Source organism: Mus musculus, chromosome 13, assembly GCF_000001635.26.
Source record: "Mus musculus strain C57BL/6J chromosome 13, GRCm38.p6 C57BL/6J".
Lineage (NCBI taxonomy): Eukaryota > Metazoa > Chordata > Mammalia > Rodentia > Muridae > Mus > Mus musculus.
In genome coordinates, this window is record NC_000079.6 from 14,974,843 (window position 1) to 15,046,931 (window position 72,089).

Sequence of the window (72,089 nt, forward strand, 5' to 3'; positions counted from 1 at the left end):
CAGATAAACCATCTAAACAGTCCCCTAACACCTAAAGAAATAGAAGCAGTCAGTAAAAGTCTTCCAACAACAACAACAACAACAAAATCTATCAGACCTTCAAAGAAGACCTAATACAACTATTCTTCAAATTATTCCACACAAAAGAAAAAGAAGGAACACTACCAACTTCATTCTATGAATCCACAATTATGCTTATATCTAAACCACATAAAGACGTAAAAAGAATGAGAAGTTCAGACCAATTTTGCTTATGACTATCGTTGCAAAATACTCAATAAAATTCTTGCAAACAAACACAGAAGTGGATGCTCACAGTCAGCTAATGGATGGATCATAGGGCTCCCAATGGAGGAGCTAGAGAAAGTAGCCAAGGAGCTAAAGGGATCTGCAACCCTATAGGTGGAACAACATTATGAGCTAACCAGTACCCCGGAGCTCTTGACTCTAGCTGCATATATATCAAAAGATGGCCTAGTCGGCCATCACTGGAAAGAGAGGCCCATTGGACTTGCAAACTTTATATGCCCCAGTACAGGGGAATTCCAGGGCCAAAAAGGGGGAGTGGGTGGGCAGGGGAGTGGGGGTGGGTGGATATGGGGGACTTTTGGTATAGCATTGGAAATGTAAATGAGTTAAATACCTAATAAAAAATGGAAAAAAAAAAAAAAGAAATTACATTAAAAAAAAAAATTCTTGCAAACAGAATCCAAGAACACATCAAAACAATCATCCTTTATTATCAAATAGTCTTCTTCCCATGAATGCAGGGGTAGTTCAATATATGGAATTCCATCAACATAATCCACTATATAAACAAACTCAAAGAAAAACACCACATGACCATCTCATTAGATGCTGAGAAAGCATTTAACAAAATCGAACACCCCTTCATGGTAAAAATCTTGGAAAGATCAGGAATTCAAGGCCCATACCTAAACATAGTAAAAGCAATATACACCAAACCAGTAGCTAACATCAAACTAAATGGAGATAAACTTGAAGCAATCCCACACGAATCAAGGACTAGACAAGGCTGCCCACTCTCTCCCTACCTATTCAAAGTCTTAGTCAAAGCAATTAGACAACAAAAGATGGTCAAGGGACACAAATTTGAAAGAAAGAAATCAAAATATCACTACCTGCAGATGATATGATAGTATACTTAAGTGACCCCCAAATTTCACCAAAGAACTACTAAAGCTGATAAACCACTTCAGCACAGTGACTGGATATAAAATTAACTCTAAAAAAGCAGTAATGTTCCTCTACTCAAAGAATAAACAGGCTGAGAAAGAAATTAGAAAAATGACACCCTTCACAATAGTCACGGATAACATAAAACAACTTGGTGTGACTCTAACCAAGCAAGTGAAAGATCAGTTTGACAAGAACTTCAAGTCACTGAAGACAGAAATGGAAGATCTCAGAAGATGGGAAGGTCTCCCATGCTCATGGATTGGCAGGATTAATATAGTAAAAATGGCCATCTAGCTGAAAGGATTCTACAGATTCAATGTAATACCTATTAAAATTCCAACTCAATTCTTTATAGAGTTAGAAAGAACAATTTGCAAATTCATTTGGTAAAACAATAAAACCCAGGATAGTAAAACTATTCTCAACAATAAAGGAACTTCTGGGGATTTCAGCATCCCAGACTTCAAGCTGTATTACAGAGCAATCATGATAAAAACTGCATGGTATTGGTACAGAGGCAGGCAGGAAGATCAATGGTATAGAACTGAAGACCCAGAAATGAACCACACATCTATGGTCACTTGAGCTTTGACAAAGGAGCTAAAACCATTCAGTGGAATAAGGACAGCATTTTCAGCAAATGGTGCTGATTCAATTGGGGATCAGCATGTAGAAGAATGCAAATTGATCCATTTTTGTCACCTTGTACAAAGTTCAAGTCCAAGTGGACCAAGAACCTCCACATCAAATCAGATACACTGAAACTAGTAGAAGAGAAACTGGGGAAGAGCCTCAAAGACATCTTAAACACCAATGACTTATGCTCTACAATCAAGAATTGACAAATGGGACCTCATAAAAATGCAAATCTTCTGTAAGGCACAGGACACTGTCAATACAACAAAATGGCAATCAACATATTGGGGAAAGATCTGTATCCATTCTACCTCTGGTAGAGGGTTAATATGCAATATCTACGATGAACTCATGAAGTTAGACTCCAGAAAATCAAATAACCCTATTAAAAATGGGGTACAAAGCTAAACAAAGAATTCTCAAGTGAGAAATTCAAATGGCTGAGAAGCACCTAAACAAATATTCCAGGGAAATGCAAATCAAAACAACTCTGAGATTCCACCTCACACCAGTCAGAATGGCTAAGATAAAAAACTCAGGTGACAGCAAATGCTGGCAAGGATGTGGAGAAAGCAGAACACTCCTCCATTGCTGGTGGGATTGCTAGCTAATACAAACACTTTGGAAATCAGTCTGTCAATTCCTCAAAAAATTAGACATAGTACTACCTGAGGACCCAACCATACCACTCCTGGGTATATACTCAAAAAATGCTCCAACATATAATAAGGACGCATGCTCCACTATGTTTTTAGCAGTCTTATTGATAGTAGCCAGAGGCTGGAAAGATTCCAGATGTCCTTCAACTGAGGAATGGATACAGAAAATATGGTACATTTACATAACGGAGTACTACTCAGCTATTAAAAATAATGACTCCATGAAATTCTTATGCAAATGATAGAACAAGAAAATATCATCCTGAGTGACATAACCCAATAACAAAAGAACACACATGACGTACACTCACTGATAAGTGGATATTAGTCCTATCTCTTGCAAGACCCTAGATACCATTCACAGACCACATGAAGCTCAAGAAGAAGGAAGAACAAAGTGTGGGTGCTTTGGTCCTTCTTAGAAAGCGGAACCAAATACTCATGGAAGCCAATACAGAGACAAAGTATGGAGCAGAGACTGAAGGAAAGGCCATTTAGAGACTACCCTACCTGGGGACTTATCCCATATATAGTCACCAAAGGCAGACACATGTGGATCCCTGAAGTACATGCTGCAGAAACTTGATATACCTGTTTCCTGAGAGGCTCTGCCAAAGCCTGACAAATACAGAGGCAGATACTCACAGCCAATCATTGAACTGATCACAGGGTTCCCAGTGTAGGAGTTACTGAAAGGACTGAAGGAGCTGAAGGTGTTTGCAACCCCATAGGAAGAATAACAATATCAACCAACCAAACCCCTCAGAGCTCCCAGGGACTAAACCATCAACCAAGGATAACACATGGAAGGACCCTTGGCTCCAGCTGCATATGTAACAGAGGATGGCATTGTTGGGCATCAATGGGAGAAGAGACTCTTACTCCTGTGTGGGTTCAATTTTCCAGTGTTAGCAAATGCCAGGGTGGGGAGTTGGGAATGAGTGGATGGGTGTGGGAAAACCCTCATAGAAACAGGGATAGGAGGTATGAGATAGGGAATTGCTGGGAGGGGGAATTGGTTAAGGGGATAACATTTGAAATATAAGTATAGAAAATATCCAATAAAAAATTGAAAGGAAACTGGGAAAGGGAGAAAGACATTACACAATAGGAGAAGGTGGAGGGAGGATACAGAGAAGATATATGAGGTGAAGCTGTTCAAAATATTTAGTTGATTTTTAAAGATACTTTCCTTTTAAAAACTATATATATGCATATTATATGTATAATATAATGAAGATATTCCAATAAGAAATAAAATCTCTAAACTTTAAAAATAGAGAGGCTGTGAATTAAGTATGGGGAGATTCAGTGGCAGTTCTCTGTCTACATGAACATGTTCATTCAACACTACCTTTCAATGACATATCTTGTGCCTGCATTGGTTTTCCCTTAGAGTTGAAGTTACCCTTTATTAGAAACTTCTATAGAACATTGGTGTAATAAAATAATGGTTAATATTATAATGAGGTTTTAAATAAATATATAGAAGAAATGTAATTTTCTAACTAATGGCCACAATGATTCCATTAGGACTTATTCCATGTTACCTTCAGATGGCAAAGTAAATACATGAAAGGGGAAAATGAAGTGTCTTATCAAAGTGACCGCCCAGTTCAGCTTGCATTTTGTATTTTTTAGGTTACAGTATAAGGATCTGGCAAATTAAGACATTTTCTCTGGTACAAGATTGTGAGTCAAGTGATCAAAAGCAGCCCAAGAAAATCCCGTGTCCTAAAGCTGCTGAAAATAGTCCCATCCCTCTTCCTTATGTGGGCCCTTAAGGTGTTTAGCCAGCCCTAATGTTTATCTGTCTCCAGTCCTCTTTTCTGAGAAAAAGAAAACACTTGGGAGCTCAGCCTATGCTAGAGCATCTCTTGGGAGCTTAGCCTGTATTAGAGAATCTCTTGGAAGCACGGCCTCTGCTAGAGTGTCTCTTAGGAGCTCAGCCTTTGCTAGAGACGCTCTTGGGAGCTCAGTCTCTGCTGCAGCATCTCTTAGGAGCTCAGTCTGTGCTAGAGCACCTCTCCAGTTTAGTCTTGACACTGTTTTACTTGGCATAACCTCATAAAATTGCCAACAAAACCAAAATTTACAATGGCTTCCACATGTGTATATGTGCGATTCTGGGTCCAGAAGAGTAGGAGTTAGAACAAGAAGAAAGAAATGCCATATAAAACATCTGAGTCATTCTGACCTGTGTTCATATGAGTGGCACATTTGTCTTTTCTCCGACCATTTACAGGAAGAACTGCCACATTTCTTGGCCAGCTTGGATTTATAGCAACTTTTCCTTTTGCCTGTATTCATGAACGCCAGTGTTTTGCTTAGTATTTTAGACCATGATCCACTTCCAAACACCTACCCAATGTTAGTTCTATAGAAATAACTTATAATCCCAGAACATTACTTTCTATTACATATTTGGTTTTTAAATATCAAATTAAAAGCATTTGTGAAAACAAGACCATCAAATATTGGTGGTTTTAATATTTAGGAATAAATTTCTCATTTGCTTAAGACATTGGATAGTGCGTACTGACTAAGGTATTGAGATAAACATTTGCTTACTGAAGTTTACCTATGACTTCTTAAACTTCACCACCTATTAAATAAACACATGGCAACTCACTCATCAATTCATCTAACCATGCACTGATAACTATCTGCTTGGAATAGACTTTTTCTTTGCTTTGGTTATGAATATATGTATTGATCACCAGTTATAGCTGCTGTAATTCAGGAAAATATCTTGCTTCTCCAGGGCTGAGAAAGTTATGACTGCTGTCCAAACGTCTTGTAGTCAGCTACAGCTATATCAAGGAGAGCAAAGCTCATTGCCCCCATCACTTCTATTGTCCTTTTAAATCAATATTTGGATGAGTGTATCCACTAAAGGTAGTCTAAAATTTCTGAGTTGGTGCTGTAAATGTAGAAGATTGATCCAGGCAAAATAAAGAGGTTTATAATAAAAATATGAGAGTAGCTTATTCTTTAAAATTACTTGTGTGAAATAACCCTATTCAAATGCGAGTGCTGAGTACAAGAAAGGGTTCAGAAGGAATCTTATCCTTTGATTTTGGACTAGTCACAAAAAATAATAAGGGAGATTCGCACTGGGGAGGTAACTTGGCTGTATATAGAAAATTAATAAATACCTCTTAACTCTGAACCAGAAGAGCCAAGCTTGGGAATCAAATCCTCCTGAAGGTCAACCTTTTGCTTCTCATGGATAATAGGTGGGGCATGGGTGTGTATAGATACTCTCTTAGTTCTGCTGCTATACATTTCCATAACTATTTTGAATTTAATCTTGAATTACTGTGAGCCGCACCATTTTTCATCATATACTTTAGTAACTGGTTTATTATATCCCCTAAATCAGGAAGAAAACCTCTCAAACTTGTTTATTCTATCTGTATCTTAGCTATAATCAAGTGACATGAGCCAGGAGGATGGCTGTGGATGGATATTCCTCACCTCTCACCTCTTACATCTCCCCCTTCTCTCTTCTATCCTTTTCTTATTTCCCCTTCCCTCTTCATTCACCAGAGGCTTTTCTATTTGTAGATTCAAGAGAAGACATTTAGGAAACACTTAATAAACATATTAGGTTCTCTGAACACTCCCAAGAAGTGTTATGATGTCTCTTGACATAACTTCTCTGAATAAGGGATACCAGAGTGATCATGATGATGTACAAAACCTACACTCCTAGTACCCACCAAGGATGTGCCTTTCTTAGGTCTTGCTGAGACGCATCTGCACTCCAATCAATTGGCATGGGCTTAATGCTTTCCCTTACTAGACTAACCTTAATTCTCCTTGAGAACTTCTTTCTGCTTTAAAATCCCTATTGGTTGTTTGCAGTTGCCAGGAAAGTTCCATTCCTTCTCTTCACTCAGGAAATTCTTACTCACTTAAAAGTCACACTTCTTTAGGAAAACTTTCTGTAACTTTCCTTCAGGGCTGTAGCCCTAGCTTAGAGATTCTATAACATGGTTCTTCTTTCCTTCTGGTGCTCATTGTCTCTATAATGATATACTTTTAGATATGTCATCCCTTATTTAAAGTGTGTTGACTAGAATCTCCTATGATAAAAGATACTATGACTATTTTGCACATCACACTATCTTAGCATTGAACAGAATGTCTATTCAAAGTCAATACTAAATGTTACTTGTATAAAATATTTTTGTAACAAATATTATAAATGGCAACAAACTTATAAAATTACATTTCCCAATAGAAATACATAGATCCTATAAATATGTAAAAATAAAATAGTTTTTGAGCTGGAAAATGCTTATTGGTAGCGTATGCACCCCTGGCCCAATTCTTAGCCACACAACAATAAAAGCAAGGAAAAAATAAAGTAAAAACTATTGCTAGTATTCAAATTAACTATGGTAAAAAGAAACAGGTAAGAGGTCTCAATTCTTGGTACATTAAACTCATCCTATTCAACCTTTCTTTCACTTTCTCTTCCTTCCTTCCTTCTTTCCTTCCTTCCCTCCTTCCTTCCTTCCTTCCTTCCTTCCTTCCTTCCTTCCTTCCTTCCTTCCTTATTTCTTTCCTTTCTTTCTTTCAATCTGAACATAATTAACATAATTTACATAGATTATAAAATCTAGCCATGATTCTGAGACTTGTTAAAGCATCTACAAAAGAAAAAATAGCAGAAATAATGGGGAAGTATACTGGTGTCATTGAACTTTATATTCTCTTTCCATCAGTGTTTCATAGTCTTTCCTTCATACTTCCTCCAAACATAGAATAAAACATCAGGACAGAGAGAGATAAGAGAAGGGAGAGAGAGAGAGAGAGAGAGAGAGAGAGAGAGAGAGAGAGAGAGAGAGAGAGAGGGAGAGAGAGAGAGAGGGAGAGAGAGAGAGAGAGAGAGGAAGATCGACAATGAGGATGATAATGAAGAATGAATGAACAAAAGAAAATTGAATGTTCTAAGAGGGGGACCAAGCTATGGCCTAAGGAGCTTGGAAAGTAAACTTCTAAATAACATGTGTATAAATTATGATCCCCTCTCTTGTAACAGTCCCCCCAAATTCCAAAGCAGCAGAAATGTTAACTTATAGCAAGAACATAAAGGAACTGACTCTGTAGAAGTCAGAGTTCTGAGTGTTGGTATGAGTTTTTCTTTTGTATTTTTGTTGTGTGTGCACATGCATTAGGCAAGTAAGTATCTTTGTTTATTTCCTCTTTAATTAACTTATATAATATAATGTGCATGACTTTACATTGCAGTAGATAAGTGGTTTTAACCTCATTACGTAGTAGGCAGGATATTTTTATATTGCTTTGGGAAAAGAATCAGTACATTTTGTTTGGTATATCATGTTAGATTGAAGTATAACCTTATTTTTGCCTTTATTTAGACTTTAATTGTGACTTAAGAAGATATATATAAGTGCCTGGTAAACAAGTAATGGTTTGTGATGTTTAATTTTACATATATGCTTAGCTTAGCCACAATAACCAGGCATGTCACCATTTACTGTGAAAGTGATTTCTTGGGAGAGATTAACTTCTAATCCAGTAGAGTTCAAGGTAGCAGATCATATGTGAAAGTGTATGAGTCATCTTTAATACAGTTAGCTGAAGGCTTTAAAAAATACATACATGGACTCCTTGAAAGCGTGTTGTCATGCCTTCCCCCACAAAATACTGCTTTATATTTGAAATAGAAATTAGTTCCTTCATGGATTTCCAGCTTGTCAACCTGCCCTGGGATTTAGACAAGCCAATCACACAGTCACTGAACCAATGTCTTAAAATAAAACAGAATACATTCGTATACTGATTTCTCTGTAGAACCCTGGATAGTGTAAAAAGTGGACAGACAGATATCTCTATCCAGTAAAACTGCAGTTGCAAGAAAGATGTAAATCTCCACTGCCCTTTTTCTTCCTTTCCTCCCATTGGCTGGCCTCTACCTGGTTGAATACAAAGCTGAGAAGTGTCTAGTGTTAGAAGAAAATATACATGCACCAGAATTGGAAAGTGCTGAGGAAACCACAACGATAAAACTCTCAAATCCACTTGTCCCCCAAAATTGCTTATAATTTGGGGGAGGCTAGGCACAAATGAGCATGATCTTAATTGGCATCCAAATCCTTTGAGAACTATGAAGAGACCACTATCCAAAACATAGAATCTAGTCTGAAATGTGCATACCAAAACCTAATATGAAGAACTCTATAAAATCTTTAGCTATTACCCTGACATGGGAACCAATGTCCACAGAAAGTGGGTTGAAACTCTCAAACTTATCCATACAAGTTCAACTCTCTTATGTCTCCAAAATAGACTTATATTTTTATGGTTCTGGGAGCTGTTTAAAACTTCTAAAATAAAAATTATATATGGCCATTGAAAACTGTAGCATGTGGTAAAATGCAATCAACTCAGCAAAGACTAACCTGACAGAGACATTGGAATTACATGAAAAGCTGGAAAAAAATGTAATTGTAACAATACACAAATTATCAATTGAAAACACTGTTGAAAAAATTTTCTGTGTTGAACATTTGAACAAATTTATAAAAATAACTTAATTTTAGTTTTAGAACTGAAAAATTATTAATGAAATGGCCTGACAGATGGACTCAACTATAGTAGATTTAACTCAAAGAGAAGCCAACAGATAACATTCAATCTGGACAAAAGAGAACAAGAAAAATGGAGATAAATGAGGACCATCTCAGGACATATCAAAAATAACAGAAATGATGTAATGTTCTCATCAAGGTTAAGGGTGAACTGATAGCAAATATATATGAAAAAGAATAACAGAGAACTTCCCAAATTTTGTAGGAAATTCAATCCTATGGATTATAGAAGCGAAGAAAAGAAAAACATGAATAAGATAGAAGATATTTTATTCCCAAACATATGAAAAAACTATTGAAAAACAAAAACTAAAATATTTTGAAACCCATCCAGTAAAAGAACAATGATAAGTTGCCTATATAGAAACAAGTACTCTGTAGATTTCTCATGAGAAGAGCCAATAGCACCTGTAAATGCACAGATTTAGTAACTTCAGCAAAAAGTCTGATTAATCAAAGCCTTTGAGTAATTAAAGCTTGCACAGGAAAACAGAATAGGTAGTCAGCATGGTCTTACAACTCTGAGAAGAACTAATTCATGTCAGATACTCTAAATCTAATTTCCTAAGCCAACATACTTTCATAGGTAAAGTTTGTGAAACGTTTAAATGAAATATGCATTTCAGAATTTTGTCAGCTTTCTCACTGCAAACAGAATAAAAGAAAGTATGTTCCAGGCAATTTTGTTAAGCCAGTAAGCCCTGTTTACAAAACAGAACAAACTGAGTTACTAAACATACATACAAGATCAGTTTTTTTTTCAGGAACATACACATGAAGTTCTCAATAAAAAATATTAGTCTTCATTGTGTCCTATAGATTTGGGTATGTTGTTTTGGTTTGGTTTGGTTTGGTTTTCATTCAATTTTTGAAAGTTTAAATTTTCTTTCAGTCCTCTTTCATGAACCAATTTTCATTGAACAGTAGGTCACTCAGTTTTTATACCATCTGCTTTTCTTTTATTGTTTATATATAGCTTTAATCCATGGTGTTCATATATGATACAGGGTATTATTTCAATTATCTTATATCTGTTGAGACTAGTTTTATGTTCTAATATGTTATCAGTTTGTGAAAATTCCAGATCTGCTGAGAAGGAAGTATACTTTAGTGTTTGGGTAGAATATGCTGTTGATGTCTCTTAAGGTCATTTTATTTGACTACAGTGTTTCTCTTTTTAGTATTTTCTTGATGACCTGTATAATGGATCATTGAAGTCCCACGCTATCACTGTTTTAGGGTCACTATGTGACGTTTAGGTTTAGAAACTTCTTTTATGAACTTGGATGTCCCTCTGCCTGGTGCTTAATTGAAATATCCTCTTGATGGATTTTTTCCCATCTATTCTCATTAGTTTAGGTTTGAAATATGTTTTGTCAGCTATAAAAAGAGCTACATGTGCTTGCTTCTTGATTCCATTTGCTTGGAATACCTTTTTCCATCTTTTTACCCTAAGGTAATCTGTATTCTTCATAGTGAAGTATGTTTCTTAGATATAACAGAAAGATTAATCCTGTTTTCTACTCCAAATCTGCTAGTAGACCATTAATATGGAGAGATATTAATGAGCAGTATTTATTAATGGCTATTGTTTTGTTGTGGTGGTGGTGGTCCCTATTTTGATAAATATCCTGAGATTACATCTTCTGTGGTATAGATTAAAGTACTCCAGACTGAAGTTTTCTGTCCAGTGCCTTCTGTAGGGCTGTATTGGTGGATAGAAATTGGTTCAATTTACTTTTTATCATAGAATTTTTTATTGATTGATTGACTGCTATTGGTAACTTTGCTGGGTATAATAGTCTTGGCTGGCATCTGTGAACTCTTAGATCTAGAAGAACATCCATTCAGGTCCTTTGTGCTTTCTGAATCAATATTGAAACCTGGTGTTATTCTAATGGATCTGCACTTACAAATAACTTAGTCTTTTTCCCTTGCAACTCTTCCTATCTTTCATTGTTCTGTAGTTTACTGTTTTGATTATTGTGTGTCTTGAGGAGTTTAGTTTATGATCCTCAATTTTGATATTCTATATGATTTCTGTACCTTTATGTCTTTAGTGTTGGAAATTTTTTCTATGATTTTGTTAAACTATTTCCTGAACTTTTGCCCTGGATTTCTCTTCCTTACTGTATTTTTGCTATTCATAGATTTGTTATTTTCTTTATAGTGTTTGAGATTTCATGAATATCTTGTGCATGTCTTTTAATCTATTGATGAGGATTATCTCTGAGCTTTTGTTTGGCATTCTGAGTCTTTCATTTACAATTTTATTTCAGTTTGGATGATCTTTAATGATTCTGTTTCTTGTTAAAGTCTAGTTTCATGTCTTGAATAGTTTTCTTTAAACAGTTAGTGTTTTCCTGGTCCTCATTAAGGCATTTATTCACATCCTCTTCAAGGTCTGTGTATATACTCATAAATGATATTTTATGGTCCTTGTCTTGTAATTCAGCTAAATTGCGTTTTTAAAGCCTATTGTAATAAGGCTGCTGGCTTCTGGAGGAGACACATTGTCTTGGTTGCTCATGTTTCTGATTTTGCACTAGAGTGTGGGCATCTGGTGTTATAATATTTGAAGGGTTTCTCTATGTTCCATTATTGAATGCTATTTCCCATTCTTGAACTTAACCAAATGTGGTGGCTATGTGGTTCCTGAGTACCAGCCTAGTGTTGTCACTGGGTTTTCCTAGAAGAGTGGGTTAGTGGGTGTAAACAAAGGAAAGGAAATGACCTCAAAAGCTGAATGGGGTAGCCAGAAAGAACAAGGGGACCCTTGATCCACCCCAAGAAAGAGAAAGTCCTCAGTGAATTAAGGTGATGGTGAGAGGAGGGTTTCTGCTGGCAGGTTGCAACAGGACTAAGAATAAGTCTTGGGAAGTTGAACTGGAGGACAGGAAGAATAAGAAAAATGACCTACATCTACTAATATTATTTAAATATCAGTTATACACAGGGGTGATCATTTTTAAGTCTCCAGACTTAAATAGAAAGAAATTATGATAATTGACAAAAATGTAAAAACAAGTTTATTTTGGTTGTATAGAATTTTCTAGAAAGTCCCAGAGATCTTAGACAAAGTGACCAGCAGTGGAGAGATAGAACCTGAAGAAACCACCTCCAGTAGATAGACAGAGGCCCCCAGTGGAAAGATGGGACCACCCACCCATCTTCAACATTTTTGACCCAGAATTATTCATGTCTAAAAGAAATAAAGGGACAAAAATGGAGCACAGATTGAAGGAATGCAGCACAACGGATTCAGTGACCAGCTGAACTTGGGATCCATCCCATGAGTTGACACCAAACTCTGTCACTATTACTGATGCCATGTTGTGCTTGTAGACAGGAGCCTGGCATGACTGTTCTCTGAGAGACTCTACCAGCAGCGGACTAAAACAGATACAAATACTTACTGCCAACCATTGGACTGAGGTCGGGGATTGTATGGAAGAGTTAGGGGAATTATTGAAGGAGCTGAACGGAATAGCTACCCTATAGAGGAAAGAACAACAGTAACATCTAACCCAGACCCCTCAGAGCTCCCAGATACTAAGACAGCAACCAAAGTGTATACATGGGCTGTTCCTACATGGGCTGTTCCATGGCCCTTGACATATGTGTAGCAGAGGACTGCCTTGTCTTGCCTCAGTAAGAGAGAATGAGCCAATCAATCCTTTAGAGACTTGATTCTACATGAAAGGGGGATGCTGGGTGTGGTGGCGAGTGGGGGTGAGTAGGTGAGTGAGGGGGTGGGTGGGTAGAAGGCAAAGAGCAGGGTGATGGGATGAAGAATTCTGGAAGGAGGGGGGCCAGGAAAGGGTCTAACATTTGGAATGTAAATAAATAAAATAATTTAATAAATTAAAACAAGAATTTTCTTTCTGTATTGACCCCCCTCTCTTTGTCACAGTGGGAGTTCCTTCCTGTTATTCTGTTTCTCTCTTCAAAACATCTGTATCCTGCTATCTGTTCCCAAGCTTCTTCTCAGCGATGATCCCTTTATAGTATCCTGATTTCTGGATCCATCCAGCTACTCATATCTGAGGGTCTGGAGCTGGGGCATTTCAGATGAGAAAGAACATGTGATATTTGTCTTTCTGAGTCTTGGTTACCTCACTCAATATAATCATTTATAGATCTACCCATTAAGTGGAATATTTCAAAATTTTTCTTTATAGCTGAACAGTATTCCACTGGGAAAAATTGCTACATTTTTATTATCCACTCATCTTTTGAAGGAAATTGTGATATTTCCATTGTTAAGCAAGTATCTGTGGAAAGCTTTTAAGTTCTTTGAGTATATATGCCAAGGAATGGTATACGTAAGTCGTATGGTAAATTTATTTCTTAAGTTTTTTTTTCTTGAGGCATCTTCATACATATTTTCATGATGACTGCACAAATTTCTATTTTTTCCAACTGTGAATACGGGCTCCCCTTTCCCTACAACCAGCATTCCTTACCAGTTGCTTTGTTGATCTTATGACTAGAGTGAACTGAAATCTCAAAGTTTTTTCATTTCCCTAATTACTAAGGATGATGAACATTTCTCAGTTATGGTGGCAACCACTGACTTCTAATTAGACTTAGGGGCCACTCAACATGAGGGAAATCATGTCTAGTACTGGAAATCTAGTGAGCTTCCCAGGGCTAATGGGCTCATGGACCTTAGAAAAGAGCCTACTATATCTATTTTGCTAGACTAAATCCTAAGTGCATTCTAAATCTTATCTTTATATCCTGAGATAAGTGTAGCTACCGCTTTTTATCAAAGCCTCTCTTCCCAGAAAACAGTACCTGGACATAATGCAAAAATATTTATTTTGTGGGAAACTTAGCCCCAAAGGATGTACTGATGACAGAGCTCCTCCATCTGTGACCCAGGCAATACCTCATGGAAGGACTATAAGAGCCAGAATGGGAAACACTCTCCTAGAAATGTTTCAAAAACAAGACTGGAACATTGTCAGTATCAATGGACACATTAATGTGGAAGGGGAAACCTTTTTCTGGATCCCACCCATAGAAAATGAACTACAGACAAATAATGATTGCTGGAAGATGGAGAATTAGCCCCAAGTATGATACTCCTTATTGGTTTTCCAATGCAGAGTGGTCAGCCTTGATAAATGTTTTACAAACATACAACAAAAATAGACTTAGTCGTTTTCATGTATGTATGTACATACATACACATGCATACATACATACATTAAACAAAAAAGAAAAGGAACTATTAGCATGAGAAGGGATGGATAGGAGGGGTTTAGTGGGGGATAGCTGGAAGACTGGAAGGGAAAGGGAAGGAAAGGGAAGGAAAAAGATACTATTTAACTTGAGTAAAAATTTAAAAAAAATTATCTTACAGGAAAAATATGCATGTATTTAAGATCACTCTCACTAATTGTTTTTATTGGATATTTTATCTAATGACATTTCATATGTTATTCTCTTACTCGATGTTCCCCCTGTCTGAGAAATTCCCTATCTAATCACCCCTCCCCAAGCACCCACCCACTCCTGCCTCCATGCTCTGCCATTCCACTACACTGGGGTCTCAAGCCTTCAGAGCACCAAAGGCCTCTCCTCCCATTGATGCCCAACAAAGCCATTCTCTGCTACATATGTGGCTGGAGACATGGGTCCCTCCATGTGTACTCTTTGGTTGGTGGTTTAGTCCTTGGGAGCTCTGGGGGGGGGCGGGGTCAAGGTGGTTGAGATTGTTGTTCTTCCTAATGGGTTGCAAACCCCTTCAGCTCCTTCAGTCCTTTCCATAACTCTTCCATTGGGAAGTCCTTGCTCAAATCAATGGTGGGCTGAGAGCATCTGCCTCTGCATTTTTCAGGCTCTGGCAGAGCCTCTCAGGAGACAGCTGAATTAGGCTCCTGTCAGCAAGCACTTCATGGCATCCACAATAGTGTCTGGGTTTGGTGTCTGTATATGGGATCGATCCCCAGGTAGGGCAGTCTCTGGATGGCCTTTCCTTCAGTCTCTGCTCCAAATTTTGTCTCTGTATTTCCTCCCATGAGTATTTTGTTCCCCTGACTAAAAAGGACTAAAGCACCCACATTTTGGTCTTTTATGTTTTTGATCTTGAGATCTGTGAAGTGTATCTAGTATATTCTAAGCATTTGGGCTAATATCCACTTATCAGTGAGTGCATACCATGTGTCTTCTTTTGTGATTGGGTTACCTCACTCAGGATGATATTTTCTAGTTTCATCCATTTGCATAAGAATTTCATGAAGTCATTGTTTTTAATAGCTGAGTAGTACTCCATTGTGTAAATGTACTACACTTTCTGTATCCATTCCTCTGTTGAGGGACATCTGGGTTCTTTCCAGCTTCTGGCTATTATAAATAAGGCTGCTAAGATCATAGTGGAGCATATGTCCTTATTTCATGTTGGGGAATCTTCTGGGTATATGCCCAGGAGTAGTATTGCTGGGTCCTTAGGTAGTACTGGGTCCAATTTTCTGCGGAACCACCAAACTGATTTCCAGAGTGGTTGTACCAGCTTGCAATCCCACCAGCAATGGAGGAGTGTTCCTTTTTCTCAACATCCTTGCCAGTATCTGCTGTTACCTGAGTTTTTGATCTTAGCCATTGTGACTGGGTGTGAGGTAGAATCTCAGGGTTGTTTTGATGTACATGTCCCTGATAACTAAGGATGTTAAACATTTGTTTAGGTGCTTCTCAGCCACTCAAGATTCCTCAGGAGAGAATTCTTTGTTTAGCTTTGTACCCCATTTATAATAGGGTTATTTGATTCTCTGGAGTCTATCTTTATAAGTTCGCTGTGATAATGGATATTAGTCCTCTATCAGATATACAATTGGTACAGATCTTTTCTCAAGCTGTTGGTTGCCATTTTGTCCTATTGACAGTGTCTTGTGCCTTATAGATTTGAAATTTTGTGAGGTCCCGTTTGGTCAATTCTTGATCTTAGAGCATACACCATTGGTGTTCTGTTCAGGAAAATTTCCCCTGTGCCCATGTCTTTGAGGCTCTTCCCCACTTTCTCCTCTATTAGTTTCAGTGTATCTGATTTTATGTGGAAGTTCTTTATCCACTTGGACTTGAACTTTGTACAAAGTGACAAAAATGGATCAATTTGCATTCTTCTACATGCTGCCCACCAGTTGAACCAGCACCATTTGTTGAAAATGATGTCCTTATTCCACTGGATGGTGTTAGCTCCTTTGTCAAAGCTCAAATGACCATAGATGTGTAGGTTCATTTCTGGGACTTCCATTCTATACCATTGATCTCCCTGCCTATCTCTGTACAGTCACCATGCAGTTTTATCACTATTGCTGTGTAATACAGCTTGAGATCTGGGATGCTGATTTCCCCAAATGTTCTTTTATTGTTGAGAATAGTTTTTGTTATCCTGATTTTTTTTAAATTCCAATGAATTTTACAAATTGCTCTTTCTAACTCTATGAAAAGGTGAGTTAAGATTTTGATGGGCATTGCATTGAATCTGTAAAATGCTTTTGGCAAGATGGCCATTTTTATTATATATTTCCTGCCAATCCTTGAGGTGCTGAGAAGAAGATATATTCTTTAGTTTTAGGATGAAATGTACTATAGATATCTGTTAAATCCATTTGGTTCATAAGTTCTCTTAGATTCACTGTGTCTTTGTTTAATTTCTGTTTCCAAGATCTGCCCATTGCTGAGAGTGGGGTGTTGAAGTCTCCCACTCTTGTTGTATGAGGTGCAATATGTGCTTTGAGCTTTAGTAAAGTTTCTTTTATGAATGTGGGTGCTCTTGCATTTGGAGCCTAGATGTTCAGAATTGAGAGTTAATCTTGGTAGTTTTTTCCTTTGATGAGTATGAGGTGTCCTTCCTTATCTTTTTTGATGACTTTAGGTAAAAAGTCAATTTTATTTGATATTAGAATGGCTACTCCAGCTTGTTTCTTGGGACCATTTACTTGAAATTTTTTTCCAGCCTTTTACTCTGAGGTAGTGTCTATCTCTGTCACTGAGGTGCATTTCCTGTATGTAGCAAAATGCTACATCCTGTTTATGTATTCAGTCTGTTAGTCTATGTCTTTTTATTGGAGAATTGAGTCCATTGATATTGAGATATTAAGGAATACTGATTGTTGCTTCCTGTTAATTTTGTTGTTAGAATTGGAATTATGGTTTTTGATTTGCAAATATTTGTTGATAATTTTGCATCTATATGTTCATTAGAGATATTGGCCTGTAGTTCTCTTTGTATCTTTTTCTGGTTTTGATATTACACTAATATTGACTTCATAAAATGAGTTTGGAAATGTTACTTCTATTTCTGTCCTGTAAAATAATTTTTGAATCATTGGTTGTACATCTTTAAATGATTTTTTTTAGAATTCTACTGAAAATCCACTTGGACTTGGGATTTTTTTAATTAGATATTTTCTTTACATTTCAAATGCTATCCCAAACATTCCCTATACCCTCCCCCCGCCTTGCTCCCCTACCCATCCACTCCCACTTCTTGGCCCTGGCATTTCCCTGTACTGGGGCATATAAAGTTTGCAAGACCTAGGGGCCTCTCTTCCCAGTGATGGTCAACTAGGCCATCTGCTACATATGCAGCTAGAGACATGAGCTTTGGGGGTACGGGTTGTTCATCCTGTTGTTCCACCTATCAGGTTACAGACCCCTTCAGCTCCTTGAGTACTTTCTCTAGCTCCTTCATTGGAGGCCCTGTGTTCCATCCAATAGATGACTGAAAGCATCCACTTCTGTATTTGCCAGGCACTGGCATAGCCTCACGGGAAACAGCTATATCAGGGTTCTTTCATCAAAATCTTGCTGGCATATGCAATAGTGCCTGGGTTTTGTGGCTGATTATAGGATGGATCCCCAGGTGGGGTAGTCTCTGAATGGACCATCCTTTTGTCTTAGCTCCAAACTTTGTCTCTGTAACTCCAAAAGAAGTCACTTGATATGCACTCACTGATAAGTAGATATTAGCCCAGAAATTTAGAATACCCAAGATATAATTTACAAAACACAAGAAAGTCAAGAAGAAGGAAGACCAACGTGTGGATACTTCATTCCTTGTTAGAATAGGGAACAAAATGCCCATGGAGTTGGGATTTTTTACTGGAGATATTTTGTATATTATGTTATAGATCCTTGTTATAGATCTGTTAAAATTATTGATCTCAACTTTGCTTCACTTTGAAGAGTCAATATTTCTTGAAATGTACACCTTTCTTTTAGGTTTGAGAAATGACTCAACTGTTAAAGGGTAGACTCAAAACCAAAAATACAATATACTTTTTAATTTTAGGCCTTCATTATGTTTTTAATTTCATTGAGAACTGCTCTGACATCTCCCTAGTCACCACTAATTGTGTTAAACTTGGCCTTGTCTCTCAGTTAATTTGGCAAAGGATTTGTTAATGTTTTCTAGATTTTCAAAGAAGAAAGAATTCATTTCACTGAATATTTGTATGTGCTTCCTTGTTTGTTTCAATTTCATTAATTTCTGCTCTTTGTTTTGAGTCTTTCTTTCCATCTACTGCCTTAGAGATTAGTTTGGTTTTGCTTTCCCAAAGTCTTGGGGACCATCATTAAAGTATTAATTTGAATACTTTGTAGTATTCTTATGAATCTTTTCTTTCTTTTAAAAATTTCCTGACTCCTCTTCCAAGAGGTTCCCCGAGTTCTCAGGGAAGGGCTTCAAGGAAGACCTCCTATCTAGAGGTGTGTGTTATAAGGTTTCTTTCTGTCTACAGGCTATGGATCTGTGTATTGCTTCCAATCTGCTACAGGAAGAACCTCTCTGATTATGACCAAATAAGGCACCATATATTAGAATAGCAGAATGTCAGTAGAAGTCATTTTTTTATTTTTGTTTTAGATCAGTAGTATTTGGTTTTGCCCTAGGACTCTGGGCTATCTAGTCTCTGATTCTTGGACACCCAGGCAGTTTTGGGTATGGGTTCCAACTCACGGAGTGGGCCTTAAGTCAAACCAGGAGCTGGTTTGTTATTCACACAAGCTTTGTGCCAACATTGCCCTAGAATATTTTGTAAGGAGGACTGTAGTGCAAAGGTTTTGTAGCTGGGTTGGGACTCACATTTTTCTATTAGTAGCCTGCACAATACCTTCTCATACTAAGGACACTGGAACATAGGGATGGAGGTACTATATATGCACCAAGTCTATTCTTTGGTACAATTATCCCTCTCTTCATTTAAAAAATATGTTTTGAAAGTTTTTGTAAGGTTGCTTCAATGGTCATGAATTCCTCTAGACTGCTTTTTTCATGGTAAGTTTTTTTTTTTTTTTCTATTTCATTTATGATGGGAAGTTTTGCCAGGTAACATAGTCTGGTTTGGCATCTGTATTCTTTCTAAACTTGAAGCACATTACTTCAAGTTCTATTAGCTTTGGAGTTTCTATTGAGTGACCTTCAGTTATTTTTAAAAGTCTGAAATTAGTATGTGACTGAGTCTTTCTTTTAGCTTCCAATCTTCTTTCCTTGTTCTGTATATTTAGTGTTTTAAGTATACAATATTGCATGGGAAATTTGTTTTATAGTAATTTGTATTTTGTGTTCTGTGTGCCTACTATATCTGAATGGGCATTTCTTTTAGCATTGCAGTGAAGATGTGTCCTACACATATTTTTTTGTTTGTTTGTTTGTTTGTTTTTCGAGACGGGGTTTCCCTGTGTAGCCCTGGCTGTCCTGGAGCTCACTCTGTAGACCAGAATGGCCTCAAATTCAGAAATCTGCCTGTCTCTGCCTTCCAAGTGCTGGGATTAGAGGTGGATGCCACCACCGCCCAGCAGTGTCCTACACATTTGAACTAGAATTTGTCTATGCCCATAATTCAATAGATTTAGTCTTTTCATGGAGTCTCAAAGTTTTTGCACATTCCTCTGATGTATTTTCAAATTTTTATTATTTTCTTTAATTGAGTGATCTTATTTTTCCACTTTATCTTCGAGCCCTGCTATTCAATCTTCTCTGTGTTCCATTCTGTTGGTAAGGTTAGTCAGTAAATTTTTATTACGATTATTAAAGCTTTGTGACTATCTTCATTTCAGCTTGGGTTTTCTTCACCATTTCTACCTCTGTATTGAATTAAACTTTTATATGCTGAATTTTTGTCAATATTTCATTCAGGTATTTGCCTGCTTATTCTTGGACTTCCATCACCCCCCGCCCCACCTGCCCCCTTCATCATTAAACAACTGTAGGCTTTTACTTCAATTACTTCATTAAAATCCTTGAACTCTTTGAACATTTTTTGTAATTGTTCTTTTGACTTCTGTGTGTTAGGTTTCCTTGAAGTTCTCATTAGGGACCACTGCTATGGTATTGGTGATCTCTGGAGGGGAAATATTTTCAGAGTTTAATATTGATTGTGGGACATATGCATTTCATGCTAGGTTGTAGATTGTGTCCTTCAATATGAATTTTTAGCTTGCCTTGCTTGAGACAGGGTATCAACCATCTTCATTTGAGAGCATTCTAAGGGGGTAGAGTTAAAAGTAACAAGTCTATTTCCAGGGCTGCATTGGCAGCTAGAGAGGGTCCCAGTGTAGGTCAAAGGCCAGGCAACTTGAGATTCATGAGTGAACAAAGATAAAACAGTATGGGTGAAATGAGAGAAGTCTTGTCTCTTACCAGGAGCAGATGGAGTGAAGTTTCCTGGGAATCATTAGAAAATTAATGTTAAAGAAAAAAAATGTAATTGTCTCTTTTAATTCCTCAGATGGAGGGATGAGATAAGATCTGTACACAAGCTGTGAAAATACACAGCTTAGGCTGAGTGTAGAGCATTTCTTTCACTGTTCTAATTCTCCCTAGGCCTAAGTTTAGTACCTTTTAGCCTCAGTACAATCAAGTCATCCAAGTTGACTGATTCAAACTGGGGTCCCTTGGCTTCTAAATCATTATACTTGGAAAAACTGCCTCTAAATACCACAAACTGAACTACACTGACTTCACTAACTGTATTAAACAAAGAGAATTGAATGGAACTGAACAACCTCGGTGCACTCAACTGACTGCAATGTTCCTCGTTGAACTTCACTGTACTGCCTAAGCTCACTGAACTGCCCTCCACTCTCACTTATTCTGCACTGCCCTTATGTATCTCTCTTTCCTGTGCTAGTCTCATGAGAGTTGGGCATATCATCTCCCTGACTCATTCTCTTAAATCTTTCTCTGATACTTTGTCTGGTCCCTCAATTATACATCACATTCAAACATGGTTGCTTCCTTCTGCGAACTAATTTTACCTTTATTGTTTGGGATTAGAGGTGTGTGCTAGGGGCATAACTATATTCCACCCAGAGGAATTACAAGTATATGGTATGGCTGCATTCTAGCCAGTTCACACAGACCTAGGTCTTTGGATGTGATCCTTTGACAGAGCAGCCGTATTGCTGGATTAAAACTTCTCTACAAAATTTTAAAACACAGCATACCAAAAGTGTGGAGTTCATTTTGGCCCACAGTTTGACATACAATACGTCATGGAAGAAGCATAAGACAGCTGATCATGATGTAATTTCTCTAGGGCAGAAAGCACAGATTAACTAATCCTGTTGTTTAGCCCCCTTTCTCTATTCAGTCTAGGACCCAAGCCTATGAAATGATAATTGGCCAAATTTAGGGTGAGTCTTACCACATAAAATAACCTAGTTAGATATCTCATATAGCCACGCTCAGGGGATCATTTCCGAGATGATTCTACATCCTATCAATTTTTTATTAAATATTAACCATCAGTATTTTATAGTAATAAATGCTTTACTCTATAAAGGATAATATGGCACTGGAGAGTTAGCCCATGTTACTCTTCCAGGGTAAGTTCCCAGTACCCTTGGCAGCTCACTCTGTAACAAACAAACAACAATGATATATATGAATATATACATGTGTTCATAAACATAACATAATTTAAAAATAAAATTTAAAAAGGAATAAAGTTTCCTAATAAATAGCTTAATGCTATGCCTTAGAGAGTAATAAAAATAAAGTACAAACACAAAGTCAGCCATAGGGAAGTAATAAAAATACAAGCATTAAAAAATAAGTAAAAGTCAATAAACACTTGCAAAATATTACAAAATTTATGTATGAAATCAGAAATCAATATATTCATAATTATATAACCTATATATTAATATTGTAAAGACCTCAGAAGTAAACAGGATGATAAAGTTTAGTTTGTCACCACATTAATAATTATGTGGCAACATGTTTCATAGCTTGCATGATGTGGGAAACTTCCTAGAAATGTAACATACCAAAATGTAATTATGAACATATCAAAACTAGTTTGAAGTATTCATTTAAGACCCATAGGGGAAAAAAACAAAAAACAAAACAAACAAACAAACAAACAAAAACCCATAGAAATACAAGGGTCAAAACCAGAGCGCAACAAAGCTGAATTCTTCTTAACTTTCAAGGAAGAATTAATACCAGTACTTCTCAAGACCTTCCAGTAAACAGAAGTAGAAGGAACACTATACTCCCTAACATATTTCATGAACCTAGGACCACCTTTATCAAAATACCGAAGATACTACAGAAAAAAAAAAAAGACACAGCTCAATATCTGTGACAATTGAAGAAATATAGAAATTTTGCTGGATTAAATTGTAAAGCATATTACAATGATTGTACACTATGGAGAAGTGACATTTATACCTGGTACATGAGTCTGGCTTTGCAAATGCAAATCAATAAACATGATAAATAACATAGTGAGACAAAAGCCTTACTATGGCATGAGTGTAACTCTAATATTTTCAAAGCCTATTTTTTTATTTTTATATTTTATTTACTACTGTGTGATCATATATTTAAAACAGAAAATTAACTTCTTTCTAAGTCCATATTTTATATGTCTTTTTCTAACATTATCCTTTCTTTTATTAATTGGTTATTTTATTTATTTATTTATTTATTTATTTATTTATTTATTTATTTATGTTGTACCCCTCAGCAAACCTTCCATCCCATTCCCTCTCTCCTTTACCTCTAAGAGGGTGCCCCCCATCCACTCCCACCTTAGCTCTCTAACATCTCCCTATGCTGGGGCAACAAGCCTCCATAGGACCATAGGCCTCCCCTCCCATGGATGCCAAATAAGGCAATCCTCTGTTACCATGTATGTACCTTGAGCCACGGACCCATCCACATATACACTTTGGTTGGTGGTTTAATCTTGAGAGATCTAGGGGATCTGGTGAGTTAATATTGTTGTTCTTCCTATGGGGTTATAATCCCCCTTAGCTCTTTCAGTCCTTCCCCTAACTCTTCCATTGTGATCCCCTGGCTCAGTTTGATGGTTGTCTGTATCTGCATCTGTCTTAGTGAGATGCTAATGAAGCCTCTCAGAGGACAGCCATACTAGGTCAAAGCTTTAACCTCCCTTTTAGCCCACCACCCACCAGAGTTAGTGGGAAAGAAAGAATACAGGGGAAGTGGACCTGTTTAGAAATGGTTCTATGGAGCAAATCCCATCTGTGTTGTCTGGAAATAGGCAGTTCAGTTCACAGGCTAACAGTAGCAGTTCAATTCACTTGCAAACACTTCACTGATACACCAGCAGTCCAGTTCAATAGAGTCTAAATAAGCAAACATGAATCAGCAGCGGTGGCACTACCTAGAAGAGATAGCAAGGCCTCAGTCTCTGCATAAGACAACAGCAGGGACCAAGGCCAACAGGAACACATTGAAGCAAAGATCAGCTAAGATAGGAGACCAAAAAGTGTTTACCTATGCAAGCAAGCCAAGCTCATCCTCTGTCCATGTTGGTCAAGTCCTTCAAGTCTTTTTTATACTCCCTCCAAACATCACATGTCCTCCCTGGGTCCTGCCTCACCATAGGTCTTGCCTCACATGTGAGTCTGTCTCAACAGACATCACTCTGCCAATCAGCTCCAGTCTGAGGAAACGGCAAGAAGCCGCAGCACACCACTAGATGGTGCATTTCTCTCTATAGGGTCCCAAAAATAGAGCTAAACTATGCAATATAAGGTGGACCAATACGTGTGTGTTGTTATTAAAGAATCCTTTGCTGTGTTCCTTTTATGTGCTTGCTTTAGCAGAACGTCCTTTCACCTGTGTCTGCTTCATCAAAACATTCATTCATGTGTTTGCCTTAGCAAAACACCATCCAACACAATTGACTTTTCAAAGAACCCTTAAGTTTCCACTTCACGTGGGCATTTCAATTACTCGCAACCCCATCCCCCAGTAGAGAAAGCTCAGCATCAGATCTTTAAAAAAAATAAATAAATAAATAAAAAAAAAAAAGACAACACTGCCAAGCATGGTGGTATGTGTCCTTATTCCCAATGTTTGGGAGATAGAGGAAAGTTGTCTCTAAATTCAAGGCCAGCCAGGGCTACTTGTTACAAACTTGTCTGAGCTTCAGAGATGGCTCAGATATTAAGATAACTTGTTGTTTCTACAAGAGACATAGATTTAGTTTCTATGGCAAAAGAATTATCTCTTTGATAAATAGTTCTATGAAAAAGAAAATTGGGTCCATATACAAGTGTGTGTGTGTGTGTGAGGGAGAGAGAGAGAGAGAGAGAGGGAGAGAGAGAGAGAGAAAGAGAGAGAGAGAGAGAGAGAGAGAGAGAGAGAGAGAGAGAGAAAGAGAGAATGTGTGTGTATATTTATATAGTTAGGGTTAGGGTTAGGGTTAGGGTTAGGGTTAGGGTTAGGGTTAGGGTATAGGTTATAGTATATACATTAAAATGGATTTAAAACCCTTGAACATTAATGATAAATTCTATAAAACCCACATAAAGAAATATATAATGGAAACTCCTTGGCAATATTTCTTAAATACTATACCAAAATTAGAGGCTTCAAAAGTAAAAATAAGCAAATGGGATTACATCAAGGTACACAGCAATATGCCACAAAGTCAAAAGGCAACCTACAGCTTGGAAGAAAAATATCTGCCAATCTGTGCCTAGTAGGAAGCTAATGTTAGTATCCAGATTCATGAGATACTTTTTTTGTTTTTAACTAAATAACAAGGAAACACAAAACCTGATTTATAATGGGGAGTAATTGAATCAGATACATCAAAAGAAGAGTTAGAAATGATCAGCAGGTATAGGAAAAGGTGGTCAACCTCACTAGCCATCAGTGAGCTATAGACAAATGCCACCATAAGATAACACCTCATACCTTAAAATAGTTGTTATCAGTATGGAAGGAATGTTGGCACAAAAAGACCTGGAAAAAGGAAATGCTCAAACACTGTTTCTGGAAATGGATATAGACACAATTGTTATAAAAGCAATATGGGGTTCCTCAACAAGTTAAAATAGAGTCACCAGAGGAAACAATAACCCCTCTTCTGCGAATATGCTCATAGGAAATAAAACAACACTAACTCGATCTCAAAGGAGATTTTTGCATTTTACTACAACATGAATAGACATAGAACACATTGTGTTAAGTGAAATTGAACAAAAGAGAAAAGAAATCACAGAATTGTGTAGTCTTACTGTTAGAGGGATGGGGAAGGGAAAGGGAGGATACCATACAGCTGTATAGCTGGATGCTCTTAGAGGACTCCCAATGATGGGAATGGGGGTAACTCTCTTTTGTCTGAACTTGGGACCCTTTACTTCCTACTGGGTTGCTATATCCAGCCATGATATGAGAGTCTGTGCCAAGTCTTATTTTATCTTGTTATGCTATATTCTGTGGCTATCCCTGTGAGTCCTGCTTTTGTTTTATTTTGTTTTGTTTGTTATATTTTGGTTTTGATTTGTTTTGTTTTTTGAAGGGAAACAAAGGAGGAGTTGATTTGGGGGAGAGGAGAATTGTGGGGAGGGAGTAGGAGGAGTATAGAGAGGGGAAACTCTGATTGGGAGGTAACATATGAGGGAAGAATAAAAGTTTAAAAAGTATGAAAAGAGTGGCATGATATAGCTTGAAGGTACAAATGCAGAGCAAAAGTTATGAGGATCTAGCATATCATGAACAATATAGATACTATAGCCAGATATTTTTCTAAAATTATAGCCCTGGCAGAGTGTGGGTAGTGCTTGTGAGATGATGAATATGTTTGTTTCATAGCAGAAGCTGTTTTGAATCATGTAACAACAACATACCATAAATATGCACAATAAAATGTATTTTTAAGGAAAAAATATTGTCTGATTATGTTCATCCTAGAGTAGTCATATTTACTGTAATAAAAAGTCTAAGTGTAGTGTCAGGGGCTGAGTATGAGGTAGAAATCCAGAGTTAGATAGAGACCAAGTTCATTTTGGAAAACAAAAGCATTCCCAGAGTGAATGCTGGGTCACTCAACGGTGTTCACTTGCTAACTACAGAATGCATATTTAGGTAGATGGACTGATAAATGTTTTGCTATACACATCTTGACATAATTAAACTTCATAAAGTCATTCAAATATAGATTATATTTTAGAAAAAATAGCTTTCCTTGACTGTCAATGAAATCATGAGTAAATGCATTTAATAACTACTTCATTATTAAAGTCCTCATTATGTGGTCATCTTGTATCTTTCATCAAGACTCCAAACTTCTAGAAGACAGGGATGATCTTAAACTCCGTGTGTATGTTCCCTGTTCCTTAGCACAATGTATGCCGAAAACTCCTGTCAAGGGAAATCATTATGTGGTGGTCCCTTCTACAGTGAGGACAATCAAGTTAGCAGTGCCAATAATCCCATATGAACCTTTCCCAAATTTTGGATTAAAAATCCAAACTTAATCTTCTGATTTTGAGTTTAAGGAGATGTCTAGGAAGCAAGAGTAATGTACCAGTAGTAGACATGAGTTTGCTGTGTCTCTTCCTGTTTGAGAGGCTCATTTGTAAAATAGTTCTTCCATGAAGGTAAGGCGTGGGTCATATACTCATGTATTGCTCAAGTATTGCTAATTCACCTCCTTCAAGTTCTCTGAAGGTTTATTTTCTCCATGGAATTAACTTAAAATACCTATTCATGCATAATAAATAGCTTTACTTTTAGCTCTGCCTGGATTATATACAGTGACTTGAGTGCTGAGTGTTGATTGTCTTGTTCTGTGGTATTAGGCAAGTCATGCCTTATGTCATCTATCCTTAAATGACACCTGGGCTCTTGTCATGCTCCTGAGATCATGCTTCTGAAACAAAGTAAAGAAATTTCTTTAAAATCATTTTATCCTTTCTTGGCAACCTACTGCTATTGCATTTTTCCCTTCATAAACATGTCTATTGGATTCGAGACAATTCTGCATCAGTTTGGAGCCCTAAACATTCTTTCACCCCAGTTGCAATCATGAAGATAGTCATGTTTTTTGTAGATGTTTCGTTTCTCACAAAGGATTTGATTGAACCTAGAGATATGGTTTCAGCGATGAGGGATAGCATTTGTGCTGCCATGTAGAACAGGAGTTTGTGTATTCCCAGACACTGATGAAGAACTGGAGAACGTTACTCATATGAGGCCAGTAGCAGATTCTGGGCAAATTGGTAGGGATCATTGTAAGATCTGAATCACGACTATTATCTTAAGATTCTGAGTGTCTCAATGAAGTTGGTTGAACTGGCAAAAATGTCTGTTCTCGCTTCTGCACACCACCAGAGAGCTATAAAACTGATGCGAGTGGAAAATTCAACTCTAGCAGAAATTACAACTCTGAAGCCAACATTTCCAAGTAAACTGAGAACCGACCAGAATGTTTAAAAAAAATAAATGACCACAAACCATATAAAATATTCAGACCTTAGTAAAAAGAAAAATACTCCCAGGACTCCAAAAGTTTGATTTATTAAAGTCCCTGGTTCTTGCAAATGCATAAAATTGCACAATTGCTCATAGAGAATCAGTCCTCACTGCATTTTGTACCATGTAGAAGCTTTAAAGAAAAACTATATTTATGTATGGGGCCTATGAGCACTATGATTTATTAGGTAATTTCCCCCATGTGTAAAGCTCTGTGAGCCCCAGGCCCGGAGCGGAACCCAAAGCAGGAGAAATCAACATGTAGGTAGCACGTGGTGGGGAAAGTGTCCAGCTTCAAGGGAAGATTGCAATTTGACAGAAACAAGACAAACTATGAAGGCTGAGAATCTTAAAAAAAAAAAAAAAAAGAAAATGTTCCCTTTGTAGTCCATCAAGTGAAGCAGGAAGATTTGTCGAGAGGAAAGCCATTTGATCCACACCTAACTATGTTCCTCCCACTCCTCTTCCAAGAAGACAGAGGTAGCCATTCAGTGGGCTGGCATAAACAGTGTAGACATTGTGATCTTACTGAATGTATCCAGCGTGTGAGCTAGAAGCTCATCCTCCTTGGGCTACATTCCTTAGGGGGTAATTCAGTCGTGCTTAACCACAGGATTAAATTTTGCTCCACACTGCAAGAATCATTCTACTCTGGAGATGTAAAGGCAGCGAAGACAGGAATCAGTCAAAATCCTCAAGTCATGTCTGTTCCTGAGGGAAATTGGTCCTTCAGTCGGAAATCACCCAAACCTCTACATCTACAACCTGGATGCTTGGGATATTCAACATTCTTTAAGGAAAGCTCCTTCCAACCGATGACTAGGAGCTAGATACAGCCAGTGGCGCTTGTTCTTACAAGCAGACACATAGTTCACAAGGAATCTCGCCACTTTGCATAGTTTCTTTTCATGGGATGATCCCATAGCTAGACTTAATGTAAGGTTATAGTGAAATGCTTAACTAGAAATCCATATGTGAAAATCCAAGTTTTTCTTGAACCATACAGGTTTTATGTCCCAGTTAACTCATTGCAAACTTAAATAGAGTAAGTTTTTAAAAATACATTTAATAATCACCAACTGAATATAAGAGCTTAAAGCAGTCTAGTCTAAATGTACTCAAAACCCCAAACCAGTTTCCACTGAAGTGCTGGCTTTCTGCTGAGTACTGCAGTGAGTTAAACAGCATAAAGGCCCTACTGGCACACATTTGTAGCCTTTCAAGCCAAATCTCCTTTGTGGAGCTATCCAAGCCGAGCACCGCTATTAAGAATATACTTGCATATACGTACATGTATGAATCTGCAGATGGATAGCCTATTCTGTCTCCTGTGAGAATGCTCATGGCATATGTAGCTTAGTTTAGGTTTCAATGTTGCTATCCATCTGCAGGGAGCTGGCGATGCTCCCCACAAGCCTGACCTGGAGAAGCTCCCACTTGTGCTTCCCTTAAGAGAAGGAATGGCTTTACTTTCTTTTTTTTTTTTTACATTTTTTCCATTTTTTATTAGGTATTTAGCTCATTTACATTTCCAATGCTATACCGAAAGTCCCCCATACCCACCCACCCCCACTCCCCCTTTTTGGCCCTGGCGTTCCCCTGTACTGGGGCATATAAAGTTTGCGTGTCCAATGGGCCTCTCTTTCCAGTGATGGCCGACTAGGCCATCTTTTGATACATATGCAGCTAGAGTCAAGAGCTCCGGGGTACTGGTTAGTTCATAATGTTGTTCCACCTATAGGGTTGCAGATCTCTTTAGCTCCCTGGGTACTTTCTCTAGCTCCTCCATTGGGAGCCCTGTGATCCATCCATTAGCTGACTGTGAGCATCCACTTCTGTGTTTGCTAGGCCCCGGCATAGTCTCACAAGAGACAGCTACATCTGGGTCCTTTCAATAAAATCTTGCTAGTGTATGCAATGGTGTCAGCGTTTGGATGCTGATTATGGGGTGGATCCCTGGATATGGCAGTCTCTACATGGTCCATCCTTTCATCTCAGCTCCAAACTTTGTCTCTGTAACTCCTTCCAAGGGTATTTTGTCCCCACTTCTAAGGAGGGGCATAGTGTCCACGCTTCAGTCTTCATTTTTCTTGAGTTTCATGTGTTTAGCAAATTGTATCTTATATCTTGGGTATCCTAGGTTTTGGGCTAATATCCACTTATCAGTGAGTACATATTGTGTGAGTTCCTTTGTGAATGTGTTACCTCACTCAGGATGATGACCTCCAGGTCCATCCATTTGGCTAGGAATTTCATAAATTCATTCTTTTTAATAGCTAAGTAGTACTCCATTGTGTAGATGTACCACATTTTCTGTATCCATTCCTATTTGAGTGTTAACCCATGGTTTCCAGTCAGTGACAAAGTTCCTTTTAAGGGAGTGTGAAACTGAAGGAGAAAAAGAGGGTTTCATTTGGCTCACTGCAGGCTTGTCCTGCCAACTATGTTTTCTGCAACAGTGTTTTGTTGTTTTTGTTTTATTTTGGTTTGGTGTGAGAAGCATAGTTCTCTAATTTCTTAGGCTCTCTTTTTCTACGATTTGACTATTCAACACTCCACCATATTTAGAGATAATATTCAAGGGAAATGAAAAAGGATTTACCACACCTGAGCACCTACTTTTGTTTTATTCCCTCTCACTGATAAGAACTTTATTTTTACAGTCATCCATTCATTTTATAGAGTGCTAGGATCCATAAAGACAGTCTGACTCTTTCAAGTAAATTATGTACTTTGAACATCTTAATATCCAAATTATTTACTTCCTGTAGCCCTCTACTCCATTCCCCTCCTGCTATAAATTTACATATATAAGCATATACACATAAACATAGATGCATATAAATACATGTTGTGTGTATTATATATATGTACATATGTATGGTTTTAGATATCTATATAAATCTATGTAAATCTAGAATCTACATTTTGCAAGTTTAAGAAAATGTTTCTGTACTTCTGTTTCCTCTTTGACCCAAAGTGGCAAATAGGCCATTAGAAATTAATGTGCTGGCTCAGGATTGTGTTCATGCCTGTAATCCACGTACCCCAGAGTCTGAAGAAGAATTGTGAGTTATAGGCAGCTTGGGCTATATAGTGAAACTCTAGCTCAAGAAAAAGTACATTGTTTAAGTTGCTTCATACCAAGTGCTTAATAAAAAGTGGAAAATCACCATAATTAAATTAAAAATATATGTGAAAGGTTCATACCTACCATTTGTTTGACCACCTCCAACTTGCTTTAGAAATCCAAGCAGACTCTTTTTCACACATTCTATTCATCCATTAATAGGAAAATTCTTGTATTTACTTGATGTTCTTAAAGCTCTCTGGCTACTACAGCTGTTTGCAACACACTTGGAATCTTTTTCTTAAACAGAAAAGAGATCATGATAGCTTCCTCCTGCATTTGGAGCCCAGCAGAACTATCCTTGAATGCTGGAAACAGTGGTGGTGAGCACTATCATCATGTACTAGACTGACTCATTATGCTTTAAAAATGTCCAGAGAAGGGAAGATGGCTCTATGGGTAAGACTTCTTATGCAAAAGTTGGTGACTAACATGGTAAAGGAGAAAACTCTTGCTCTATTCAAGAGCAGTGGCACCCCTTTCTGTCTCTTATCCTTGCACTCCCTGTCTCCCTACATCTATCTCTCCCCTGGCACATACACATACACACACACATACACACACACACACACACACACACACACACACACACACACGAATAAATATTAATTTAAAAAGAACATTTCACAATTTTATTGTTGGTGTTCATACCTCACATTCTTCATATAATGACTCTTGCTATGAAGTCCTTATCAACCTATGTGATTTCAAAGAGAAACTCATAAAAAAATTAAGTTAATATTATTTATTCATTATCCTAGTAGATGACCAAAATTTGAAGGGTTCTGTCTTTCCTTTTATTCTTTAAACTAGATCAGAATTCCTCTTCTCTTCTCAGAACTATTGTTAAAACAATAATAGTAAGAGTATCAATGACTTTTTACTTAACATAGCAACCAGTAAGCAAGCTAGACAATTTCCAGGGACCTCTAAGTGCTACTAATGCATTGCTATCATTCAGCAAGCAAGGTGTCTGCCGTTTGCAATACACCAAGTATCAACACACACACACACACAATTAGTGTGAACAGACTATCATGAAACACCATTCATTGTCAACCTTCAATTTTAGAGCTCTATGAGACTTAATTGCTAAGATTTCAGTTCATAAAATTCCAAGTTAAAATTGAAAATATACCTCCTTGCTCTCTTTCAAATTCATAGCTTCTTTTTCATTAATTATTATTACATTTATATGTATATGCACATACAGATATATTCCTAATACATAAATACAACCTAGTTAGTCTGTATATTACTTGCATATATGTTTTCAGGGATGACCATTCTGTATTAGATAGCCAGTTGGTCTTATTTTCCCTGGGAAAGACTATTTTCCCATTTCTAGCATTCTTTAGCTCTCTGTAGCTATTTTTATGGAGTTGAAGCCTCCTGGCCTTTACCTCATCCACATTAGCATCTCTATTGATGTTTTAATTGTTCAGCTCATTTTTAGACAGTCATGTTGGTGAGACTTTATATGTATAGCTCCTGAAACCCCTAGGAGACACACTTCAGAGCAAACTCCCTGTTCTTCTGGACCTTGCGATCTCGTTTCCTTAATTCTTCTGCAATGATGCCTGATCCATAGGTTCAGGAGTTGTGAGCATTATATGGGAGGATTTAGAGAGAGGAAAAGGAATTGGAAATTATGTAACTTTATTATGATCTCAAAAAGTAAAAAGAAAAAAATAATTTTAAAACTATAAGTACACTTTAGCTTGAAAATGATGCCATATTTTGTCAATGTTGTTTCAAGAATTTGAATCTTAAAACTATGCAAAATTATAAAACTTTAAGGAGTAAGTAATTATGTATATTACATGTCTAGCTACCTTACTCTTTGAGACTTCAGGAGACATAACACTTGACATTTGTATTTTAAAAATTCTAAGAAGTACCAATAAGATAATTGATTTACTTCCATTTTAGTTTACCAATAAATTAAAGTTGTACTGACTACTTGGTTAATTGGAGGATGGATGAAAGACTATTGGGGACATCTTTCTAAGTAAGACTAAGTTATGGGGAAGAAATATAAAATGTAAGAAGAGAACAGCTTTATGGTCAATACTAATGAGATCATCCAAAAATATTGAGTGGTTTCATAGTCCCCTTATTTGGGGCCCAACTTGATTTACTGATAATATGTATTTTAAAAACAAGAAACATATCCAAACCTCAGCTCAACAGGAATTTAATTAACACTGCTGTAAAAGTAGAAGCAGGGAAGTGAAAACCATAACTCAGTTGACTGGAAGGTTCTAGGTTGAGTATACATGAGAGCCCTGGGGAGCATTCTGGAAAGAATGCATTCTCATAAAAGACTTGACCCCTTTGATCACCCATTAGAAACAGCTTTTCATATCAAACATGTTAGAAGCCATCAAAACTAGTTCATGAGTAGGAGGAGACCATGAGATATATCATCCATGTATCTGAAGACCAAACATAAGATTGACAAGTGAAACGTTCTGTAGAATTGTTTTCTTTCTTCTGCATTTCTTTCAAAGAAAAATAAAGAGCTGAAGAATAAAGCTTTGTGGAAAGAATTCAAAGGTTTTTTAAAATGAAAAACATTACAAGAATTATTTTTAAACTTGGGTCTTGCTTTTAAACAAATATGACACATGCCATTTAAAAACTTCAAGATGAGAGAATTAAAGAAATATCCTTGCAATTAAAATAGATGATTTCAATCTTCCAGTGAGTACTTAAACATCCACAGGAGCCTGGGGAGTAAACGAGGAGGTTTTGTTGTTGCTTATTTTTAGATCTCATTTGTTTTTCTCCTTTATTCCAAAAGGGTAACTGCAACCATTCTCCAAGTCCTTGGTATGTATGAGGACCTAGTCTCTGCATGTTTTCCAATTTGCTTGGAATAGGAAGGTGTTCTCTAGCAGTTGAAACAGACATCTCTTTCACACTATCTGTCAGGTCATGTTAATTAACTGGATGAGCCTCAAATACTAAACCCACAATGACTTATCTCTTATTCTTCCTGGACAAATACCCATCCATTAGTGTTGCCAGGGGCCTCTGATCTCCAGAGTTATTTTAAGTAGCCACCATCTAGATCTTAGAAACAGAGATATCCTGTATAAAGAGAGCTCTGGAATGACTTCCAATGAAATGCTTAGCCCTAAACCAATCCACAAGAAACATTGGCCAAAAAGAGTCACATTAATTAGAAGGTACAATGTTACTATGCACCAGAAATATCTGTAAAATCATGTTAAGCATGAGCATATGTGTAGCTGTACACCTACACAAATTATTCTGGGCCCGGTCTTCATTTTTCCCTAGTATAAGTCAGTACATCAATTCTGAAAACACTTAGACTATAGCATGTGATATTATTTTGTCTCCTTCTACCTCTTTGTCATCAGACATAATTTTAGGTTAAATATATAGACCATTTGAACTGTTATCATCAAACTAGATATTATCTATAGTTACCTTTGACCTTAAGTTTTCATAAGCCAGATAACAGACAACTCACTATAGTAGTTATACTTGTTTGAAGATTTGTGTCCTATAATAGCAATTATATGTGGTCAACCACTATCTGAAAATATTCATAAAAATAAGTTTTTTAGAAAACTTATTCATATATTTTCTTTTGTATGGCATCATGAGTAACATAATGAATTCTCATATGTCCTGCTCCATTCTAACAAACATGTGACTCTTCCTTTTTTTCATTTTATCTGTTTTGGATACATCTCTTAAGATTAGTCACTTAGTATATATTTCAATGATAATATTGGTTGTTAACGTAGTGGAGCACTTGCATTATATCCCAGCAACCATTTGTACAGTAGCCTATGCTATGTCAATTAACCCATTTTATCTTATTAGATATGTACTAAATCATCCCACTTTATTACAAGAAAGAACTTCTGAGTAAGAACGTGTTCACACAGCTTTATTATAATATACTGCTAAAATTTTCATTTTGTTATTATATACTGATCTGTTTTGTCTATAGTTTATAGTTTACAAACTGAACTTTAAAATATAGATGCATAGAAAGCACTTTACATATAGGGTTCAGAACAATTTGCTTCTTTCAAGTATCTACAGGATCTTAAAATATATGCCTGGAAGATAAAAGAGCTGTCGTAGTTATCAATCCATTGAGAATCTCTGTTTTCGTATTCATTAATAGAAAATTTTTGTTGTGAAATTATAGCACAACAGAAGAATCATTCATTGAAAAATTCTTCCTTCCCACAAAATCTACAAAAATGGCTCTGCTGCCTAATTAGGAAAAGAAAAGCTTTTAAAAAATTAATTTTAATAGCTGTCAATTTGATAAATACTTTTGGATATGGTGTGAGGATTTTACACCTATTTTGAAAAAAAAAATGCCATCATAATAAAGTAAGATCATGTCTAAATTTATCTTCAGTGAAAATTGTGGAAGGCCTACAGCAAGTGCCTTATGGTATTGTTTTGGATTCTTACCTTTAAGAATATTTAATTGTGATATACTACTTCTATGACAAAAATACATTAAATAAAAGTTTAGGTGCACCAATGTGGAAGCTTTCTTACTTACCAAATAAAAGTGAGCTCAGAGCTCTTGAATAGATAGGGAAAGGGAAGTGGGCTGCTTCCAGTTGAGGGAGGGGATAAGCCTCAGAGGGGTTCATTAGTTCATCTCTCGCTCCCTTCTTGATGGTTTCTGGGAAACTTCAGAAATCTTCAGGATTCTGTACAACACAAACAATTTTTTTTATAAAATTTCAAGACTTTAGCAAGGGGAAAAACACAGAAAAGTGGGCTGGGGTGGCACAGAAAATGACTGCACAGCAACATGCACAGAAGCAAATAGATGGGCTTTGGGGCTTTCATATTTGTTTTATCTTGGATGATCTATGAGTCTGAAACAGGACTTGCCAACTATAAACATGGCTCCTTGATCTGCACTTAATAATTGTACCTGTAAGTGTACAGGCAGAATGCTGTGAAAAATTCATTTCCCTGAACTTTGCAATGAGCTGAGAAAAGACAGAATAAAAGTGCCGCAGGCTGTATAAAGTCCATGCGAATATTTATAAATGCATGGTAATAAATTATTCTTGATTTTCATTGTCTTATGAGTAGTATATTACTCTGAGTTTATTTAAGACATTAACTTAACATCACAAAAATAGATACATGTGCTTTCCCTTGAATTTGCAGTGTTTTATTCTCCTAGAATTGTTCATTAAAATAAAAAATAAGAATGGGAATGATATTTTATTCATGTAAAAAAAATAATAATTGTACCTGTGCTTAGGAGTGAGAAAGGCATTATATCTGAGGTGTTATAGAATAAAAATAGAAGTCATACTTACTTCCTACCTCTGATGAATTTGTACATAGTTGAAAGAAGGAAAAACAACTTTTCTAAATGTATTGTTCACCCATTTTTCATCCAGCATTCACTTACTCAACAAAGTGTTTATTAGCGTTTCTTAGATGTACTATTGGGGCTTTGTTATGTCTTTTTTGATTCTTCTGTATTTTGTCCGACCTCACAGTTTCCTTTTCTGTTTCTTATTTTAATCTCCTCCTTTTCCTTCTTCCCCTTTACCACTACCACCATCTAAAACAGCCTTGCAAACTAATTAAAACCTGGAATTTCTTTTAGCATGAAAAATAGTCTTTTATTATATATTGGTGGTAAGGAAGTAAAATGAAAATGAACACTTAGAAGTCAGGTTATATCTTTATGAGTGACTGAGCTTCATTAAAATACAATTATCAATCCATCATCAAATATATGTGACTAATAAAGTCATTCCTGTTTTGAATAGCTGTAGTGAGTGTGAAAGGAAGAGTAAGATGAAGACATAAAGAAGTCCTTGGTCAAAGAAAGGCTTAGGGAAAGCTACTATATAGAAGAAGAAGAAAAGCCCAGAGCTGCAGAAGTCATTAGTTTTGCCCAGAACAAACTGGAAGCATTGCACAGCAGTGTCTGTGCAGTACAGCTGCAGAACAAAGGCATTTCTGCAAGAATGATGGATGGGCTCACATGACTTATGGAGACTTAACAAAACAGCAGCACAAGCTGACTTCCCACAACAGGGTCTTGTCCCCTGAGGATTCAAGGAACTTGAAATTCAATGAGGAAAAACAAATCCTCAACCAGAGATGATAAGGAAATGAGACTGAGACTCTCAAAGACATGCCAGAATTTATGCATACTGATCCTCTGGCCTTTGGAGGCCTTAGCAAACCTCAGTCACTCATGATTCCCAAAATACTTGTGGGAACTCTTCCACCTGCCCTCTAAGGATCACTATGCAGTATTTTCAGAAGGTTTGTTTGAAATGACTGTCCAGCTCTTGTCCTCCTCTCCTCCACTGCTGCCATTCAAAATCCCACACATCTTTCTAGCCTTAATTTAAGTATCACAGATAATCTCTCCCAATTCAAAATGTCTATAGAGCTGTTTCTCAGCTCGGTTATAGCATTAATATATTCTACTTTAGTCACTGGTCAACATATTTTCTATATGTGTGGATCTGAGAGAGGTGGGCAGGGTGACAGGGCTAGAGAACATGCATTTAAAGACAAACCAATAATTAAGCTTAAGCCATGGTGGCACAAGGCTGTGTTTCCAGCTTTCAGAAGACTGAGGCATGAGAACCTTGAATTCAAGGCCAGAGTGGGACACATACTAAGATCCTGGCCTAAAACAAAAGTATTCGCAGTAATAAAAGGAAATGAGCAAAGAAATTTTAGGCTAGGATTATTTTGTTTCAGCATATATTGATAAGAATGTGAAGTATACATATCATATTCAAAGTTCTATAGAAAATAAAGAAACCTATTTTACTCTCACTATCTCTGAGTAGAGAACAGAATTTTTTTTTTGTGTCTAGCATGAATTTTCTTTACTGTACATTTTTCTCATCCACAGGCAGGCCAGAGTAGTAGGTGAAAAAGGAGTGGTCCAACAGAATCTAAGGATGGCTCATTAATTTACTCCGACTAATGTGGACACAGAGATTGGTCTAGGAAATAGTAGGTATCTCAGATCTAATCAGCTCTTTATCTTACATCTCACCATATAGAATTAGGTGAGAAGCATTTGGGGTTATAAGGCTAGCATAAGGCTATTAGTGTGTGTCTGCTACAGGGGAAAAAATAAGTAGCCAGACAGAGACAGTCTAAAGAGATAGAGGAGACAGATTTCTTAAATTACCATTCTAACCCCAAAGTTATGGCTGCTTGGGTTGTTTCATATTGATTTTTGAATCTTTTATTTTTGTAGTTTTGGAGAATAAAATCAGAATTGATCTAACAGCTGAGGGACATACACATGTGCTTAAGTCTTTATTTGTATGATATATACTAATATCATTTTCATTGACTCAGATTTAAATTAGTTTCTATCACTTAAAGTCAAGTATCCTTGCTCAGTGAACATTATTGAAAGCCATTAGTATTTTTTAAACCTGGAGAGAACAATCTTAAGGAGAAACAGAATCAAGTAACAAGTGACGTCATTTCATTCTCACAGATGATCTTGCTTTATAAAACTAAGTCTTGTATCTTCATCTCAAAAAGATAGTTCTTGTCTGTGTTTAAGGAGAAAAGAGAGGATCACAGAGGATGATGTACTTCCACTTAGATATTTGTAAACGTGATTTCAACTTTCAAACTAAAACACAAGAGAAATGTGGATACAAAGAGGCTGAACAACATCCCAGTTAGAGTCACATCTCAGCAGTGACATGTGTAAAGGTAATAAGAGGTCAAGAGGAAACACACCTTCCTTCTTTCTTATCCCTGAATCCTTATGAGAAAAGAGTCATGAATAATTTACTCCTTGTGCTGTAATAATTGCATCGCCTACAAAAAGGATGAACTTTTGGTGACCAGCTATCTAAAACTGCAAAATACCAACCATAGTCTAACAGGAAGGGGCTGGTTACCTAGACTTGGATGAGAGAATATACTGCTATGTTTGGGAAGGTTTTTGTGAACCTTATATTCTGTTAAAGCACGTAAAAATCATAAAAGACTATCTCAGAATCAACTTCCCTGCAAAGACTAAGTGAACTATATAAAAAAAAATTTAGAAACAAATTCAGAGAAATTGCATTACAGAATCCACTTACAAAATTTAATAGTTTTTCTATATACCAATCAGATAAACTCAGAGAAAAAGATCATGGGCATATTCCACTCACAATAAACTAAAAGAAAATTAAATATTTAGGAATAAACCTAATCAAGCAGGTAAAAGACCTCCACAATGAATACTTTGAATCTCTGAAGTATCTTACAAAGCAGAGCTATTGGGACAGACTTTTTATTTACCCTGGAAGCAAGGCCAAAAATTCACAGGTGTGACTATAGAATACGAAAGAGCTTCTGCACAGCTGAAGGAAGAACAGTCATCTCAGTGAAGAGGAGGCACACAGAGTGGAAAGGAAGCCTTGCCAGTTACACATCAGACAGAAAACTAATATCCAGAATATTTAAACAACTACAAAGAGTGAAACCAAACCAAACAAAACCAACCAAACAACAGCAATGAACCATTCAAAAGTTTATTATGGATTTGATCAAAGAATTCTCAAAAGGAGAAGTAAAAGTGGTTAAGAAATATATTGAATTTGTATATCCAGTCTGTTAGCTTATGTCTTTTTATAGGTGAGTGATTCTTTGAGAGAATCAACAAGATAGATAAGACCCTAGCCAAACAAACTAAAGGGCCCAGAGACAGTATCCAAATTAACAAAGTCAGAAATGAAAAGGGAGACATAACAACAGAAACCGAGAAAATTCTAAAAAAAAAGTCATCAGATCTTACTACAAGAGCTTATACTCAACAAAACTGGAAAAGCTGGATGAAATAGATGATTTTCTACACAGATGCCACATACCAAAGTTAAATCAAGAGAGGTAAACTATCTAAACAGGCCCATATCCCCTAAGAAACTTGAAGAAATCATTAAAAAACTCCCAACCAAAATAGTAATAATAATAATAATAATAATAATAATAATTTTAAAAAGCCCAAGGCCAGATGGCTTTAGTGCAGAATTCTAACAAACCTTCAAAGAAGATGTATTACCAATATTCATCAAACTATTCCATAAAATAGAAACAGAATGAACACTACCTAATTCATTCTATGAAACTACAATTACTTTGGTACTTAAACCATGCAAGGACACAACACAGAAAGAGAAAACTTCAGACCAATTTCATTTATGAATATCAATGCAAAAATACTCAATAAATTTATTGCAAACTGAATCCAAGAACACATCACAGCCATCATTCACCATGATCAAGTAGGCTTTATCCCAGGGATGCAAGGTTGGTTCAATACACAAAAATCCATTAATATAATTCACTATATAAACAAACTCAAAGAAAAAAATCACATGATCATCTTCTTAGATGCTGAAAAGGCATTTGACAAAATACAACACCCCTTCATGTTAAAAGTATTAGAGAGATCAGGAATTCAAGGCCCATACCTAAACAAAATAAAAGCAATTTACTGCAAACTAAATGCCAATATTAAATTAAATGGAGACATACTTAAAGCAATCCCACTAAAATCAGGGACAAGACAAGGATACCTACTTTCCCCATATCAATTGAATATAGTACTAAAGTTCTAGCTAGAACAATAAAACAACAAAAGCCGATGAAGAGAATACAAATTGGCAAATAAAAATAAATCAAGGTATCACTATTTGTAGATGATATGATAGTATAATAAGCAACCCCCAAAATTCTACCAGAGAACTTCTACAGATGATTAGGAACTTCATCAAAGTGGCTGGATATAAAAATAACTCAAACAAATCAGTAACCTGCCTCTACTCAAAGGATAAACAAAGGCTGAGAAAGAAATTAGGGAAACAACACCCTTCACAATAGTCACAAATAATATAAAATGTCTTGCTGTAACTCTAACCAAACAAGTGAAAGATCTGTATGACAAGAACTTCAACTCTCGCAAGAAAAAAATTGAAGATCTCAGAAAATGGAGAGATCTTCCATGCTCATGGACTGGCAGAATTAACATTGTAAGAACGGTCATCCTACCAAAAGTTCAATCCCCATCAAAATCTCAACCAATTCTTCAAAGACATGGAAAGTGTAATTTCCAAATTCATCTGGAAAAGTAAAAAAACCCAGAGAGTCAAAAACAATTGTTAACAATAAAAGAACTTCTGGGGAAATTATTATCCCTAACCTCAAGCTATACTACAGACCAATAGTGATAAATACTGCATGGTATCAGTACAGAGACAGACATATTGATCAATGGAATAGAATTGAAGATCCAGAAATAAAACCACACACTTATGGACATCTTTGACAGAGAAGAAAAAATATACAATGAAAAAAAAAAGAAAGCATGTTCAATAATTGGTGCTAGTCTAACTGACAGTTGGTATGTAGAAAAATGAAAATAGATCAGTATCTGTTACCTTGCACAAAGCTCAAATCCAAGTGGATCAAGGACCTCAACATAAAATGAGATACATTGAATGTGATAGAAGAGAAAGTTAGAAAGAGCCTTGAACTCATTGACACAAGAGGTTCGGGGGACTTCCTAAAGAGAACTCAAATGGCTCAGGCTCTAAGAACAAAAATTGGTAAATGGGACCTCATGAAACTGAAAATCTGTAAACAAAAGACATCGTCAATAGAACAAATTGGTAACCTACAGATTGGGGAAAAAAATCTTCACTAACCCCACATCCAATAGAGTGTTAATATCCAAAATATATCAAGAACTCAAGAAGCTAACCACCAAAATCAAACAACCCAATAAAAAGGGGGTGGGATTGAACTAAACAGAGAATTCACAACAGAGGAATTGTGAATGGCTGAAAAGCACTTAAAGAAACGTTCAAGTCCTTAGTGATCAGGGAAATGCAAATTAAAACTACCCTGAAATTCCACCTTACACCAATCAGAATGGCTAAGATCAAACTGGTCTTTCTGGGGGAGCTGTATTACTGGGAGTGAGTTTTGAGGTTTAAATAGCCCACACAGTTCCCAGTTATCTCTCTTTCTTTCTGCTTAGTGGTTGTGCTTCAAGATGTAAGCTTACAAAGACTGCTCTAGCCCCATGCCTGCCTTCCTATTGCCTTCCCCCCTATATCATCATGATGGTCATAGACTCACACTATGAAACTCAAAGCCCCCAAATAAACTCTTTTTTTAAATAAATTGTCTTGTTTATTATTCTCATTCAAGAAATAGAAAAGTAACTATTGTTGAAGATGCCATGTAATCGGACCAAGAGGATTTGAGCTGGATCTGAGCTAAAACTCTTCATTAAGGACTAGCTTTCATAGTAATGGAAAATGCTATGTAAACCTTCCAGGAGGTGGTTGAACATAAATAATAGTGCTATCCATTTGTGATATATATGATCCACAATACTTGAGGAGCTTTTAAAGATATTCCTAAAGGTGCATTAGTGACACTTATACCTTGGCAATAACCAGGCAAGTAGAATATAAGGCCAGTTGAACAGAAGGAAAATATATACTTGGTACTAAAAATTCAGCCAACCTCTCAGAGCTAGTGAGGTAATGGACCTTAATAAAGAACCGACTACTGCCACTTTATCAACCAGAATCTTTGATAACTCTAATCTAACTATTTATTCTTAGACCAAAGATAAGTAAAGTTCTTGCCCATCAACAAATAAAGTTCTTTTTAAAACAGCTGGTAACCATTACAGAAGACCACAACTGTTCATACTACAGAGGACAAGTGATTATGTGTTCCCATTTCAATTAATATATCTACAGCACAACTCCTGAATCTAAGGCTTAGGGAACATGGCAAAAGAGTGATGGAAAGACAATAAAGGGCATAGGGTGTGGAAATCTGCTGTGAGATTGTGTCTCCTGGAAGGCGTCACTGGTATACCTCAACAATATGACTGCCAAAATGAAACTTGAGCAAGTACAATAATAATAGACACCCTAAAGTGAAAGGGGAAAAATCTTAGGAGGCCTCACCTCTAAACAAAGAGCTACAGAAAACTAAATGCTGAGAGTAGAAGTAATACTTTTTTTTTTAAGGATCAGTACACTAGTTATTGAATCTCAAGGGGTCAGCTCTAAATGTATATGTATATATGATGATGGATATGCACATGTATATGTGTATGCACATGTGTATGTATATATATATATATGTATATATATATATATATATATATATATGGACTGAGAAGATTTTATTTATGTAGGTAAAGCTTTTTATTTGCGTGTTTGTGTTTGTGTGTGTGTGTGTGTGTGTGTACGTAATAATAATTAGGAAAAAGAGGCAATAAATTTGAGAAACTGGTTGTAAGGAGGAAAGGGAAGGAAGGAATGACGTAATTATGTTTTAATTTAAAAAATAAAAGTAATTGTAAATCATGAAAAGTCAAAAAGAACTATAAAAAGGAAAGAAAAGAAGAAAATAAAAATAGTTGGTATGTCTATATACCAACAAGAGAGTTGGCATGATGACCATCATATCCTCAAATATAGCCAAATCTGGAACTGTTTTTATTTTTCTCCTTTCTACTAACTTACAAAGCCAATGCTGAAGACAATTTTAGATAGTAGGCAATACAAAATAAGTAGTTGATAAATAGGTCATCATTGCTTAGCCTGGGTTAGAGTCAAATATTGAAATAAATTGTAAAAAGATACTTATTGTAGAAAAGAGATGTTGACATTAGACCTAAAGAACTAATGTCACAGGATAGGTGAGTGACAGAAGGTTTCAGAGTAGAATATGCTTAAATGCAGCTCAAGGAGATAATTTTATGGGTAAAGGGGGTAACCACCAAATCTGACAACTAAATTCAAGCCCTAGGATCCACTGATGGCAGGGGATCACTGATTCCTGCGGTGACATGTGTGCCCATACATACATACATACATACATACATACATACATACAGGCAAGCACAAAAAATAAGTAAATAACAATAATAATTATTTTAAATGTTTAAATAACCTATATTTAGGAGTACTGGCTTTAAGCTTCCGGAGATGTTCCAAGAGGAATTTGGGACAGATGATGAATCTGCTCCCTGTATCAGCTCCTGCTTTCAGATAACAGTGAATTAGATGGTTGAGTTGTTCCCGGCCCTCTGCCTGCCGCATCAGAAGCCTGTGGTGCCATGGCTGACCTGAATGACTCCCAGCGCATTTGCTATCTTGAGAATCTGTTTTTCTTCTCTTTAAACAAGCTTCTCTAAGACATGGGAGGTATCTGTTTCCTGACTGTCTCACTGAAAATGTTCATGGATGTGAGCCTGCAAGGACTTGCAAATTTCCTCTCTCTGATCTATGAGACAAGGAAAAATAAATTCTCCAAGCAGAGGGAGGTGAGCTGCCTGACAGAGAGGATTTGTGGTGGGAGACACCCAGAGGTTACTAGATGCAACGTAAAAGTCTGGCTTTTATTCCTCTTAGTCTTATCCTTGAGGAACAGCCAGCAACCCTGAGGATTTTATTCCCATCCTCAGATGGCATTAATGCTTTCAAAACCAACGCAGGTCAAACACCTTCCTCCCGCTTTCTGACTTACATAATCCCAGATACCCTGAAACACTTACCCACGCATTAGAGAGCGAACCTTCTTCCTGAACGGCTGTTCTCCAGCGTGGCTAATAAACAGCCAGCACACCAGCCCCAGAAACCCGTTTAACCATGTCATCCGGGACTTAGAAACTGGCTGCAAAAACAGTGAGCTGAGTTGTTTCCAAGAGCCTGCAAACCAAATGCTGGGAGCAGACGCCTGGGATCGCTTGGCAAAAGTCATTTGCAGAGCTTGCTTGTGGTCTGAGGCCAGCGCTTTGATAAGCATTTAGAAGAGCCACTATTACTAAGGAGAACTACTAGGCAGCTGCCTGTCTGGATTTTGCCCCAAGAGGTCAGGAGAAGGCTGCTCTGTTATGGAAGATACCAGGGGATTTGCATAGGGTCACCATGACAAAGCAAACACAAGTCAGGTGCTATTCTCAGCGCATCAAGAGCTCTGCAGTCCCATGTGCCATATACTCAGGAAGGCTAGCTGCAGGACCTGACCCTATGTGTATCATGAATCTCCAAGCAAGAGTGATTTTCAGAATTTAAGTGTAGTCAGCTACGGCACTTTGATAAAGACTTAGGAAGGGTCCTGTTACTATAAAGAACCACCAGGTAGGTGCCCAGGCTGGATCTGACCCCAGGAGATGTGTGTGCTCGGATTCTGCATGCTCAGCCAGTGTTTTGGAGTCCAAATGATCTATTGGACAGACCCATGCAGGTTCCTCCTCTTTTGGTCGATTACAGAATCCAAAAGAAAGGCTCTGTATGTGCACAAGATAGCAAACAGGAAACTGTTTAATTCCTGTTCACACTCTAGCCAGCAGCAAACTCCCCTTAGGAATGATGCTCAAAGAATGAGCTCCTCTAGAGGGAAGGAGTCTGAGAGTAAAAAGGATCACAGGACTGATCGCTCTTGGAACAAGACAAATGTACCACCTTCAGACAACATGGCTCAAGGACTCCTACTTTAATCACATAACACCCCACACACACACATACACACACACACACACACACACACACACACACACACACACACACACAAAAATCCAAACAAACCGAAAACCAAAAAAAAACCTCTTTAGTACATAGTCTAAGTTCTTAGAATGATGTTAGAGGCCCTTCATATTTGGTCCCCTTACCCTTTTGCAATCTATCTGGTTGTTCCCAGCCTCATAAGCTACCACATCATCAGTGTAGCCCCAGGGCTCTCTCTATTCTCCCTCTTGGCCTTTCTTTTCTTTTACATCTAACAGGGTCAGAGTCTTTTCCTCTCACCCCCAGTATCTCCTCACCTTAAACATATTAGCACTGATGACCCTTCAGTGGGGGACCCTTCTTTGAACAGTACTCTCGACTTCAAAAGTAAGATAGCCTCCTCAGTCCTCTGTTTTATACTGTACCTATCTGAATGGTTCTGTTGTCATGCTGTTAATCTTTTTTTAACACTGTGATAAAAATACATTGCACGAACACTATAAGGGAGGAAAGCTGTGTTTTGGCCTTTTTGCTCTATCATGATGGGGAAGGCATGGCTAACAAGAGCAACTCACAGCATGATGTCAGGTGAAGGGGGAGGATGTGAAAGGAAGATAGGCAAGGATGGAATCACAGGTAATGGGGGATTTCTATGTGGGATACAAGCTTATAAGAGTGATGCCCAGATTCAGGGAAGGTCTTCTCTCTGAAAGCTCTCACAGACCCCTCCCTAAGGGCACTTTGCTAATAGCCTAGGGTACACCTCAATACAAACAAGTTGATAATCAATACAAACCCAACAACCAAACATACCTTGCTCTAATATCTATTAGACCAGAAGCTATATGAAGGTAACTATAATTGTATTTGTCTCTGTCTTTCACATACCTGAAAACTAGAAAGAACACAGGGAAAACTGTCTCCTTCAATGTAAGAAATAAATGAGTATACGGCCCTTGCTTGGCTCCATTGGTTGGCTGGGATTGCACTAGCCTCTGCACCTGCTGCTTGTCTGTGTCTCTGGGTAGTCTACAAATGGTGCTAACAGATATCTTATACTTCTTTTCACACTGATGACTGGTTCTAGCAAAACAGCTGCCCCATTCCTATGGGGGCCTTATGTCAGGCCCTGGCCTTTTAGTCTGGTTAAACTGACTGGCCTTTCTGTGTGACGTCTAGACACCTAATAATTAAAGCTGTGTAGTGATGTAACTTGACAATAATATGCAAGAAACATCCTTGAGAATTTAATTGGGAGCACATTTTGTGAATATCTTGGCACTGAGCTGTAAGGGCACTACCATACTGAAATAATGCAATGGTCTATAGTTCTGGGAAAGCTCACTGAGCTAAATGCAGGGTCAAGTATGGGTCAGGACATCATTCAAAGGGGGAAAAAGAACAATCAGGGAAGATCTAAGTCAATCTGAAGGCAGGTAGGAAAGAGGGAGAATAGTAGAGAGTTTATAGAGATGCAACAGCTGTCCTCTTAAAGGCTCATTAGCACAGATGGGGGCCTCAGAGGTGACTTGTTGAGAAAAAACTGGTCCATGAACTCTGTAAACTACAGGCAAAATTTCAAGTGCATATGGATTTCTTTTCTGGAATGAGAATTTGTAATGCTTCTTGTTTCTGACAGAGATTTCCAAACTATTAAAATTTGAGATTTGATTAGAAGTTAAAATTGATTAAAATCTATTAATGACAGTTCTAAATTGCAGATCAGCTGGAGGAAGGATCAGGTATGAGTCAATATTTTCAGTAGGAGAGAGGACAGAGGCATAGGTAGAAATGAGCTTTTCATGAACATTTACTGAAGTCAGGCCATTTCTGCAAGTTGCTACAGTGGAAGGTTCAGCTAATTCTCTAAAATCCAATACCTTTAGTATGATATAATCTTTCAGTGTGCTTTTGTATTTTCTTCTAGAATATCTTTAGCAGTGTACATATTTTGGATATGATGAGACAACAATCAGTCTCAGAAACAATTCCTGATGGCCCCTGAATCAAGGTGCCCTGCACAACAATCCAGAACCCCTAACACATCTGCACCCCCCCCCCGAGCAGCTAGACAAGTCATATGATAAACAGCATATGTATGAAAGATATGTCGGTGCTTCCTGCAGGGCCAGAGGGAGTCAATACAGAACATAAAGGCACAGACCATACATACCATCACCCTCTAAACCTGCAAGAGAGGCAGCTTGCAGGAGCATGACAGAGTTGAATATTAATTACTTGCTAGATTTTATGCCAAATAAAACCACATGTGTCTTTCAGCTGTGGTTTGGAAATGTTTTAACCCTCGATATTATCTGTAAAAATTGGATAGGATTACATCACCCGACTGCTGGTTTATACATGTTCAACTCTCATGTCAGCAGAGAAGGCACTTCTGTGGAGTTCTCCTGGAGGTCTCCACAGAGAGTTGGCAGACAGTTGGAGGCCAAGTGAGTTCTGGCCTCTGCCTATGCAATATGGAGAGCTACATCTGACATCTTGAGTGCTTGGAACTGCACTTTAGTAAGCAAGAGTCCACGACTAGGTTACTTCAATCCAACTGAGTAGGAGGTTCAAATTAGCCTGCTCATAGACTAACATCTGAGTAGTTCAGAAAAGAAGTGTGAAGTGCTAACATCCACTTACCAGGGAGTGCACACCATGTGTGTTCTTCTGTGACTGGGTTATCTCACGCAGGATGATATTTTCTAATTCCATCCAATTGCCTAAGAATTTCATGAAGGCATTGTGTTGGGTTTTTTGGGGGGGGGGATTGGATATTTTTTATTTACATTTCAAATACTTTCCCATTTCCAGTCTCCCCTTCAGAAACCCCCACCCCATGTCCCCTCTTCCCGCCTTTATGAGGGTGCTTCAACACCCACCCACTTCCGTCCTCCTTGCCCTAGCATTAACCTATTGGGGGCATGGAATGAATGCAAAGGCAGATGCTCACAGTCAACCACTGGACTGGGCACGGGGTCCCCAATGAAGGAGTTAGAGAAAGGACCTGAAGGAGCTGACGGGGTTTGCAACCCCATAGGAAGAACAACAATATCAACCAACCAGACCTCCCAGAGCTCCCAGGGACTAAAACACCAACCATAGATTAGATATGGAGGGACCCATGGTTCCAGCCTCATATGTAGCAGAGGATGGCCTTGTTGGGCATGAATGGGAGGAGAGGCTCTTGATCCTGTGAAGGCTTGATGCCCCAGTGTAGTGGAATGCCAGGGTGAGGAGGCAGGAGTGGATGGGTGGGTGGGGGAGCTCCCTCATAAAAACAGAGGGAGGGGGAATTGCATAGGGGGGTTCTGGAGGAGAAACTGGGAAAGGAAATAATATTTGAAATGTAAATAAAATTTCCAATAAAAGAAAAATAAGAAGCATGAAGAAAAGTAAAAGAGTCTGAAAACGGTATATAAATCATGTGGGAATCCATTGAAGAAAGAATAAAAACAACAGGTTGAAGAAAACAAACAAACAAAATAAACAACAAAACCAACAAAACCACAATGTGTTAACTAATGACAATATTTTTCCATAACACTTTACCTCTGAGGTACTGGTGCATCCCAATATCATTATAGGTTAGGGATTAGGTTTTGACACATGTGTGCCTGAACAATACAAACAGTATCACCAGTGGTATTTCTATGATATATGCTTAAAAGAAATCCTTGGTTTTAGGATGATGTATCAGATAGGAATAAAGAGGAAGAAAAAAAGTATATTTTGAGATAATGTAAAATGAGTAAGGGGTCATTATGAGAAAGCAAATGTATACAGAATTTCAAATAGACTAATAAAAATACATGAAATTATGGAGAAAGTCAGACATAATAACACAAAAATAAGCATTTAATTAAGATGTCAATAAGTACATTGATTCTGAGGTTATTTGAAAATATGCATTTGCCATATGGAAACCCTCTATTTTATGTTTCATATTTATACTTACATTAATTAATTAATTAATTGCCATTACCATACACAGAATATTTTCCTAATTTCAGATGTAACTGTTGCCAAGGTAAACAACAAGACAAAACAAAAAAACCTAGTACCTGATGTGAAATATGTCCCCTCGAATTGCTGGTCATAGATGTCCCTGAGGTCCTTGAAGCAATGCAGGTTATTGCTATTTGCTTTGGGTTGCACATAGAACTTGATGGTGAAACACTATTGCTGACAGCGCCACACATATCAGTCACAGGCCATGGAAAGATTGAGTTGATACTGACCAGGAAGTTGATGTTGGCTACTTTTCCCGGTACTAGAAGGTGCTATGCAGGCTGATGAGATTAGAAGAGGGAAGTAATCAGCAATCTGACCCAGCTTGGAACCCTGTCTACCACAGTAATAAATGGCAGAGGAAGCTGTACACATTGCTGCAAAGGTGGAATGAATTTTACAGGGATAACCAGCCACTATCTGATTGGATTTAAGAATCATTCCACAGGAGGGAAGATATGCCTGTACTGCAAATCTGACCAAGAAACCATGGCTAAGAGTCATAGGCTCCAGATTTGAGCCTAATAGTATTCTGCTCAATAAATATAGTATCAAATTGCTCTCTAAATTCATATAAGTTTATCAGCTGATTAATTCAGCTCTTAGAATTCACCACAAAAATTCTTTGTGCCATAGATAGTAGATAACACAAACTCAAACTACTCAAAAGAATAAGTGGCTGTGGCAGGTTAAGCCACAAACGGGACATGGACACCACATGTCTTTCCTTGACTTGGGGACCATCATGGGAGAGGGGACAGAAAGGATTTAAGAACCAAAGGTCAAGGAGGGTCAGAACAAACCAATGTCTTCTAAAAAAACAAGTAAACCAACCAACCCTCGCACCAAAAAAACAAAACAAACAAAGAAAAACGAGGATTCCTGAGCTCATGTGGTTGCCTGCACAAAATCTACATAAGATTAAGCCATCAATAGTCTATCACCAAGTGGCAAAGGATTCATGACCCTCCATTCTGAGGAGTTACTGACAGTTGACCGATTCCAGGAGAAGGAAATCATTTCCTTTTAAGGGTGTGGCTTCTGGTAGGTTGAACCCACTCCAGTGAATGGCTCCACACAGATAAATCCTGGACAGCACAAATTGAAGTAGATAGGTTATCAATTATTTTAAAGAACACAAAATTGAGAGGTTAGGGAGATAGAAGTGGATCTGAAAGAAATTAAGGGGAGGAGATGGAAGTAAATAATATCAAAACACATTGTACAAAATTCGAAAATAATAAATAAAATATTTTAAAGAAAAGAGTAAAAGTCTAAGTTATTTATGAGGGCTTAAGATGAGAATTGGCAGAAATTTTTAGAAAGTAAATTTCTTCCAAATTTTTAGGATGCCTAATTCACAAGAGAAAAGAGCTAGGTCAAGAGTGAAACTATACTGCTAAGAAAATGGTTTAAATTTGAGGGGTTTTTTTTTCCACGAAAGAGAATTGAAAACATTTATAAACCAAAGGTAGTAGTAGCTCAGGATAGGGAGAAGGAAGAGAGACAGCTGTAAGTGAAGTTCTGGGTTAATGAGGAAGCAGGGAGAACCACAGTACAGCTGGATACTTCACGAATAAAGTATCTGCAAGTTGAGAATTCCAAAGGCAACTCAGTATTCAAAAATGCTGTAGGATGTAAGGTCGCCTTATGAAGGGAGAAAGACATGTATGGAATAGGTTCGAGAAAAAATGTGAAGATTTTATGTTTGGTGAATAGAAAGGGAGAAAATCAAAGACAAATGGAGAAGAGTCAAGATGTATCATGAGGTGACCAGGAAACTGTAGCCATTCCAACATCTGGAGTTACAGTGTTCCTGTCTGCTTTCAGGCTTGAGAGTGTAGCAACAGGCTGGGTGTTGGAAACACTTCTGCTGCTGACAACCCAGACATAAAATTCACTTCTGAAGAAACAAGGAGTGGAGTCTTCTTTCTGCAAACTAGTGAAAATGAGGCCTGGTAGGCAGTATACTTAATAGCATGAGTTTTTGAAGCCAAATATATTCAAGTTTGAGTCTCAGTTCAACCACTGATTATGTGTAAGAGGCCTTTGGCATCTTGTGTCTCATAGACTCTAGTGCTGGCCAGATGCTTTATGGAAGGAAGCAGTCAGGATAGGTATGACGAAAATACATTCTATGCATGTATGGCAATTTTGAGTAATAAAAGTATGGTTGATGGAAGGTTGAAACATATTTCTAGACAAGAACACAGTGCCAATAACATCTTTAGGAATACAGCGTTAGATACAGCTGGAATCAGGCCCATGGTTGGCTTCTGGTAGGTCTCTCCAAACCTGCTTCCCACCAGACAAATAAATCTGTCCCCTCAAATACAGTTAACTATAGATGCTGCTATTTCCCAGGCACTGGCCCGCCTGCTCAGAAGCAGGGATAGACATTGGCACTCTTCCACAAAGGCTTCTTTGAGGTTGACTGTAGTGGTATTCACTCAGAAATATTTTTCTGCCTGGAAGATTAACTTTCATCTTGAAACTCCACTTCCTGATTTGAAGGCCACAGAATAAAGCTAAGCAATCTTCCTTCTAAAAGAAGTCCCCTTGCTTAGAATGGACAGTCTTTCATGACACAATGTTGCTGTAAGCCAACTAGGGTTATGTCAAGTTGATGTAACTTCAAAGGCACACTTACATACCTCCCCAGTGCTCTCCTATAGCTGATGCTTTTAGTGACTTTTGTAAAATACAAAGGTCCTGAAGCTATAGATCCTGTTCACATTTCTCTGTGATTATTTTGTTATATTTTTATTAGCATTAAAAAAACAAATTGACTCAGCAGAACTTAGGAAATTAGTCTGAACAGGTTAGAGGGTGCGCTAGAGAACCGGACAGCTTCTGGGACGGGCAGAAGCACAGAGCCGCTGAGGCAGCACCCTTGGCGGGCCGCAGACAGCCGGCCACCGTCCAGACGAGAGGACAGGCGTCCGCCTGGCTTGGGAGGCGGCCTCAGCCTCAGAAGCAGCGGTCGCCATCTGGGTTCCGGGACTCCGCGGGACCTAGGAAATTAGTCTGAACAGGTTAGAGGGTGCGCCAGAGAACCGGACAGCTTCTGGGACAGGCGGAAGCACAGAGCCGCTGAGGCAGTACCCTTTGCAGAATGCAGACAGCTGGCCACCGTCCGGACCAGAGGACAGGTGTCCGCCTGGCTCAGGAGGCGGCCTCAGCCTCAGGAGCAGCGGTCGCCATCTTGGTTCCAGGACTCCCTGGAACTTAGGAATTTAGTCTGCACATGTGAGAGTCTGCACCACAGAAGCTGACAGCTTCTGGGAACTGCCAAAGCAACACAGCTTCTGAGAGAGGCCCTGTTTTGGGCCTTCTTCTTTGACCAGGAGGAGGTCCAAAAACAAGATATCTGCGCACCTTCCCTGTAAGAGAGCTTGCCAGCAGAGAGTGCTCTGAGCACTGAAACTCAGAGGAGAGAATCTGTCTCCCAGGTCTGCTGAGAGACTGTAACAGAATCACCAGAAGAACAATCTCTAAACAGAGTCAACTATAACTACTAACTCCAGAGATTACCAGATGGCGAAAGGTAAACGTAGGAATCCTACTAACAGGAACCAAGACCACTCACCATCATCAGACCCCAGCACTCCCACTTCGCCCAGTCCAGGGCACCCCAACACACCCGAAAACCTAGACCTAGATTTAAAAGCATATCTCATGATGATGGTAGAGGACATCAAGAAGGACTTTAATAAATCACTTAAAGAAATACAGGAGAACACTGTTAAAGAGTTACAAGTCCTTAAAGAAAAACAGGAAAACACAATCAAACACGTAGAAGTCCTTACAGAAAAAGAGGAAAAAACATACAAACAGGTGATGGAAATGAACAAAACCATACTAGACCTAAAAAGGGAAGTAGAAACAATAAAGAAAACTCAAAGTGAGGCAACACTGGAGATAGAAACCATAGGAAAGAAATCTGGAACCATAGATTTGAGCATCAGCAACAGAATACAAGAGATGGAAGAGAGAATCTCAGGTGCAGAAGATTCCATAGAGAACATCGGCACAACAATCAAAGAAAATGGAAAATGCAAAAAGATCCTAACTCAAAATATCCAGGAAATCCAGGACACAATGAGAAGACCAAACCTACGGATAATAGGAGTGGATGAGAATGAAGATTTTCAACTCAAAGGACCAGCAAACATCTTCAACAAAATTATTGAAGAAAACTTCCCAAATATAAAGAAAGAGATACCTATGAACATACAAGAAGCCTACAGAACTCCAAATAGACTGGAACAGAAAAGAAATTCCTCCCGACACATAATAATCAGAACAACAAATGCACTAAATAAAGATAGAATACTAAAAGCAGTAAGGGAAAAAGGTCAAGTAACATACAAAGGCAAGCCTATCAGAATTACACCAGATTTTTCACCAGAGACTATGAAAGCCAGAAGAGCCTGGACAGATGTTATACAGACACTAAGAGAACACAAATTCCAGCCCAGGCTACTATACCCAGCCAAACTCTCAATTACCATAGATGGAGAAACCAAAGTATTCCACGACAAAACCAAATTCACACATTATCTCTCCACGAATCCAGCCCTTCAAAGGTTAATAACAGAAAAAAACCAATACAAGAACGGGAACAATGCCCTAGAAAAAACAAGAAGGTAATCCCTCAACAAACCTAAAAGAAGACAGCCACAAGAACAGACTGCCAACTTTAACAACAAAAATAACAGGAACCAACAATTACTTTTCCTTAATATCTCTTAACATCAATGGTCTCAACTCCCCAATAAAAAGACATAGACTAACAAACTGGCTACACAAACAAGACCCAACATTTTGCTGTTTACAGGAGACATATCTCAGAGAAAAAGATAGACACTACCTCAGAATAAAAGGCTGGAAAACAATTTTCCAAGCAAATGGTATGAAGAAACAAGCTGGAGTAGCCATCCTAATATCTGATAAGATTGACTTCCAACCCAAAGTCATCAAAAAAGACAAGGAGGGGCACTTCATTCTCATCAAAGGTAAAATCCTCCAAGAGGAACTCTCAATTCTGAATATCTATGCTCCAAATACAAGGGCAGCCACATTCATTAAAGAAACTTTAGTAAAGCTCAAAGCACACATTGCACCTCACACAATAATAGTGGGAGACTTCAACACACCACTTTCACCAATGGACAGATCATGGAAACAGAAACTAAACAGGGACACACTGAAACTAACAGAAATGATGAAACAAATGGATCTGACAGATATCTACAGAACATTTTATCCTAAAACAAAAGGATATACCTTCTTCTCAGCACCTCATGGTACCTTCTCCAAAATTGACCACATAATAGGTCACAAAACAGGCCTCAACAGATTCAAAAATATTGAAATTGTCCCATGTATCCTATCAGATCACCATGCACTAAGGCTGATCTTCAATAACAAAAAAAATAACAGAAAGCCAACACTCACGTGGAAACTGAACAACACTCTTCTCAATGATACCTTGGTCAAGGAAGGAATAAAGAAAGAAATTAAAGACTTTTTAGAGCTTAATGAAAATGAAGCCACAACGTACCCAAACCTTTGGGACACAATGAAAGCATTTCTAAGAGGGAAACTCATAGCTCTGAGTGCCTCCATGAAGAAACGGGAGAGAGCACATACTAGAAGCTTGACAACACATCTAAAAGCTCTAGAAAAAAAGGAAGCAAATTCACCCAAGAGGAGTAGAGGGCAGGAAATAATAAAACTCAGGGGTGAAATCAACCAAATGGAAACAAGAAGAACTATTCAAAGAATTAACCAAACGAGGAGTTGGCTCTTTGAGAAAATCAACAAGATAGATAAACCCTTAGCTAGACTCACTAAAGGGCACAGGGACAAAATCCTAATTAACAAAATCAGAAATGAAAAGGGAGACATAACAACAGATCCTGAAGAAATCCAAAACACCATCAGATCCTTCTACAAAAGGCTATACTCAACAAAACTGGAAAACCTGGACGAAATGGACAAATTTCTGGACAGATACCAGGTACCAAAGTTGAATCAGGATCAAGTTGACCTTCTAAACAGTCCCATATACCCTAAAGAAATAGAAGCAGTTATAAATAGTCTCCCAGCCAAAAAAAGCCCAGGACCAGATGGGTTTAGTGCAGAGTTCTATCAGACCTTCAAAGAAGATCTAATTCCAGTTCTGCACAAACTTTTTCACAAGATAGAAGTAGAAGGTACTCTACCCAACTCATTCTATGAAGCCACTATTACTCTGATACCTAAACCACAGAAAGATCCAACAAAGATAGAGAACTTCAGACCAATTTCTCTTATGAATATTGATGCAAAAATCCTCAATAAAATTCTCGCTAACCGAATCCAAGAACACATTAAAGCAATCATCCATCCTGACCAAGTAGGTTTTATTCCGGGGATGCAGGGATGGTTTAATATATGAAAATCCATCAATGTAATCCACTATATAAACAAACTCAAAGACAAAAACCACATGATCATCTCGTTAGATGCAGAAAAAGCATTTGACAAGATCCAACACCCATTCATGATAAAAGTTCTGGAAAGATCAGGAATTCAAGGCCCATACCTAAACATGATAAAAGCAATCTACAGCAAACCAGTAGCCAACATCAAAGTAAATGGAGAGAAGCTGGAAGCAATCCCACTAAAATCAGGGACTAGACAAGGCTGCCCACTTTCTCCCTACCTTTTCAACATAGTACTTGAAGTATTAGCCAGAGCAATTCGACAACAAAAGGAGATCAAGGGGATACAAATTGGAAAGGAGGAAGTCAAAATATCACTTTTTGCAGATGATATGATAGTATATATAAGTGACCCTAAAAATTCCACCAGAGAACTCCTAAACCTGATAAACAGCTTCGGTGAAGTAGCTGGATATAAAATTAACTCAAACAAGTCAATGGCCTTTCTCTACACAAAGAATAAACAGGCTGAGAAAGAAATTAGGGAAACAACACCCTTCTCAATAGTCACAAATAATATAAAATATCTCGGCGTGACTCTAACTAAGGAAGTGAAAGATCTGTATGATAAAAACTTCAAGTCTCTGAAGAAAGAAATTAAAGAAGATCTCAGAAGATGGAAAGATCTCCCATGCTCATGGATTGGCAGGATCAACATTGTAAAAATGGCTATCTTGCCAAAAGCAATCTACAGATTCAATGCAATCCCCATCAAAATTCCAACTCAATTCTTCAACGAATTAGAAGGAGCAATTTGCAAATTCATCTGGAATAACAAAAAACCTAGGATAGCAAAAACTCTTCTCAAGGATAAAAGAACCTCTGGTGATATCACCATGCCTGACCTAAAGCTTTACTACAGAGCAATTGTGGTAAAAACTGCATGGTACTGGTATAGAGACAGACAAGTGGACCAATGGAATAGAATTGAAGACCCAGAAATGAACCCACACACCTATGGTCACTTGATCTTCGACAAGGGAGCCAAAACCATCCAGTGGAAGAAAGACAGCATTTTCAACAATTGGTGCTGGCACAACTGGTTGTTATCATGTAGAAGAATGCGAATCGATCCATACTTATCTCCTTGTACTAAGGTCAAATCTAAGTGGATCAAGGAACTTCACATAAAACCAGAGACACTGAAACTTATAGAGGAGAAAGTGGGGAAAAGCCTTGAAGATATGGGCACAGGGGAAAAATTCCTGAACAGAACAGCAATGGCTTGTGCTGTAAGATCGAGAATTGACAAATGGGACCTAATGAAACTCCAAAGTTTCTGCAAGGCAAAAGACACTGTCTATAAGACAAAAAGACCACCAACAGACTGGGAAAGGATCTTTACCTATCCTAAATCAGATAGGGGACTAATATCCAACATATATAAAGAACTCAAGAAGGTGGACCTCAGAAAATCAAATAACCCCCTTAAAAAATGGGGCTCAGAACTGAACAAAGAATTCTCACCTGAGGAATACCGAATGGCAGAGAAGCACCTGAAAAAATGTTCAACATCCTTAATCATCAGGGAAATGCAAATCAAAACAACCCTGAGATTCCACCTCACACCAGTCAGAATGTCTAAACTCAAAAATTCAGGTGACAGCAGATGCTGGCGTGGATGTGGAGAAAGAGGAACACTCCTCCATTGTTGGTGGGATTGCAGGCTTGTACAACCACTCTGGAAATCCGTCTGGCGGTTCCTCAGAAAATTGGACATAGTACTACCGGAGGATCCAGCAATACCTCTCCTGGGCATATATCCAGAAGATGCCCCAACTGGTAAGAAGGACACATGCTCCACTATGTTCATAGCAGCCTTATTTATAATAGCCAGAAGCTGGAAAGAACCCAGATGCCCCTCAACAGAGGAATGGATACAGAAAATGTGGTACATCTACACAATGGAGTACTACTCAGCTATTAAAAAGAATGAATTTATGAAATTCCTAGCCAAATGGATGGACCTGGAGGGCATCATCCTGAGTGAGGTAACACATTCACAAAGGAACTCACACAATATGTACTCACTGATATGTGGATATTAGCCCAAAACCTAGGATACCCAAGATATAAGATACAATTTCCTAAACACATGAAACTCAAGAAAAATGAAGACTGAAGTGTGGACACTATGCCCCTCCTTAGAAGTGGGAACAAAACACCCTTGGAAGGAGTTACAGAGACAAAGTTTGGAGCTGAGATGAAAGGATGGACCATGTAGAGACTGCCTTATCCAGGGATCCACCCCATAATCAGCATCCAAACGCTGACACCATTGCATACACTAGCAAGATTTTATCGAAAGGACCCAGATGTAGCTGTCTCTTGTGAGACTATGCCGGGGCCTAGCAAATACAGAAGTGGATGCCCACAGTCAGCTAATGAATGGATCACAGGGCTCCCAATGGAGGAGCTAGAGAAAGTACCCAAGGAGCTAAAGGGATCTGCAACCCTATAGGTGGATCAACATTATGAACTAACCAGTACCCCGGAGCTCTTGACTCTAGCTGCATATGTATCAAAAGATGGCCTAGTCGGCCATCACCGGAAAGAGAGGCCCATTGGACACACAAACTTTATATGCCCCAGAACAGGGGAACGCCAGGGCCAAAAAGGGGGAGTGGGCGGGTAGGGGAGTGGGGGTGGGTGGGTATGGGGGACTTTTGGTATAGCATTGGAAATGTAAATGAGCTAAATACCTAATAAAAAATGGAAAAAAAAAACAAATTATGGCTAGATCATGGTGTGGAAGTAGGAAATGCAGACTAAAACAATACAAATATGGGGCAAAGGAAAATAGGCATATGAGAGTGGGGTAGGTAAGAGTCACACACCAGAAGCAAGTCACTTGGGAGAATCTGGCTAAATAAATCCTTTATTTGCGCTGTTTGAGTTTTGAACCTACAAATACTGTAGATAAAATTACTTTTCAAAACCCATGTTTCTTATCCCTTGGGTCTGGCTTAGCAGTAAAAGTCCCTCAACTCTTCCATAAGAGTCCCTGACCTCCACCCAATGTTGCCTGTGGGAATCTCTATCTGTTTCAGACAGCTGCTGGGTAGAGCCTCTCAGAAGACAGTTATGCCAGGCTCCTGTCTGCAAGCATCACAGAATATGATTGGTAGTGTCAGGGACTGGTGCTTGCGGACGGATGGATCCTAAGTTGGGCTGGTTATTGGTTATCCATCCCTAACCTGTTCCTGTCTCTGTTTCATCTTTGACCCTGAATTTCTTTTAGACAGGACATATTTTGGGTCAGAAGTTTTTTGGGTTGTTTGGTGTCCTCTACTGGGGGTCCTGCCTAGCTACAGGAGGTAGCCTCTTCAGGTTCCATGTTCCCACTCCCACTGTTAAGCATCTCAGCTAAGGTCATCTGTGCACAGTTCATTCTTAATTGAAATTGTTAGCTTTTTAATGTTTAGTTTCTTTAATTACTTGTATATTCTAGACGTTAATCCTCTGTCAGATGAATAAACTGCAAAGACTTTCACCCATTTTGAGGTTTGCATTGCCTCACAATTCCTTTGCTATTCAAAAGCTTTTTAGATTCAGGAAATCCCATTATTTTCTCTGCTACCAAAATATTACACAGATGTAAGGACTTAAAAAGTCCTTATTTGTGCCTCTAAGTTGAAATATGGTCCCTAATTTTTCCACTAGTTGTTTTAGAGTATCAAGTCTTATGTCAAGGCCCTTGATTCATGTGAACTTGAATTATATGTGTATATATATATATATATATATATATATATATATATTCACCAAACTATAGTCATATATTTATATATGTGAATATATTCATGATCTTTCATTTCCTTCTTTAGGTTTATGAGAGAGGGGGATGTTTACTTGTAGTTATTGTGAATTAGACTGTTGTTTTGATTTTTTTTGATATTTTTGTTATTGGTATATAGGAGGACTTCAGACTTTTGTGTGTTAATTTTGTTTCTGACGCTTTCCTGAATACATTAATTAGCTCTAGTAGATTTTGATCAAGTCTTTGGAGTCCATTATGTACAGAATGAGATCACCTACAGAAAGGGATACTTTGACTTCTTTGCCTATTACATACTTTTTGCTTTCTTCTCTTGTCATATTGCTCCAGCTAAGGCTTTACACATTATACTGAATATAGGTAGAGAATATAGACACATTTTTCTTGTTCCTGATCTTAGAGGAAATGTGTTGAGATTTTCTCTATTTAAAATGATGCTGATTATAAATTTGTCATAAATAAACTCCCTTATGTTAATGAGTGGTCTTTCTATCCCCTGGCCGCTCTATTGTCCTTATCGGGAAAGGATGTTGTATTTGTTAAAGGCTCTTCCTACATCTTTTGAAATTATCCAGTGATTTTTCTCTTTAGTCTATTTTTGTGATGTGTTACATTTATTGATTCATTAATGTTAAACATCTATAGTTGCTGTAATTAAGCCATTTTTTAATGATGGATTATCTTTTTAATGTGATAATTCAAATTAGATTTTATTGAGAATTTTTGCATCTATGTTCACCAGTGATATTATTTTGTGATTTATTTTTATGGTGTCTTTATCTACCTTTTATATTAAGGTAGCATTGACTTTGTAAAAAGTTTTATAACCTTCCTTTTCTAAATCATGAAATAGTTTGAATAGTTCTTTCAATTTCTGATTTGAACTGTTTCTGGCTTTTTGTTTAGTTTGGGGACTTTTTAAAATCATGATTTGAATCTTATTTCTGGTTATAGATCTTTTAAACCTATTTTTTTGATCTTGGTTCAGTATGCATAGGACATATGGATCTAAACATTCATCTATTTCTCTAAAGGTTCACAACTTTATAATAGAGTATATATTCTTTTTTTGGCCATTTTTTTCTTTTTTTATTGGGTATTTATTTCATTTACATTTCCAATGCTATCCCAAAAGTCCCCCATATGCTCCCCCACCCACCCACTCCCACTTCTTGGCCCTGGCGTTCCCCTGTACTGAGGCATATAAAGTTTGCACGACTAATGGGCCTCTCTTTCCACTGATGGCCGACTAGGCCATCTTCTGATACACATGCAGCTAGAGACACGAGCTCCAGGGGGGTACTGGTTAGTTCATATTGTTCTTCCACCTATAGGATTTCTATTTCAAATGTTTATATTTTCATCTCCAATTTTCTTAATTTTAGTCTTCTCTCTCCTTTCCTTGGTGAATTTGGCTGAGGGTTTGTTAAGTTTGTTTGTCTTTTCTCATAACCAGCTTGTCAGGTTTCATTGCTGTGATGAAACACCATGACCAAGGCAACCCTTACAAAGGAAACCATTTAATTGGAGCTGCCTTACAGTTTCAGAGGTTCAGTCCATTATCACCATGGCAGGAAGCATGCCAATGTGCAAGAAGAGCCAAGAGTTCTACATTTTGATATGAAGGCAGCCAGAAGCAGATTGTCTCCTGCAGGCAGCAAGGAGGAGGGTCTCTTTCCACACTGGGTGGAGCTTGAGCATAGAGACATCAATGCACATCCCCACTGTGACACCCTTCCTGCAACAAGGCCATTCCATCTAACAGTGCCACTTCCCCTGGGCCAAGTTTATTCAAACCACCACACAGATCTTTTTTGATTCATCATTTATATTGTTTTATTTATTTCTATTTCATTAATTTCTGCCCTAAGTATGATTAATTTTTCCCATCTATGTTTGGGGGGGGTATTGTTTGTTCTTGTTTTCCCAATGCCTTGAGGTATATGATTGATTAGTTTCTTTGCAGTTTCTCAAATTTGTTGATACAGGCACTTAGTGATATATATATAAACTTTCATCTTAGAACTACTTTCATTTTGTCCCATAGATTTTAGTAGGGTGTATCATTTTCATTAAATTCTACAATTGCTTTTAATTTCTTTTTTGATTTTATCACTGATCCATAAATCATTCAATCATTCAATAGTTTGTTGTTTAATCTACATGTTTGTATACTTTTAGTACATTCTCTTGACGTTGACATCTATTTTTACTCCATTGTCATAAGATAAAATACAGATTATTTCAATTTGCTGAGACTTGAGAGAGCATGTATTCCTGAGTGCTCAAGTTGACACTTCTATAGATTCCCATTAGGTCTAATTTTAGTTTTTGTATCACAAGTCCAGTGTTTCTCTATTTAACTTTTTTCTTCAAATGGCATGTCTATTGGTGAGAATGGGGCACTGAAATTACCTACTATCACTATGTTGGGAATGATTGGTAGCTTTACAGTGAAATTAAGTGTGCCTATTTTCTATATTTGTATGTTTACAATTGTAATATCACTGATGGAATGTCAAAAAGATGAGATGAAGTGACATTTCTAGCCACTTCTTTTTGTTTGTTTGTTTGTTTGAAGTCCATTTTGTCAGATATATATTTTTTCTTTCCTTTTCTTTTTTATTGGATATTTTCTTTATTTACATTTCAAATATTATCCCATTTCCCCTACTCCTACAAACCCCCTATCCCATTCTCCTTCCCCCTCTTTCTATGGGTGTGTTCCTCCACCCACTCAACCACTCCCACCTGCCTGCCCTAGATTCCCCTACACTGAGGCATCTATCGACCTTTCATAGGACCAAGAACTTCTCCTCCCATTGATGTCTGACAAGGCCATCCTCGGTTATATATGCAGCTGGAGACATATGTACTCCTTGGTGGATGGTTTAGTCCTCAGGAACTCGGGGGGGGGGGGGAGTCTGGCCTGCTGACATTGTTGCTTCCTCCATGGGGCTGCCAACCCCCTCAGCTCCTCTCCATCTCCTCCATAAGGGACTCCAGAGCACAGTCCAATGGTTGGATGCAAGCTTTCTTCTCTGTATTTGTCAGGCTCTGGCAGAGCCTCTCAGGAGACAGTCATATCAGGATTCTATCAGCAAGCATTTCCTTGCATCTACAATAGTGTCTGGGTTTGGTGGCTGTATATGGGATGGATCTCCAGGTGGGGCAATCTCTGGATGGCCTTTCCTTCCATCTCTTTGTCTCCATTTTCCTCCTGTGAGTATGTTGTTCACTCTTCTAAAAAGCACTGGATCATCCACACTTTGGTCTTCCTTCTTCTTAAGCTTCATATGGCCTGTGAATTAAATCTTGGGTATTCCTAATTGTGGGCTGATATCCACTTATAAGTGAGTACATAGTGTTTGCTCCTTTGTAAGTGAGTCACCTCACTTAGGATGATATTCTCAAGTTCCATCCATTTGTCTGTGATTTTCATGAAGTCATTGTTTTTAATGGCTAAGTAGTATTCTATTGTGTAAAGGTATCACATTTTCTGTATCCATTCATTTGTTGAGGGACATCTGAGTTGTTTCCAGTTTCTGACTATTATAAATATGGCTGCTATGAACATAGTGAGCATGTGTCCTTATTACATATTGGAGCATCTTCTAGGTACATCTTCTAGGAGTGCTATAGCTGGGTTCTCAGGTAGTATAATGCCCAATTTTCTGAGGAATCATCAGACTGGTTTTCAGAGTGGTTGTACCAGCTTGCAATCCCACCAGCAATGGAGGAGTGTGCCTCTTTCTCCACATCCTTGCCAGCATCTGCTGTCACCTGAGTGTTTGATCTTAGATGTTCTGACTGGTGTGAGATGGAATCTCAGGGTCATTTTGATTTGCATTTCCCTGAAGATAAAGGATGTTTAACATTTCTTTAGGTGTTTCTGAGCCAGTGGAGTTTCCTGACTTAAGAATTCTCTGTTTGACTCTATACCCCATTTTTAATAGGGTTATTTGGTTCTCTGCAGGCTACCTTCTTGAGTTCTTTGTATATATTGGATATTAGCCCTGTATCAGATGTAGGATTGGTAAAGATATTTTTCCAATCTGTTGGTTGCCGTTTTGTCCTTTTGATGGTGTTATTTGCCTTACAGAAGCTTTGCAATTTTATGAGGTCCCATTTGTCAAGGAAATTTCCCTCAGTGCCCATGTGTTCAAGAGTTTTCACCACTTTCTCTTCTATTCAATTCAGTTTATCTGGTTTTATATAATGGTCCTTGATCTACTTGGACTTTAGCTTTGTACAGGGAGGTATGAATGGATCAATTTGCATTATTTTACATGCTAACTGCCAGTTGATCTAGCACCATGTGTTGAAAATGCTGTCTTTTCCCCACTGGATGGTTTTAGCTCCTTTATCAAAGATCAAGTGACTGTAAGTATGTGGATTTGTTTTTTGGGTCTTCAATTCTATTCCTTTGATCTACCTATCTGTCATTGTACTGATACCATGCAGTTTTCATCACTATTGCTGTGTATTACAGCTTGAGGTCTAGGATGCTGATTCCCCCAGAAATTATTTTATTGTTGAGAATAGTTTTCGCTACCCTGAGTTTTTCGTTATTCCAGATGAATCTGAGAATTGCTCTTTCTAGCTCTATGAAGAATTGGGTTGGAATTTTGATGAGGATTGCATTGACTCTGTATATTACTTTAGGCAAGATGGTCACTTTTACTACATTAATCCTGCCAATTCACGAGCATGAGAGGTCTTTCCATCCTCTGAGGTCTTCTTTGATTTCTTTCTTCAGAGACTTGAAGTTCTTGTCGTACAGATCTTTCACTTGTTTGGTTGGAACACAACAAGATACTTTATATTGTTTGTGACAATTGTGAAAGGGATCATTTCCCTAATTTCATTCTCAGACTTTTTATCTGTTGAGTACAGGAAGGCTACTGATTGTTTGAGTTAACTTTATATCCACCCACTTTGCTGAAGCTGTTTATCAGCTTTAGGAGTTCTCTGGTGGAGTTTTGAGGATTACCTAAGTATACTATCATATCATCTGCAAATATTGATAGCTTGCCTTCTTTCTTTCCATTTTGTATCCCTTTGACCTCCTTTTTTTGTTGAATTGCTCTTCCTAGAACTTCAAGTACTATATTGAATAGGTAGGGAGAGAGTGGGCTCCCTTGCTTAGTCCCTGATTTTAGTGGGATTGTTTCAAGTTTCTCTCCATTTAGTTTGATGTTGGCTACTGGTTTGCTGTATATTGCTTTGACTATGATTGGGTATGGACCTTAAATTCCTGATCTGATTGGTTATAGGCCTTGAATTCCTGATCTTTCCAAGACTTTTAACATGAAATAATGATGTATTTTGTCAAATGCTTTCTCAGCATCTAATGAAATGATCATGTGTTGTTGGGTTTTTGTTTTTGTTTTTGTTTTTGTTTTTTAAGTTTGTTTATGTAGTGGATTACATTGATGGATTTACATATATTGAACAATCCCTGTATCACTGGGAGGAAGCCTCCTTGATCATGGTGAATGATTGTTTTGATGTTTTCTTGGATTTGGTTGGCAAGAATTTTATTAAGTATTTTTGCATCAATATTATTAAGGGCAATTGGTCTGAAGTTCTCTTTCTTTGTTGGGTCTTTGTGTGGTTTAGGTATCAGCTTAATTGTGGCTTTATAGAAAGAATTTGGAAGTGTTCCTTCTTTTTCTATTTTGTCAAATAGTTGGGAGAGTATTGGTATTAGGTCTTCTCTGAAGGTCTGATAGAACTCTGCACTAAACCCATCTGGGACTGGGCTTTTTTTGTTGGGAGACTTTTGATGACTGCTTCTATTTCTTTAGGGGTTTGGGACTGTTTAGATGGTTTATCTGATCCTGATTTAACTTTGATACCTGGTATCTGTCTAGAAAATTGCCCATTTCATCCATATTTCCCAGTTGTGTTTAGTGTAAGCTTTTGTAATAGAATCTGATGATTTTTTGAATCTCCTAAGTTTCTGTTGTTATATCTCCCTTTTCATTCCTGATTTTGTTAATTTAGATAATGTCTTTGTGCCTTCTAATTAGTCTGGTTAAGGGTTTTTCTATCTTGTTGATTTTCTCAAAGAACCAGCTCCTTGTTTGATTAATTCTTTGTATAATTTTTTTGTTTCTACTTGGTTGATTTCAGCCCCATGTTTGATTATTTCCTGCCATGTACTCCTCTTGGGTGTATTGGCTTCTTTTTGTTCTAGAGCTTTCAGGTGTGCTATTAAGCTGCTAGTGTATGATCTCTCCAGTTTCTTTTTTGAGGCACTCAGAGCTATGAGGTTTCCTCTTAGCACTGCTTTCATTGTGTCCCATAAGTTTTGGGTATGTTGTACCTTCATTTTTATTAAATTCCAAAAGGTCTTTAATTTCTTTCTTTATTTCTTCCTTGACTGAGTTATCATTGAGTAGAGTGTTGCTCATCTTCCATGTGTGTATGTGTGTGTGTGGGGGGGGGCTTTCTGTTGTTTTTGCTGCTATTGAAGACGAGCCTTAATCCATAGTGATCAAATATGAGTCATGGGATTATTTCAATCTTCTAGTATCTGTTGAGGCCTATTTTGTAACTGATTATAAAGTCAGTTTTGGAGAAGGTACTGTGAGGTTCTGAGAAGAAGGTATATTCTTTTGCTTTAGGATAAAATTTTCTATAACTATCTGTTAAATCCATTTGGTTCATAACTTGTTAGTTTCACTGTGTCTTTGTTTTATTTCTGTTTCCAGGATCTCTCCATTGATGAGAGTGGGGTATTGAAGTTTCCCTCTATTATTGTGTGAGGTACAATGTGTACTTTGAGTTTTAGCAAAGTTTCTTTAATGAATGCCGATGCCCTTGCATTTGGAGCATAGATGTTCAGAATTTAGAGTTCTTCTTTGAAGATTTTTTTTCTTTGATGAGTATGAAATGTCCTTCCTTATCTTTCTGAATGACTTTTGGTTAAAATTCGATGTTATCCAATATTATAATGTCTACCCCAGCTTGATTCTTGGGACTTCTAATTGGGGAATTAAGTTCATTGATGCTAAGATGCATTAAGGAATAGTGATTGTTGCTTCCTGGTTTTTTTTTTTTATGTTATTTTTAAGTTTGTGTGGTTATCGTCTTTTGAGTTTGTTGAATGATTACTTTCTTGCTTTTTCTAGGGTGTAGTTTCCCTCCTTGTTTTGGTGTTTTCCATCTATTATCCTTGGGAGGGCTGTGGAAAGATATTGTGTAAATTTAGTCATGGAATAACTTGGTTTCTCCATCTATGGTAATTGAGAGTTTTCCTGGGTATAGTAGACTGGGCTGGCATTTGTCTTATCTTAGGGACTGTATAAAAGTCAGGATCTTCTCCCTTTTATAGTCTCTGGTGAGACTATTTGGAGTTCTATGGGCTTCTTATATGTTTATGGGAATCTCTTTCTTTAGGTTAGGCAAGTGCTCTTGTATAATTTTGTTGAAGGTATTTACTGGCCCTTTAATTTGGGAATCTTCACTCTCTTCTATACCTATTATACTTAGGTTTGATCATCTCATTGTGTCCTGGATTTTGTGGATGTTTTAGGTTAGGAACTTTTTGCATTTTGCATTTTCTTTGACTGCTATATCAATGTTTTCTATTGAATCTTATGCACCTGAGATTCTCTCTTCTATCTCTTGTCTTCTGTTTGTGATGCTTGAATCTATGACTCCTAATCTCTTTCTTAGCTCCTCCATTGGGGGTCCTGTGCACCATCCAATAGATGACTGTAAACATCCACTTCTGTATTTGCCAGGCACTGGCATAGCCTCACAAGAGCTATATCAGGGTCATGTCAGCAAAATCTTACTGGCATATGCAATAGTGTCTGTGTTTGGTGGCTGATTATGGTATGGATCCCTGGGTGGGGCAGTCTCTGGATGGTCCTTTGAATTCAACTTACCTGAGATAAAAATTCACTGACTCCCAAATCCTGAATGGGGCTTGGGAGTGACCTAGGGTGTAGCAGTATGGATTTGAAGCTGAATAGATTTAAGGGGCCTACAGAGAACAGCAGAGAGGCATCTATGCCTAAGAGAGCCTTTCTGTGTTTGCTTCTTTGTATCCTTCCCTCCCCACCCTGCCTCCCCCATCTCCAAACAGAGACACAGACAACTTGGATCTTTTTACAGTCAGCTTATCCTTTTGAATAAATAATTGGAAGGCAAAGGTTCAAAAGACTCTGGACCAGGTAGTTCATTTCTATAAAGAGAGAAATATAACCTTTTGATACTTGAAGGTATAAAGATAGAGTGCTCTAATAAGTCTTATGAGATACTTGCATTCTGTCTAAAGTGGGCTCCATGGAAATTTTGGGTTTAAATCCTGTTTTGACAAGCTGCTTCTTATAGGCAGGTATGGAAAGGAAAGAGGAAAAAGGAAAGAGGACAGGAAAGGAAAAGGAAAGAGGATAGGAAAGGAAAATAGAAGTATGAATCAATTATTTTAAAAATGGTATAATAAAGTCTGCAGGAGACTCATTGTCTTAGTCAGGGTTTCTATTCCTGCACAAACATCATGACCAAGAAGCAAGCTGGGGAGGAAAGGGTTTATTTGGCTTACACTTCCATGCTGCTGTTCATCACCAAAGAAGTCAGGACTGGAACTCAAGCAGGTCAGGAAGCAGGAGCTGATGCAGAGGCCATAAAGGGATGTTCTTTACTGCCTTGCCTCCCCTGGCTTGCTCAGCCTGCTCTCTTATAGAACCCAAGACTACCAGCCCAGAGATGGCACCACCCACAAGGGGCCTTTCCCCCTTGATCACTAATTGAGAAAATGCCTTACAGTTGGATCTCATGGAGGCATTTCCTCAACTGAAGCTCCTTTCTCTGTGATAACTCCAGCTGTATCAAGTTGACACAAAACTAGCCAGTACACTCATATTCTGTCTAACGTGGGCTCCGTGGGAATTTTGGGTTTAAATCCTGACATGACAAATTAGAAAGTCCTAAATAGGTAAAATGTGTGTGATTTTGAGTAGTGTGGTGGTTTTATTGTTCCTCTGAAACAGAGGACAAGCTACAGGTTTTGCTGGTTACTTGTTGGAGGATATGCTGATTTGGAGAAAAGGTTTTGTCTTTGTGTTTTTGGAAAAGGTGATTAAGGTATTTACACCTTCCAGAGTTACATGGATCAGATTTGATAGAGCGAGACCCCGTGAACTAGATTCCAGAGAATTAAACATAATGTTTATCTTGATGATACTAAAATTTTGTTTTAAGATTTATATATTACAGAATATAGAGCCTTGGTGAATTTCATCATCAGACATGCTGAACTGTCCTACCTGAACTCCTAATGTCTTGATTTTTCATCTGGATCCAGTCAGGACACAGACATCAGAGACTAATACAATCATTGCTCCAGCCTTCTTAAGGCCAACTAACTCCCCCATTTCCCTACCCTTCCCCCTCCCTTCAAAAATATCTCAACACCCATATTCAGCTCGAAGAAGTTATGAAGAGTCGTCATCCTAGTTCCCTAAGCTTTGGGGCTGAGGGTGATTATTATAGGTTGTCTTTGATACTAAAAATTTTGAAGTACAGGGCTTAGACCCAGTCCTTCTATTGCTGTTATTATAAACAGATCTGAGATGTTTAAGCCTGTGAGTTAAGGGCCAAATAGAAAATTCATGGCTCTGAGTTTATTGTTAGGATGTTTTCAGTTATTTTAATTAGAAATGGCTGAGAGAAGTTAACAGACAACAGTCTAGATTACTTCACATAGTTAGTTTTCAAAAACATCAGAAGCCCACAGAATGTGACGTTTAATGCTATTTTTTCATTTGTTGTTGAGTCCAGTCTGCTCCTAACAGCTTTCCCTGTCTTGGATTCAAAGAAGAAACTGAGCATCTTTGAGTTACTCCAGTTATGGCAAAACAGCCACAAGGCAAGAATTGCCTCATTTCACCTACAGACATAATACTGTCCAAAGAAAGGATGCTCAGAGTCAGCTATTGGCTATTTTTCTAGCCCCTAATGGAGGAGCTAGAAAAAATATCCAAGGAGCTAAAGGGATCTGCAACCCTATAGGTGGAACAACAATATGAGCTAACCAGTAACCCCCACCCCCCAGCTCGTGTCTCTAGCTGCATATGTATCAGAAGATGGCCTAGTCGGCCATCAGTGGAAAGAGAGGCCCATTGGTCTTGCAAACTTTATATGCCTCAGTACAGGGGAACACCAGGCCAAGAATTGGGAGTGGGTGGGTAGGGGAGTGGGGGGGTGGTATGGGGGACTTTTGGGATAGCATTAGAAATGTAAATGAAGAAAATACCTAGTTAAAAAAAAGAAAGAAAGAAAGGAAGGAAGGAAGGAAGGAAGGAAGGAAGGAAGGAAGGAAGGAAGGACACAATTACAGGTTAGGACAGATTGATTCTGCCAAGACAGAGTAGGCTAGTCCTTAATATTCCTGTTTCTCTAAGTCTGCCAGATGACCCTGGCCAGTAGGCTAAAGACTGATGCTCCAATGTGTTGAAGTAAAGGTCTGTCCAGGTGATCAGCAGTCTCTATGGACTGGCTAAGTTTTGGAAGCTGTTTTAGGCTTCCTATATATTTTCAGTCGTTAATATCAGTCATTCTTGGGTTTCTGATGGGGTTGAAAAACTACATAGTCTCCTAGTCAACCCAGGCTTTTTATTTTGAGAGGAATAGTTTTGAGAGGGTGGTTTTCAGATGGCATTCAATCTAAAGTGAAGACATAGTCAAATGTAGAATTAAAAGTCTTTTAAGTAAGGATAGATGACAGAGGTTCTGTTTAATTAACAAAATGATGGACTGGGTGTTAGGTCTCTTGTACATTATAAATTACAAAATAGTAGTAGTTATGTTCAATTATATCTGAGATAAAATAGTCTTTTAATTGGACAGAAAGGGGGAAATGTTGTGGATAGCCCTGGAGCTAATTATATTTGATGTTAATTCTGGTTTCCTGTGAGTGGTTGTGAGCAAGGAATGAGTCAGCACTCAGGTGATTTCTTGTAAACCTTCTTCCTACCTTAATTTGTAAAATAAAGGAGAGCTGATGATTGGGCAGATAAAAGGGAAGGTGGAGCAGAAGGTGGGTGAGAGAAGGAGGAGAAAATGGAAGAGGGAGAGGATGCAGAGGAGGAGGAAGAAGAAGAAGAAAAGCTGAGCAGAAGCACATGGTCTGGAGAAACCACAAGTTCTAAGGGGTCTCATAGATGTGGAAGATGGTAGTGTAGCAGTAGATCTGCCCATTCTAGGCGCAATGCAACATATTAACTGTGTTATGTTTTCATTTGCTGGGGCTTGTTTGGGAGGAGATTTACTGAAACAGAGATAAAACTATTCTTAACAATAAAAGAACTTCTGGGGGGAATCACCATTACTGACCTTAAGTTGTAATACAGAGCAATCATGATAAAAACAAACAAAACAAAACTGCATGGTATTGGTATGTGACAGGCAGGTAGATCAAGGGAATAGAATTGAAGACTGAGAAATGAACCCACATACCTATGGTCACTTGATCGTTGACAAAGGAGCTAAAACCATCCAGTGGAAAAAAGACAGCAATTTTAAAAAATGGTGCTGGTTCAACTGGTGGTTAGCATGTTGACAAATGCAAATCGATCCATTCTTATCTTCTTGTACAAAGTTTAAGTCCAAGTGGATCAAGAACAGCCACATAAAACCAGATACACTAATACTAATAGAAAAGAAAGTGAGGAAGAACCTGGAGCACATGGGCACAGGGGGAAATTTCCTAAACACCAATAGCTTATGCTCTAAGATCAAGAACTGACAAATGGGACCTCATAAAATTGCAAAGCTTCTGTAAGGCAAAGGATACTGGCAATATGTCAAAATCCTATCAAAATCTTGTTCAACATCCTTAGTCATCAGGGAAATGCAAATAAAAACAACACTGAGATTCCACCTCACACTAGTCAGAATGGCTAAGATCAAAAACTCAGTATTCTGTTTTCTAATCCAAGCTGCTAGTTTCTCCCTTGTTACTGAGATATTGAGATAATTTATTAAGAGTTATTGAAAGGCATGTTTTAATTCTTGTCATTTTGTGAAGTTTTAATATCTCTTTTGATGAATTGTACTGGCATTGTTTGCTTATCCTCTATGGTGTTTTTGTTGTATATCTGTTTACTCTAAAGTTGGCTTAGTGGTCTTTCAGTTTCCATTATCATGCAAAGCTTGCATTTCTTCTTTAGTTTATGTAGTCTTGTTGAGTATGAATGTCTTGGCTGACAGACTTGGTCTTTC

The 72,089-nt window shown here is 37.9% G+C and overlaps 1 long non-coding RNA gene across 1 annotated transcript; it reads right to left on the minus strand.

Moving 5' to 3' along the window:
- Positions 1–21,924: 21,924 nt before the first annotated feature.
- Gm31066 lies at positions 21,925–44,926 on the minus strand. Its single transcript, XR_382092.3, has 3 exons — positions 44,615–44,926; positions 35,570–35,723; positions 21,925–21,988 (listed from the first exon to the last, which is right to left on the minus strand). It is a non-coding gene; the product is annotated as a predicted gene, 31066 (long non-coding RNA).
- Positions 44,927–72,089: the final 27,163 nt, after the last annotated feature.